This window comes from Thamnophis sirtalis, unplaced genomic scaffold, assembly GCF_051295495.1.
Source record: "Thamnophis sirtalis isolate CommonGarterSnake01/CBP01778 unplaced genomic scaffold, rThaSir2_p1.2 scaffold_8, whole genome shotgun sequence".
Taxonomy (NCBI): Eukaryota; Metazoa; Chordata; class Lepidosauria; order Squamata; family Natricidae; genus Thamnophis; species Thamnophis sirtalis.
Window position 1 is genome coordinate 51090536 of NW_028261388.1, and position 72089 is coordinate 51162624.

Here is a 72089-nt window from a genome sequence, read left to right on the forward strand (position 1 = left end):
TTCAGGAATTAATGAGATACATTTGGCAGAACTGCCCGTGCTATCCAACTTTTGGGTCTCTTAATATAGACATATGGGCGGAAATAGGCTCCTATTTGCACGAGGAGCCCAGGGCACTCCCAATTATATTAATAAATTGGAAAAAAGTTTTAACTGCCCTCTGTCTCCATCACGGAGACACAGTTACTTTTTCAAAAAAGCAGGCGGGTGAATCAACAACTTTAACACCAACCGCCCCTCCCAAATATGAGGATGTAACAATAAAAGCTGGAGGGAGAGTAGAAAGAGAAATCAAAAAGGAAATTTTGCAGCACACTCCTCCAGAAGAAGGGTCTAATATCCCTCAAAAATATGAAAAAGGAACAGCAGAGATTGTAGAGAAGGTAAAGCAGGAGATTACAACAGAGATTATAGAAAAAATAAAAGAGGAAATTATACAGCAAGCTCCTCAGGAAGAGAAATCTCAAATTTACTCAGTTTTAAATGATCAGTGTCCATATGGACCTCTCACCACAGGAATGGAGAAAGCAAGAAGTGGTGACAATGTGACATTAGAGGACTTAAAATTGTTAGCTGCTTTCCCCGTTGATTTTACAGGACGAAATCCTGTGCACACTCCCTTGCCACCTAGTGTTTTAAAAGATCTAAAATCAGCCATAACAACTTACGGCTTATTGTCTCCATATGTTCAAGGTTTATTTGCAAATGTAGCTGATAACTATGTTATGTTACCTATAGAATGGTATTCGATGGCAAAGGCAGTCCTTAGCATGACGCAAGCCATGCTTTGGAAATCCATTTTCCGAGAACAATGCATGGTGTTACACGGCACCAATGCCAATTTTCCTGTCGCACAACTGCAGGGATCAGGCAATTTTAAAACACAGGCTCAACAAATGGCCATCCCTAGGGATTCTTTAAAAGTGACCGGAAGAGCTGCAGTTTTTGCCTTTGGTCATCTAGATGACATGAAATCTGCAAGCACTTCTAATTTTATTTCTATCAGACAGGAAAATGGAGAGCCATATAGTACCTTTGTAGAGAGATTGCAGACTGTAATAAATAGAGAAATTGATAATGCTGTAGCCAGAAAGGAACTGATGATGAAGCTAGCATTTGAAAATGCTAATGAAGACTGTAAAAGGGTTTTAGAGCCGTTAAGAGGGGATTCAACAAAGAGGCTGGTAGACTATTTACGCAAAGCCTCAGTGGTAGGGTCTGCTACGTATCAGGCACAATTGATGGCCGATGCGTTTGTAATAAGTCAAAATAATCAAAAATCTAGAGGACCAAGGATGGGAAATTGTTTTAATTGTGGAAAGCCAGGTCATTTTAAAAATCAGTGCAGGGCCCCAGGGGGGGGGGCAGGAACACCCATTAAATATGAGGGGGCCAGACCTAAGACCCCTTGTCCCAAATGTGGGAAAAATGGCCATTGGGGAAGGGAGTGTAGGGGGAAAAACAGTCAGAAAGAAAGTGAAAATAGACAACAGTATTCGGGAAACTAAACAGCGGGCGTGACTCCAGCCCGCTAATCAAAGGAGCCACTTTTAACGTAAACTGTCCAGAATTTATTTCAAAAAATCATAAATCCATAGTTTCACTACCATCTGATAAACCTGAACCCATTGCTATCGTTACCTCCCCAAGAAAACCAGTGGATTTTGCAGAAAAAGATGCAATTGTGCAATCAGTAATAATTCAAGCTTCAGAAACAGTTGAAATGTTTACTCCTGGATTAGTATATTTTTTGCCATTAAATATGTCAGCAGCCCATTTTCCACCAGCAACCCCCTTAATTATGTACCCCCATAGGGACCTTATATCCCGTAAGATCCTAGCCTCACCCTTCCTGCTAGAAAGTACGGACATCTCTTCTCTAGCTTTGGCTTGCATCTGTGACAGCCCGCTCACAGTAAAGGGGGGGGAAAATGCTGCTATTGTTATCCCTGTCTCTTTAGAAGTTAATCCCTATGGATATAATCCTCTGAGGCATTGTGAAAAGGTGCCTTTGGGAGAATTGATTACTACACATGAAAATTACTTTACCACAGGAGTAAAAGCTCAAAAACCTTTTTTGACCATAATTCTTAATGGCATTCCCTTTTCTGGTATCTTAGACACGGGCGCTGACGTTTCAGTGATAAGCTCTGCTCAATGGCCCTCTTCTTGGCCCTTACAATCAACCGCTGCTGTTAAAGGAGTAGGTGGGGTCCAGTTGGCCCAGTCCAGTGCAGAGTGGTTAGAGGTCTCAATTCCAGGTTCAGCAAATAAGGCACGTATCCGCCCGGTTGTTTTAAAATTGCATGTTAATCTTTGGGGAAGGGATTTGCTTTCCCAATTTGGGGCAACCTTAACATTGGAATGAGATTGCCTCCATGTATGGAAAAAGCAGGATAATTTTCTGTCTAAAATTTCCTGCCCATTAAAAACTTGAGCTAATTTGTTTAAGTTGATTGTTAACTTAAGGATTTTTTCCCTTAAGGATTAGGCGTGATTGTAGTAACTAAAGAGATCTAGAGACTGTTGATTGCTTGCGTGCACCCCCCTGCCATATTTGGAAACCTCTTTATTAAATTCACACTTTGAATTCGAGGCTTCCTTTCTCCTTATATGCATTTCTTTGTCCCCCGTAGTCCTAGTCCGTAAAACTCCTCAGCATCAGAGCATTTCTCTTTAGAGAAAGTTTCTGCCTGCTTCCTAACCTGACTCACTGTCAGGAAAGGGGGGAGGAATAGCCTGGGGGCATTCTGCTTCTCACAACAGGCTGCTTCTTATCTTCCTTTTTATATTCAATGATCTCGTCTGCCTCTCTTCTATTACCCCCCACGATGTCCCTCTTACGATGTCTTTCTTAAGTTTTTTCTCATCCTGAGTACCTAAATTTTTTTCACAGATGTTTCATAGAGTAATTGATTTATGGGATTTGAATTGGAATGGAGAAAAATGTTTTTGTGCATGCATGAATGTGTACCTTCCCTAATTTAATAAATTGTACTGGGAATGTAGGATGTGGAAACCTGAGAGTTTTGCCTCTTTCACTTCTTATTCTTATTTTTTCCTTATTTTTGTGTAAATGTGTGCCTAAGTTTTTGTACACCCTCAAGGTAATAGCCAGTAAATGTTTTAAAAGTTTTATCCTTGCTTCTGCCGTGTGTTTAACTGATTTTCTGGGAGCTTTCTACCCCCAACAAAGCCTTTTCTGTGGGGGGAGGAAACGCAGTTAGGATTTAAACTGTTCTCTGAGTTTGTTTGTTTTTCTCCTCCCCCTGCTTGGAGCACGAGCCTCAAATTCTTTAGGGAAAAAGAGCCATGAGGATTTAAAGTGGCAATACATTCCCCAGGCTTAAAAGTTTCGTTTCATGAGGTGCATGTGGATAATTTTTTTCTCACACCTGGAGAGGAGTTGGGATTTTCTTTATTTTTTTATGAATGTTGGAAATGATGGTAATGGCTGCTTAGTAGGAAGGAAAAGGGATGTGTTGAAAAGCTGTTAATAGTTGGTTTTTACGAGGTAAAGCCTGACTGAATGGGAAGACCTAGGTAATTGGACTTGATTGCCTTGATGTGATGTCTGTTAAAAAACTTTCAGGTGCTTTTAATAATGTGTAAAATTGAATTGGATTGATGGTGATATGTTTGGCCAGCTGACTAAATAAATAAGTTCATTTGGGTTTGAAGCTGTGAAAGAGCAGATAGGATTTAAACTGCTTTTTGAGTTTCCCCGGCTGCTTGGAGGAAGACTCATCAGCTTTTCAAGGGAAAGAGATTTAAAGATTTAAAGTGACAAAGTCTGAAAGGTGCTGTTTTGTGCTACGTGCCTGTGTAAGTGATCGTCTGTGTGAGTTTTTCCCCCCCTTTTCTCTTCCCCCTAAGCTGTTCTTTGGAAGGGAACAGGAGTAGCGGGGGGAGTGTGTATGCTAATGAATTTTTGAAACGGTGGTGATAGTTGCTGGGCTTGAAGAAAAAAGGGATTTTTGAATGTGAAATCAATTTGCACGGGCGTTTCAGTTGCAGTGCAGATGTGTATTGGTGGTAGAAGTTGGTATGAAGGTACTTGGGTTTCTTTTTTAAAGAAACAGCAAATTGCAAGGTTGTTTAAAGGTACGTGTGTGTGCTATTGTTTCCAGATTAATTGAGAGAGTGCAGAGTAGAGAAGGGGAGGGACCTGAGAAGTGTTAGAAAAGCAGAGTGTTTTTTCTGGATGAGTGTGTGTCCCAGAAAGGGATAAACTAACAAAGAAATCCAAAGACCTCTAATTGCTTGTAAATGGATCCCTTAATGAAGCTTACATTAAAGAATAGCACACCCATTTGGATTAATCAATGGCCACTTCCTATTGTTAAATTAGAAGCCTTAAAAGAAATTGTTCAACAGTTGTTATTAGATAAAAAGATAGAATTATCAAATAGCCCTTATAATACTCCTGTATTTTTAATAAAGAAGAAATCAGGAAGGTGGAGGATGCTTCAGGATTTAAGAAAGATAAATGAAGTGATAACTCCCATGGGACCTCTGCAATGTGGTTTACCCAATCCTAACATAATTCCTCAGAATTATGAATTAACAGTTATTGATTTAAAAGATGCTTTCTTCTCTATCCCTCTGCATAAAAAGGACAGAATATTATTCGCTTTCACTATTCCTGTTTTAAATTACAGTGAACCTACAATAAGATATCAGTGGAGAGTTTTACCTCAGGGAATGCTGAATAGCCCAACTCTTTGTCAATATTATATAAATAAAATTTTAAAACATTTTAGAGCCAAATATAGGGGTACTTTATTCTACCACTACATGGATGATATCTTATTGGCAACAGAGAAGAATGCACAAGATACACACTCAGAAGTGGTAACAGAAATTATGCAAGAACTTAATTATAAAGGTTTTAAAATTGCTTCAGAAAAAATTCAAACAATGCCACCGTATTTGTACTTAGGACACAAGATAATGACAACTTATGCCTCACCAGTAATTCCAAAATTGCCTGAAATGGATAAATGTAGTTTGGTGCAATTACAACAATACTTGGGTTCAATTAATTGGGCACGTTCTTACATGGGTTTAACCACAAGTCAGTTACAACCTTTATTTGCATTACTGGCAGGGAGGAAAGAGCCTGCTTCAATACTAACAATAGGGGAGAGAGAAAAACAGTGTATTCAGGTCATTGAAAGGGCCTTAGCAAAGAAGTGGGTAGATAGGATGATTTCACACGCTCCTCTTTCAGCAGCTATTTTCAATACTAAGAACTTGCCCACAGGATGTTTATTGCAAACACAACAACAAAGGGTTTTTATCATAGAATGGATACATTTATCAAACACCCAAGGAAGGACGGTTTCAACAAAACCTTTATTGTTATCCCAGATAATTATAAAGTTAAGAGAGAGAGCTCGAGCTGTGGTGGGGATGGATCCAGAAATTATTTATGTCCCATTCCCATTACCATGGTGGGAGAAGTATTTTCAAATATCAGATGCACTTCAATTGGCCTTAAGTGACTATTTAGGGACAATTAAATACCACCTTCCCACAGATTACAGGTTTTTGTTGCTGAATCAACAACACCTGCAATTGGCTTCGCTACAAAGTAAATTACCTATTAAAGGAGCAGTTACAGTTTTTGCTGATGGAACAAAAAATAGGGGAGCTTGTGTGTATCAGATCTCAGGACAGTGGATAACTTATCACACTGCCCCCCAGAGTTCAGCACAACGTTCTGAATTAGCTGCTTCCATTTTGGCCTTTGAGAAGCTTAAAGACCAAGAAATTAATTTAATTGTGGACTCTTTGTATGTTTATCAAGTAATTAATAATTTGTTTGATGCCTATCTTTCACCAGCGTTAGATAAGCAATTATTAGATATGTTTTTACAGTTACAGCAATTAATAGTAGACAGAAAATTTCAATATTTTGTGGCTCATATCAGGAGTCATCAACCATTTCCTGGGATATTAACAGAAGGGAATGATTATGCAGATAAAGCTGCTAGGGAAAGTTTTGTTGGATTTGCAACCCCATGGGAAAGCCATGAATATTTTCATCAAAATGCAAAAGCCTTGATGAAGATGTTTGGAATTTCAAAAACAGAAGCTGTGGCGATTATCCAGCAATGCTCAACCTGCAGCAAGCAGGGAACAGCGATTCCCATGGGGGTAAACCCCCGAGGAATTAAACGATGTGAGATATGGCAAATGGACGTTACACAATACCCTCCCTTCGCACCCTGGAAATATATTCACGTCACAGTGGATACCTTTTCAGGTTTTATTTTTGCAACTCCACAGAGAGGGGAGACAGCGAAGCAGGTGATTAACCATTGTATACGTTCCTTTTCAGTCCTAGGAAATCCCTTGGAAATTAAGACAGACAACGGATCTGCGTATAGCAGTTCTGCTTTCGCTACCTTTTGCGATCAGTGGAAGATTATTCATAAGTTTGGCATTCCATACAATTCCCAAGGACAAGGAATAGTAGAAAGAGCAAATTTAACCTTAAAAATGATGCTTGAGAAGCAAAAAGATACCTTTAAGATAGGGCTGCCTGAAATTCAAAACCGTCTGAGTAAAGCTTTGTACACTCAGAATTTTTTAAATCTTACAGGCTCGCCTATAGCCTCCACAGCGGCAGAGAGGCATTTTCAGAATAGCAATAGTGTAGTCTCTCCCCGCCCTCTTGTTTATTACAGGCAATTACCAGACCCTCAGTGGAAAGGACCAGTGGAGCTCGTGACCTGGGGACGAGGTTACGCTGCCGTGCAACTTCCAGACAAGGTTTTGTGGGTTCCTGGAAGATGCGTGCGACCGTTCCATGAGAAAGCGGTAGGAACGGATAACACAAAGAATCCAGAAGCAAGCCTGTCTCTTCTGTTCCAAACGACAGACGACTAACCTGCTATTGCACTCTATGTGCTGGTTTTGCCTCTGTCCCTGCGAGGCCTGCTGTTGCTCTCACTGCATTTACTGTGTGCTTTGCACCCACTGCAAGATTCCGTGTGACATTGTGATAATTGAACAATATCTTGAGGAATATTTTTCCTACACCAATCCATCTCACACTGAACTTCGTATCACACCAACGGTGCAACAAGCTATTGACATTCCTTTTTATAACCATTATCACCAAGGATCTCTTGACCCCTCTTTTGATACCTAAGATGAAGATCCGCCCGGAACAAGTCATTGGCCATCCCTATGTCCCAAGGGTGCGACAACCCCGATGCCCATTTATCAGAGAACCTTTGCCTGGACAAGAAATGGGTTTTTGGGATTTCTGGGTTACTCCTATGTCTTTTAAGCATTTTATATTGCACCTTTTGGGTATGGTATTGGGGATGGGCATTTTACTCTTAATAGTTTGGGGAGCATGTAAATACGAACGTAAAACTAAGAAGGGAATAATAGGGGATATCCAAGAGATTCCTTTCCTACACAACCGCTCAAAAAGAGCAATGATTCCGTATTCTGCTAGGGAAAACTGCAATTCTCAAGGAATGTGTATTTACCCTCACAATACATATGGAGAAGCCAATACACAAGTTACTTTAACTTGTCATTTGAAAAATCCAGAAGCACCATGCTTGATTACATGGCGATTTTTGCCTGCAAAATACAAAAAGGCTTCCAGGTATGTGAGAGGTAATTCCCACCCGAAAGAGAATGGTTGTTTATCACAAATTAGAATAATCATCACAGAAAATTCTATAGGTTGGTATCAATGTATACAATATCAAAAAGGGTTACCTAATAAAATAATAAAAACAGAAGTAACTTCAAGGGCAAGTATAAAATTTCCCCCAGTTAGTGAATGGTTTTTAGCATTATTGAGTTATCAACAAGAGAGGGGAAGAGGTTTACATAGTCATTTACAAAAAAGAGAGATAAAAGAGGACATTTGCACAGCCTGTTTACAAAAAACCAAACAAGGTACAAGAATTTCTATGACCTTAATATATTATACTATGAAGCCTGAATGTAATGGAACTATAATACCACCATGCACACATAACAATACACAATACAATCAGTGCTATACACCAAATGGGATACAATGTTATGAACCAAAGGCGGTAGGACCTGTAACAAGTAGTATCTATGTTTATGGCTATAAAGGAGGATCTGGTTTAAAACATGAATTTCATACAGCACAAAGATTATTAGGGTACATAGCCCATAATGTTTCAAGGGGGATAGCACCTATTACTGTTTGTTTTGATACATGTTTAGCAATTGAAAAAGGGCAAGGAGGGGGATCCGCAGGGGTACTCTGTGGAGGACAGTCATGGGAACAATCATATATCAAAAATCGTAGATATTTATTTACTCGCTCAACGATTTCATCGTATGGAGGCTATACCCAACCAAGTGTGTATTGGTATACAAGTGGTTATGGACCTAATAATTTCAATCTTTCTGTTACTCCAACCACTACTAATTGTCGATCCCATCACTGTACCCCACTCTGCCTTTCCGCACAGATAGCAGGTACCTTGGGTACCCGATATTATCATTATGGTATTGGTATAGATAAAACAGGAAAGGATCCTTATGGATATATTATTATAAAGACTGAAGCAACAAGATTAACTAATCAACCTGTAAAGTTTTTCTGGAGTTATGAACAGGAAATTGCTAAACTTAATGATCTACCTACACCTCCACGAGCAAAAAATATGTTTATTAATTTGGCCCAGGAAGTTGCCACAGAACTTATGTTAAAAAATTGTTTTGTATGTGGAGGTACTACTATGGGAGACCGTTGGCCGTGGCACGTTCAGGAAGCAAATTATACGGAGATAGCACTATGGCAAGGGAATTTTACCTTTAATAATAACTTCAATGAAACCTGGCAAGTTACTTCCCATATAATAGGTCATATATGTTATACCAGAAATAAAAACAATCGGATCAAAAGAAACAAACCTATGGGATTTCTAAAATGTTCTAATGAATGGGAAAATAATACTTGGGTTTCACAAATTAATATGACCCAACCTGAAAACTCATTGCTGAAAGTGACTAAATTGCAAGGACTTTCAGATCCTGAAAATGATACTATTGTGTGGAATTCACCTGATGGGTTATACTGGATATGTGGTAACTTTGCCTATAATATGTTACCCGCGGGGTGGTATGGGTCATGCATCTTGGGGGCGATTCAACCCTCATTCTTCCTAATTCCTATAGAGAAAAAACAAAAATTGGGGGTCCCTGTATATGATACTCTTGGAAGACGTAAACGTTCAGTAAATCTCTCTAAAGGGATAAAGATAGGAAATTGGAAGGATGACGAATGGCCCCCAGAGAGAATTATTGCATATTATGATCCCGCCACGTGGGCACAAGATGGTTCATGGGGTTATAGAACCCCCATATATATGATTAATAGAATTATTAGATTACAAGCTGTATTAGAAATAATTACAAATGAAACTGCATTGGCGTTAACCAAACTTGCAAAAGAAAGTGTATTGTCAAGAACTTATATTATGCAAAATCGTTTAGCCTTAGACTATTTGCTTGCAGCCGAAGGCGGAGTTTGTGGAAAATTTAATCTTAGCAATTGTTGTATACAGATTGATGATTCTGGAATTGTAATAGAAAAAATTACTCGAACAATGATACAAACTGCGCATGTGCCAGTACAAACTTGGAAAGGCATGTTGGACACTGATGGATGGCTTGGAGGTATTTTTAACAATTGGAAACAAGGAATATTTTTCATTGGAATGATATTATTGGGACTAATCATGTTGCCTTGCATAATACCCTTGTTACGTTCCACTATACAAAGCATAGTTGAGGCTACGGTCCAGAAGCATGCTCTACTAGTGGCTGCCAACACATCAGAATTAATAATTCCTGGATATCCGATGAATGGGGAATTCATAAGAAAAAAGCTCCCCATGGCAAATTAATCCCTCTTTTTAAAAAAATAAAAAAGGGGAGATGTGGGAATCCCAGATTGTACCTTTATAATAAGGCTGGTAAATTAGCTAAAGACATCAAAACATCTTTAGTGGACATTTGCCAGAGCCTAAAGGTATTTCTTGGGAAAGATGCAGATAAAAAGGTGTTGGTAATTCATCTCGAATGTTTACCTTCCATTATCAGCACAGAGATGAAGAAACCTTATTCCAAACATACACCTTTGTGACCTAACTCATAAAAATGCAGCCATGTAACAAGGACCAGTTACTTCCAAACTGTCTATGTTGAATTATAACTCCCAGTTACTCCCTGCTGTGATATATAGCCTCTATCTTCCTTTCAAACATTCTCCAGCTATACCACTTACTATTCAATTGTAAATCTTCTATTGTAAACCTTCTATCACTCTTTTCTACCCTCCCTTTGACAAGATGTTGATTAAGGGTATATTGTAAACTTCTTTGATAAGATTAGTAGAGGATTGTGAATTCCTTTGTGTCATTTGTTATTTTCTTGATGTATGGCAATGTAAACTGACTTTTCTAATAAATATAGCACTCTGGAAAGACAGAGTAGCCATTTCATCCAGACGTTGCCTTACCGTGTCTCATTGGGAAAAACTGTCTAGGATTGGAATCGTGATTTGGCCCGCCGTATGAAGAGATCCTGCTTTCCTTAGCAGGGTAATCTCCTCACCCATGCTCTTTATACTTTACATAAATGACCTTTGTGATTATATTATAAGCAACTACATTCTTTTTGCTGATGATGTAAAACTATTCAACACCAACAACAATCTTGACTATGTGTCAGAATGGTCAAAAAATTGGCAACTTCAAATCTCAACCAACAAATGCTCTGTCTTACACAGTGGCAGAAAAAAATCAGAACACAAAATACAAGCTGAGCGGATATGACCTCCTAGATGACCTTCACACTGTCAAGGACCTTGGAGTACTCATCTCAAATGATCTAAGTGCCAGAGCTCATTGTAACAGAATTGCCAAAAAGGCATTAAGAGTTGTTAACCTAATGTTGTGTAGCTTCTTCTCTGGTAATATTGAACTGCAAACTAGGCCATACAAAATTTTGCTAGACCAATTCTTGAATACAGCTCATCTATCTAGAACCCGCACTGTATATCAGACATAAATACAATCGAACGAGTCGAGAGATATTTCAAGAGAAGAATCCTCCACTCCTCTGCTCGCAACAGAATACCTTATGCCACCAGACTTGAAATTTTGGGCTTAGACAACTTAGAACTTCACCGTCTTCGATCCAACCTAAGCATAGTACATAAAATTATCTGCTACAATGTCCTACCTGTCAATGAATAGTTCAGTCTCAACCACAACAACACATGAGCTCACAATAAATACAAATTTATGGTAAACTGCTCCAAAGTTGATTGCAGAAAATACGACATCAGAACAGAGTTGTCAATGCCTGGAATGCACCACCTGATACTGTGGTTTCTTCCACAAACCCCCAAAACTTTAACCTTAGACTGTCTATTGACCTCACCCCATTCCTAAGAGGTCTTTAAAGGGCGTGCAGAAGCACACTAAAGTGCCTACTGTCCCTGTCCTAATATTCCCTTGTATTCGTATTCATTTCATGTATTCGTAATCATGTCTATACTTGTATCTGTTATCTAATTCATACTTGACGAAGAAACAGCGTTTGGGGAAAGCACGATCACTTGTGTTTGCTAAAACCTGACTACAAATTAAAGGAAATTTCAGATTAAAGAACCTGATCCTGTTTGGCTGAGGATTTGATTAGATAGGTAAATTTGCCTCATCAAATTGTCAGCTCTACAGCAATTTCTAACATTTTTCTATAACTCAAGGTACCTGCTTCTATTAAATAATCCAAAACAAAATTATCAGTGAAAAGCAGGATAAAAAGAAACAAAGCAATACATTTGCCCAGCTTTGTACTGCAAATATTAGACCAAACTCTTCAAAGTGCTCTTTCATTATCAATTTCCTTTAAGGAATTAGCAAAGGATCATATTTCTTTTGATTTGCTATTTAATCTGTACAGTATTGCATTTTAATCTTTTGTAAACTGCCTGAGAGGATAGTGAGAAAAAAAACAAATTCAGAACAGTTCCCTGTCATTCCTCCCACATAACCCATCTTTGAAAGTACCGTAAACTGCCTATTGTAGAAGCCATTTGATGTTAGGCTGGCTAAACTGGTATGCTTTGTTCACTTTAGTGCAGGACTGTCAAACTCATGTGGTCACAGCGGCATCATGTGACATATTGCAACTTTCTCCCCCTTCGCTAAATTGGGCATGGCTGTAGCCAGCATGTGACGCATCCAACCCATGGCCCGAGTGTTTGACACCACTGCTTTAGTGACTGTGTTAACACATCACCTGTTTTAAACACGGCTTATTCAACAACTCAAAATCGGTCTACTTTGTGCTAAACCATAATGGAGTTCACAAATCACATCTAGCAAAACACATAGTCAAAGCAGAAAGGCAAAGTGAGCATATGGTCATAGAAATTGTGAATATGTAGATTTTCACTGTTTTGCTGAAACTCCTATTTGCATGGGAAGGTGCATTTAACATCCACATTAATTTGAAATTGGAAAAGAAACTAGGCATGGCTAGTCTAGTGAAGAGAAGGAACAGAAGTGGCATGACAACAGTGTTCCAATATTTGAGGGCTGTCACAGAGAGAAGAGGGACAACCTATTTTCCAAAGCACCCAAAAGCCAGACAAGGAATGGATGGAAACTGATCAAGGAGGGAGTCAACCTAGAAATAAGGAGAAATTTTCTGACATGAGAACAATCAACCAATGGAACAGCTTGTCTTCAGAAATAGCGGGTGTTTCATCACTGGAGGCTTTCAAGAAGAGACTGGACAGCCACTTGTCAGAAATGGTACTGTAGGGTCTCCTGCTTGAGCATAATGACCTACAAGGTCCCTCCCAACTCTGTTACTCTGATCTGTTATTCTATTAATATAGGAGAGAACGTACTTCTGCCTTCAATACCGGTAATACTAAAAGGGGAAGCCTTTTCTTTCGTTAACACGATACGAAATCGCAATTCCCTTCCCAGGACTAGTACCGAAAGGGTTAACATCTACTTTTTTTTTCTTTGCTGACGTATTGCACTCTGTAACAACAAGGGTTCTGGGAGTCGTAAGCTCTACTAGTTTCCTGTGTTTAATGGCTCCTCGCTATTAAGGTACTGTAGCTTTTGCATAACAAATTACACAGCGTTTTAGTCTTATTTACCAGAACGTCTGATTTAAACAGAAAGCATATCATGAAAAGTGGCGGTGCTGTAGAGTTTATGTTTCATATTTTAACCTTTACCTTGCATTAAGAGCAATGATTTGTAAATTCTTTGCAATTCAGAATCTCATAGCAGTAAATCTGCATTTGGAGTTAACTTTGTTGGACATCTAGGCACGTAGTTTGAATCAGCATACGTGGAATTCAGTTACATAATACAGACTAGGCAGACATAAGGGAAGTTAACTTTGTTTCCTACTTGCCTAGGTTTAACCTTTTTCCGAATCATCGTTGTGTGGATAGTGGAGTATGTTGCAAGGCAGGCCGGGCCAAGTAGTTTTCTCCAGAAATAGCGCTTATTTCATGTAAGAGTACTGGTGGTTAAAGTTTTGCGAGGAGTAAAGGAATCAAATAAAATAGACTTCTGAATATAGAAAATTTTACTGAAAGTTTCCTTAGGACTTCAACTCTGTATATTTATTCTATGGAATTTTTACGAAATAAATGTCAATTTTACGATGACATTTTGCCTTTTGTGTTACCAATTAAAATATTTACATCCTCGCAGTCTAAATTTAAAGTTCTGTGCCTAATAACAAATGAGTTAATCACATTGAGGTTTATTTTAGTGTGAACATACACAATATCTAATTTGAAAGTCACCCAGAACCATAAAGTAAATGATCACATCTAAAAAATTCAGCACATATAACTAGTTTATGGTTCAGGATGTCTTGCAAATCCGAGAAATTGAACTGTTATGCAAATTAAAACAGGATGGAGAATATCAAGCAGTGAGGACAAATATATGTACTACAGCTAAATTAAATGATCAGAGCAGTTTAGTATATTATAACCTTATATGGAAATGTGCATGTAGTGTCGGGTGAGAGTTAAACTAAATCAATTAAAAAAAAACTGATTAAAAGGTAACAGGACTAAACTAGCTAGCAAACTACACAAACATGAATACTAAAATATGTGTATCATTCCTGGCCTGAATTCCTATAAAGATATTTACAACTTGTGTTACAAATAACAGTATTACTTCATAGAACCATAGAATTGAACGGTTTTGAAGTCCAGCTCCCTGCACAGGGTAGAAGTTCACTATAGTAGCAGAATGTCCAAATTGCTAGCTTATATATATTGTCCCAGTTTATCAAGATCCTATTGAATCTTGGTACTGGCCTCTAAGGTGTTTGTTATCCCCCCATTTTTGTGTGATCTGAAACTTTTATATTTTCTAACCATTTATCCAAGCCTCTTAGGAATATATTGAATAGTACACAATGGTGGGTTTCAAATTTTTTTAGAACCTCTTCTGTAGGTGTGGCCTGCTTTGTGGGAGTGCTTGCCGGTCATGGGACTGGGTGGGAGTGGCTTGGCAGTCATGTGAATGGATGGGCGTGGCCAACTTGTAAAATGTGGTAAAACTCACTTAACAACGCTCTTGCTTAGCAACCAAAATGTTGGCTCAGAAAGTCTGGCATTTGTAGCACACAAGTCTTAAAGCTGTCAAGTTACAAGACCCTTGCACCCCTAACCCTCTAGAAAAAAACCCCCAGGGGTGTTCAAACTTGACAGCTTTAAGACTTGTGGACTCCAGCTCCCAGAATTTCTCCTCCAGTCATGTTGGCTCAGGAACTCTGGCATTGAAGTGTGCAAGTTTTAAAGCTGTCAAGTTACAAGACCCTTGCACCCCTAACCCTTTAGAAAAAAAACTCCAGGGATGTTTAAACTTGACAGCTTTAAGACTTTAAGGTTTAGATAGGACTCTTAGAGGTGGGCGGGGCAATTGGTGAGTCAGCCAACTAGTGAGCGGCAGGTGGGGCAAGCGTGGTGCAGATGGGTGGGGGGAGGGAGCTGGAACCGGTTCTAAACGGCATGGTAGATTTGTGGAACATCTTCTGTAGAAGAGGTTAGAACTGGCAGGAACCCACCCCTGATAGTACAGGACTCAAAAGAGGAGCTTTCAAAATGCTAATTGATGTTTCCATAGAGCTTGACATGGAGTATACTAATTAGGTGCAATTGTTCAGTCAGCTCTATTTTCACATAACAGTAATATAATCCAATCCACATTGTGCCTTTTTCCCTATTAGAATCTCATGAGAGATTTACTATCCTGTTGGTTTATATTCCAGACTCCAATAATGGGCTAATTTTGATCAAAGTTTTCACATTTTGGAAAGTTCTAACATTTGATTATTTGTCTTAGCCATAGTATATAAAACAGAGCTGATCAAGTTTTTGAATGTAGGCTGCACTCAGTCTTGCCAAAGTCATTCTCTGATGGATTCACAAGAAAAACTAAATTTAATTTTCAGTACTTCCTTTCTTCCAGCCTGAAGTGTTTTCATTTTGTTTTATAAGTCTCTGCTGAAAGCCTTTAATAGAAAGATTTTTTTAAAAGACATAGTAACTACAGCTGTTTAAAACAACAGGCTATTTTCCTTACAGTTGCTCTCTGCCTCCTATGTGATCCCAGAAAGCATATATGGGTGCTTTAAATAGTTGTAGATAGATACCCATATACTATGAAACATCTTTTGAAAATCAAATGTGAAGCATTGTATAGCTTTGGTTTATAGATAAATATCAATAATTCATAATGCTATTTTTTATCCAGGTTGCTACATTAATAGGACTTCGTGAATTAATTTGGATGACCCTGATCCTGTTAGTTTTTCATAAGAACTTGGAAACCTGGTTATTACCTCCCTCTTGTGGCTTTGGGCTGGAACATAGGTTGAACTCATTCTGAAACGACTTTGCACTGGAATATGTTGTGGCTTGGCTATATTGTAGTGTTTTGTGTAGTTTGCTATTGGTTTACTTGGTTTTTCTGTGTTTAGCTATATGTAAGTCTCTCAGAGTCTTATTTGTGAAATGGACAGAAATATAAATCTTCCAAATAAATAAACAATATACACTCCCGGCATAGTATTAGGTCTCATTATTGTTATCACTAGAAAACCTTACTTATCGGATGCATTTTTAAAAATAAATGGCTTTCCATGTAGAGCTTTGGCAGAGACCAAAGATGAAAACAGAAATAGTTTGAACTGGGAGAAAGTCCTGGAACTTAACAGAAAGGTCACTAGAAATAAATATAGATTAATATTTTTGGAATAAACTTGCAGTGAAATATGTAACATGTAACATATTAATATGTTTAGAATTAGCTTCCCTTGAAATCCTTAATTTATTTCAAATATAAATGGGTGGTATAAATTCTTGGATTTAATTTCAGAAGGGGCTTTGATTCAAATTTTCTGTATAAAGTGGGATAAATAAATCTTGATTGTTTAAAATAATACTGAGCAATGTAGGAAAAATATGTTTGCTCACTGCTATTATGTCCATTTCAGAGTTTTTGCTCTAAAATAAAAAAAAATCAGATTCCAGGAAAGGGTCAAAATGTTTTTTTTTGTTTCAGCAAATGGGCAGGGGAATAAGTAACCTAGAATATAAACAGGATAAATTCTCAAATTCAATAGTGAAAATGTTGCCAATAGTGCTCAATTTTCATTGTTGTTTTCCTTTATTGAATATTTTATTCCACATTATTAACACAGGATTTTCCAATTATCCAGCATGGATCTTTTATTACTGCAATTCTCATTCTCTTATCTACTGCAAGAGCCAATCAAATTAATCTTAACTATTGCTACTAGATTTCTATTGGCTAAGAATTGGGTGGGTAAGTTGAAGCCCAGTTGTTGAGTTCCAAGCAGTTTCTAGCCAACTTGGCAAGTAATATACCAAATTTGGAGCATATTGAATAGTTTATACATTGGCTAAGTGAGTGGTTGTAATGGAAGTGCAGCTCCTTAAATTTTTGCAACTGCCTTATGTCCATTAGAATCTGCTGATTCAATTCATCTAAAGGCAGATAGATGTATATGTTCAGAGAGAAATAAGCAGTAGATGGGATTCTGTACCATTTTAACACACATCCAGATACTGCTATCCAGAGGGGATTGAGGACGGGTGGGTATCAGAATAATAGAAGCAGTTTTGGACATTCATAATGCAAGCACTTTCATCATTTTTATGATGGCAGGAAGCTTCTGTTGATGCCCATGCCTATAGAGGTCTGAGTTTCAATATTTTGCCAAACAAGAAATCTTTAATGGAAGATGCATCATTCAGGCTGATCAAGGTCTTAACAAGTTAAAACTATTCCCTAATTCAAAGGGAAAACCTATTTAGAATTTGTTCAAGTCTATAACTTATTCCCAATAAAATATAGTAGCCTTTCTTTTAGACAGATTATGTCATCTTTGATGATGTATTCAATCACAATAATGTTTAAAAAAATCATCCATTCACTTAGCATTAAAATTGAGGGTCACTGCTAGAACTGCTCATACAAGATGTAAGAAGCATTATTGGAATTTTTATGGAGACCCTGGGTTGTGGAAACTGAGCAGAAGTTTGTTGCGATTCCCTCCTCTAAAAACAAGTTAGTTGTAATCGACATCCTACATCCGTGATGGCGAACCTATGGCACCCATGCTTAAAGTGGCATGCGGAGCCATGTTGCTTGGCATGTGTGCCCGTTCCTCTCCTGGATTTTGGCATGCATGTGCACACGATGATCAGCTGGCCTTTGTGCATGCAGCAGTGCTGGGAACTGAAAGGGCTAGTCTTCCATTTTCCAGCATGAGCATGCACACTTGCCAGCTGATTGATGTGTGCACACCAGCCAGCTAATCAATCCTTCCAGCAGTAACCGGAAGACTTGCTGGAAGTTCATTTTCTGGCACGCACATGCCCCCTGGGCAGTTCCTCTTCCTGGTCGCGGCCCAGACAAGCGTGCATGAAGTGCTGCTTTTTCGGCACTTGGTGCTGCACACTCATGCATGCTCTCTCTTTTTGGCACTTGGTGCTGAAGAGGTTCACCATCACTGTCCTACAGTATGGTTTTCAGTAGGGTTTCTATGCAATTAACTTTAAATGAATTGGAGCCTACATCTGTGCAGTTACCACTTGACCAGTATTTTAACAAACTAATTAATTGTTGCCCGTGAGGGTTTCTTTTTTTTTTGTTCTCTCCCCCCTGCCCGCCTCTTAAACTGAATAGCTGCTGAATAGCTATTTGCCGATGAATATGACCCCTGTCAGCAACTAAGTTAAGTCTTGGTGTTTGTACTGCAACTGGTCACTGATCTTGTCACTCAGTGGAAACACATTTCCTTTCTTGAATGTTCTGTATCTGAGGAGACGGGTGTGCTGGGAATTCTTATGTATAAGAACATCCTCTCCTGCCCCTGAAATGAGATCAACTCCATCCTTTTGAAACTCCATAAGCCCTCAAGACCTGGTTATCTTATCAGACCTGGGGCTCTCTGGGTACCAGGGACTTGCTTTAAGGGCTCTATTGTTTGGGGGAGGGGCATTTTAATCCTCCTTTCACTTCATTTGTATCTTTTTGGTTTTTATGTTTTTACTAATACAGTTTTTACATCTTTATCTGTTATTTTTCCATTTGCTATTTTATCTCATTGGTGTGCACCACCCAGAGTATTTTTTGGTAAGATGGCTGACTATATAAATTTAATAAATAACTAAATATTAAGCCCATGTCACTAATATTGACATCTCATTAATGCATAGTATCTGTTGAAACAAATCAGTGAGTTATTTTGGCAGATGATTTTGCCTTTAGCAATTTTCCATATATCTGTGGTTCAAATGGGTTCTTTGACTATATCACTTCCCTTTCTTCCCTAGGTGGCTTTTTACAAAAAAGTATTGCATTCTTACACATTTGCCCTGCACTCTTGTAACATCCTAAACTGAAGATTACAGTGATACAGAATTAAGATGGTGCTCCTGAATTGGAAGGTGAGAGAATGTTTAATTTGTATCTTAAATTTTGCTCTCCTGATTTCTTAGTTACTGAGTGTGGAAGAAACAATCTTGTATATTTTGTATACATTGATACCTACTCTGAGAGAGAACATCATTCTAGAAAACTACAATCTGTACTGTATGATTTGTGGGTTTATAAAAAGATTATAGCAGGTACTTCCTATGGCCTCTTTATCTGTTTTCTTGACTGGCTGTGCAAGAATGTATTGCAACCAATGACTGCACACTTCAGGTTGTGTGTTCTTGTACTTTATCTGTGTGATCAGCTTATCCTGGTTCTGTATAGAATAGATTCTATTTACATGATTTGGATTTCACTTTCAAACTTTTTAAAATTGTAGGCTTTTGAATAAAGAACTACATACGGTAATCATTCTGTTCTTCTTTAACAGATGATGTTATAGCCAGCAAAATCTTTATTGAGGCTCCTTATGGTTAGCTTTTTAGTGAGCCTATTTGGAGTATTAAAAGAATGTTGTCCATACCATCACAAAACCTTCATGAAGTAAAAGGATTTTTAGAAAATTAATATAAAGTGCCTGTGCAGTATTTTAACTGAGATCATCCTCGTAAGGCATTGTTAATGTGATGAAAATTATAACTATTCCACGACTATGAAGGCCTTCTGAATGATTATAGCTGTTTCAAGGAAGTAATTTGAGTTTGATAAATTCAAATGTTCATTTTCTAGCTATTCTGTTTACATTACTGCATTAAAATAACCCAGTGATTTATTTTTTTCTGTTTTAGGTACTGGAAAATTTTCCACTACTAATGTACATTTTAGCTGCTAAAACATTAATTCTTTGTTTAGCATTTGCTGGGGTAAAAGTATATCAAAGGAAAAGACTTGAAAAGAAGATGAAAATGGAACAAGCAGAAAAGCAGAAAGGAGAAATGGAGAAAAAAGAAAACTGAAGATCTAAAGGTATATTTTCACTGGAATCAATGATGTTTTATAACAAGTTAAAGAGAACACTCCATCATTTGAAACAATGCATGAAGAGAGTTGTGAAGTGACATGACCCATTCTATTCTTAGGTTGGTCAGAAGACCTCTTTCTCCGCCCCCCAGTCCCCCTTTCTTGCATGAAGGATTTCTACACTTATGCATATGAACAATTCTTTTGCAAGCTCTGAAAACTTGGATGATTTACGTTGCTGATCTCCATATACACGGCCCCATGGTCTCAATACACAAATGCATAAACATTGATTCTTGATTTGTTCCAAGACTGAAGGGACTTTAATCTGTCAGCTGAGCGGTGTACAGCTCCCAAATACATTATGTAGCTAAAATCATACAATCTAGTAAAAATGCAACTAGAAATAGGTTGGTGTTTACAGTGTGTTATGAGTTGGAACAGGCTGTTATGGCATATACAGTAAACTGTAATTAAACAATCAGTGGTTCATTGTTTAATTCAGCCCTTCTTTCAGGGTGTGGGAGTGTTGTCGTAACTCACAATCCTCTGAATAATTTTATGCTGGGTGAGTTTACTAGAACTCTTTGGAGCTTCAGTTTAGATTTTATATGTCTGATTGGTATTTGAAAACGTCAACTGTCATAGTAGAAGGAGCACTTTCAAATTCCTATTCTCCCACCTCTTTAAATACAACCATCACCCATAAATAATATGTACTGCAGGATAACATATTCTTCTTTTCCTGTGCAGAAATACATTGGTATGGGAATATTAATATAAGAAAAAGACCCTGACAGCTATCTTCCCATTGCCACCTTCCATTCTCTGACTTTGCCTGATTAAAGATAAAACTCTTTCCAAGAAAACAACAACAGCCACCCATATGTCTCATCCTTCAGGTCATGATCTTCCAGTCTTCCAGTTCAATTGTAGTAGATGGCTTATGCCAAGATCATCATCTGGAGGTTCACTATGGGAAAAATGTCAACTAAAATATTTAACTTAGTACATAAAACATGTTGGAACTGGAACAGCAGAAGAATATATTTGAGTTAGACACATCCTGACCCAGGAATTTTATTTGAATAAGCTGCACTGCTTGTTTTATTGGGCCTCTTTGGGGCAATCTTGTAATGAAGGCTGAAACAGCTCCAATTCTTTTTTTAAATGAAAGAATCAGCTTCGCAATTTCAGGACATTCTAAAGAACTGGAAATAATTGCTTTTATTATATGTGGAATATTTGTCCCACATCCACATGCACATAACACACACACACACACACACACACACACACACACCTCAGCCTATGAGAACAGAACAACTTTGTCTACCCATTTACCAAATATGTGCAAAATGTGATTAACGTGCAAAAATGCCATGATTAACAAATACTTGAAAAATGTGATTAACACTCTGTTTGACAACTGGGAACAGTAATTTATGATCTGAGAGCTTAGTAAAGCTTATTTTATTATTGTGCTTTTGATTGGCATATTTTATTATTTGATACATGATTATTGCTGCATGCAGAACTTGTGTGAATGGGAGATTTACAAAGGTGAGTTTCAGAACACTAAACAATTTTGGTTTTCTGGGAAAACAATGAAATTATGAAATGGTATATGGTGCTCTGAACCTCAAATGGCATGTACATTCGTAAACTGGCTTGAATGCCACCTTCTGGTACCTTTTAGAAATTCAAATGATTATGTTTCTGGAACTATTTTATTTTAAACATTTCAAAATAAAATAATATTGTGCTAAAATATCGCACCACAAAATCTGAAGCAACAGTAAGAAACAAATCTTAAAGCCCAAATATAAATTACATTTTGTAAATTGAATTTAATAAAAATTGAATAGTAGCAGGCAGAATTTTGTGTCATCTTCTGAGAGATAGGGAGCTAATTGAACCTCTTGGACAACAGATTGCATATAATGGGAACCATTGAAGATAAGACTACACTTCATATATTAGATTAGAATGACATCTGGAGTAAGACCTTATAAAAGTAAGACTTTAATCTAGGGCTGAGCATTTGCTACCTGTATATAAGGTTTTCTCTTTACTTCCTTGGGCCGTGATGGGGCAGTGGAGCTATGGTGGCACAGTCGTAAGAAAGCAGTACTGCAGGCTACTTCTGCTGACTGCCGGCTGCCAAAAATTTGGCAGTTCGAATCTCACAAGCTCAAGGTTGACTCAGTCTTCCATCCTTCCGAGGTCGGTAAAATGAGGACCCAGATTGTTGGGGGGCACATATGCTGAATCTGTAAACCGCTTAGAGAGGGCTGTAAAGCACCGTGAAGAGATATATATGTCTAAGTACTATTTCTATTGCTTCCTCGTGACACTTATCCTAATTTTGAAATCAACAATCAGTTCAGACTTTGATAAAAATGGCCTGTTTCTTTCTTCATTTTATTTTCTAACAAGAAAGGAAGGGAAGAAAAGTGAATACAAAAAAAACCCAAAAAGGAGAATGGATTGTGCAATTCACATTCCACCCATTTTGCATGCAGCTTTCAGATTAGTTCCAGCACTGTGTGCTTTCAGATGGATAAAGATTGTGTACTGCAATGTAACCTACCAGGTAGAGTAACAGTACCTTTTGGCTTACATTATAAACTTTGGCATTATCTTCTGCAAACAAAATAAAGATCTCAAGTTGTGTAAAAAGTAGGCTGGGAGGAAGTAGCAAGAAAAGGAAGAGTGAAACTGAAGTCCCCATATTCCTTCCCAATCTTAAATTTTTGTGTGCAGAGAATAGGGTAGGCTGAGATTTGAGCTGTGAAGTTGCAGCCAAGCAGTCAGCTGGACCTTAAGTACAGTAGCATTAGGAGTTGTAATGTAAGAGATTGCAGTATCCCTTAGGAGCCCATGACACCAAAGCAAAACTTATATTTTGAACTTGCATGTTGCTTTTTGCATGAGAAGATGGAGACTTACTAGCTGCTGCAAATAGACTCATTCTATTTTGTGTGCAGATTTTCAGACATGTGGCAGCTGACTTGGATGCCTTTCTGGGAAGCATTGAAGATTTCACTTAAATGGAGAACTATGCTGGAGAAATGAATTCCCTAAGATCAAGATTTATTTGAACAACAATATATTTTAATTTTGTTGTTGTTTTGTTACAGATAGTAGCAGGATATTGTCAGTTATTTATTCAATAAATCTTCTTTGCAAAACTGGTACTGGTATCATTTGGAATCCTGCATGTTGTGTTCCATTTGCTCAAGTACCTTCAAGTTAGATAGATAATTGATTTTTCTCCCATGCAAGAGAAAAACTATTCCTTTTGCAGCCTAATCTGGTCAGTGTTGCTCACGAATACATCCTACTAGAAATAATTAGATTGGTCCTGACTGTTCTATTGATTTTAAAACTACACTTTGAACTGGAAGGGAAAGATAATCAGATATTACCTCTACTGCTGTCTGTCTCCCAGTAAAATAGATAATGCTTAATAGAACAGTTATACTCTATGGCTGCAGTCCCCAACCCTTCATTCTACAGTATCTGCTCAGAAAATACACTTTGGGGCACATATATAGGTTGAGTCTTAAAATTTCACATTTGATTAAGTTATTACTCTTCACCCTGTCCTGCTTTTTTAAGATGAAGGTACAAATTATATGTGAAAGAAAAAATTATGCTGAAGTCTAAAAACTGCAATGCTATGATTCCTATTGAACCGAGTCAGACTTTTGAATGGGCCTGCAAATGATTGCACTTGTAACTTTGGGCACAATATAGCACAAAATTAAAAGCTGTAGTTCTTTGCACTCTTGCATTGCAGAAAGTTCTATTGAATGTAAGAGGGCTGGTTTCTCAGTAAACATTACATCCTTGTGCTGCAACCTTATTGAGTTGAAGGAAAACTTGATAAGCTTTTTCTGGGACTTGAAGTTAAACATGAATATAGAACTTTAAAATCCTTAATATGGGCTCTAAATTAATACATAGTTTAAAAAGTGTCTGATTGCATTGCCCTAATAATTACGAAGAAATTTTAAATTACCTAATTCATCTCTCATTTTCTAATAACCAAGAGATATAGGTCTCTTATTAATGTGAGACAAGATGTATTGCCTTACCACATTAAAAAAAAACTTCCTCCTTTGCCCTTTAATACAAGTGAAATAATGACCATACTGTTACTGTATAACGTTCATTAGGTTCAGTTGTAATCTTCATGTTTAAAGTAAGAAGAAACCACTTAAATCTAATGTGATGATTTGATTTATTCTTAGGACCAGATTAGTTATAAAAGTACTTTACATTTGCACAGAGTACAAGTCATATCAGCAGGTACAATTTATACAAATGAAAATGGGAAGATGCTGAATATTTGTTTTATAATTCTACTGTTTCCAGACAAGGCGCATCAATTGGGACACAAGCTTTCATATTGAGAGTCTGATTAGAATTTTACTTTGGCTCTTTTTAAAATCTCCATTTGTGTTCGACGTGGCTTTTAAAAGATTCTGTTTCTCTTTTTGTAGCTGGGAGACATATTCTTCCAACTTGCTGCTGAGAAAACTGGTCTCTACTATTCAGTTTATTTTGTTTTAATTAACAAGTTGGAAAAGGAGTTGATGGGCCAGCTTCCAGATGTTGCTGAAAGCATCAGCCATCCTAGCCAGGGCTTTTGAGAAACACAACTGGATAACATTTGGAGAAACCCATATTTGCCAATTTGAATTAAGAATGAGAGACACTACTTGCACTAGAACACAAAGGTCTATGGCACAATAATATCATGTACTGCCATCCTGTGGAATTATGATGATTTGCTGTGGCTAACCATGATGAAAGTCATCCTGAATAGAAAAACTATAATAGGCTGAAAATGGAGTACTGCATATGTTTGGAAATGACTATTACTGAATTCAAAAGGTCTTTTTATTGTTGCTAGTGGAGCAGAAATTGCAAGAACCATTTGTATCCTCTCCATCTAAAGATGGATTTGAAAGATACCAGTACCACTGTTTTAAAAAAAAATCTTTGGATAAACGGATATACAATAAAACATGTGGAAATCTTTCAAGAATATTGTTCCCAGTTAACCATTCATCCAGCTAAAATAGCATCTCCCAATGTGTCAACAAATCTCATAGATTTATTTTTGACTTATTTTTTTTAAATCATGGAACTATACCCTGGATGTGGCCAGTATTCTGCCAAATGCATCCTATTTGGAAGTTGATTCTCTAGCACAGTATTCATATTTATTTTGTGTTTTCAGGGGTATAGCCAAAAGACATCTTTGGAAGCTATTTTGAATATATGATTGCTAGAGTATAATTGTGGCTGATTATTACTTGAGCATCACAATAGTGGACTCAAATTTAAGCACAAAAGTACCCCTATTTATTTAGCATTGGTTGGACTCTTCCATTAGTTTTTTCCCCTCTGAATTGTACTACCAAACGTAAAATGTAATCATTTTAGGAACCTGAAATATGAAATCCATAAATCTCTTGGTCACCTCTAAAAGCATTGGAGGTTTGGTGGTAATTGGATGAAATTTGACCAGGATAAGTCAGCTTAAAATACAATGAAGCCAAGGGCCAGTAATTCTGATTCGTAACTAGATTTAGGGAGAGAAAAAGTTTTCAGAGAAGTGATTTGTAAAAAACAAAGATTTCATCATACTTTTCTCCCACCCACCTATTTATTGGGGTGACCACCACTATCTCTTGACTGACTTAATTATTTCTTTGCTATTCATGAAAGTGTGAAAAGGTTCTAGAAGAGAAGGAAATATTTCTATTGAAACCCATCACTTCTTTTGCTCTTATAATTTGTTCTAACACCATTATGGGAATCAATGTGATCCAATTAAAGTGTACATCTTCATGAATTTGGGATATGGATTACACCTTTGTTTTTTAATTGTTAATAACTTAATTCTTAATTTATTATATAATTTATTTAAAATAATTAATTTAAATTATTTAACTTAATAGAATGTAGTTTAACAAAACTTAATTCCTTAATACCTATTTTAATATAACACCAAAAGTAACTTTAAAACTATTCTTTTTATTATCACCATTTACCTAGAATTATAAAGTGAAAATACACATTTAGTATATGAATTAGCCTATTTTCAACCAAAGATCACTTGACAAATGACTGGAAGCTGTCAGGAAAACTTATCCAAATAATAATTTTCCCATCTCCGCACTTTGTTAACAGCCACTTTCCATTTGGTTGGGCTTGTTTTCTCTATTCCTTTCCCAATCAGGTCACCGAAGAGGATGCACTGGTATGAATAGGTCCTTTCCAAGGATGTTAGAGAAAAATCTTTTCTGTTATTGATAATAAACCATTTCAAAGATGACCAGATAGCATCCATAGGATGCAAGTAGTTGTAATCAAAAGGCACTGAAAGAAGTTCATGGCCCATAGCCCTGGCAATTTCAGGGCAGTGTTTGATGTTCAACAAGTAGGGATGAGAAATGGCCTGAGAATCGATTATGTCCCCTTCCTGGTTAGATGCTTCAGTCTTCACGCTTAAGCATTTTTTCTCCTTGATCACAATGGCACACTTCCCATAAGTAATAGAGAGAAAGTCACAGAATTCCTGAAACATGTCGTCCTGCTGCCCTAAGGGTAAGTCATCCCTTAGATATACTCTGTATCTCCAGGGTACCCATCCTTGGCTGTTGCCAGCATGTACAACTGTCCATACAGGCCAGTTGAGATTATCTTCATAAGGAAACTTGTCTCCTGTTATGAGACTTTCAGAAAGATCGGTTTCTCCTAAAAATATAGTCTTGTAGTCATTAAGGTGAAGAGTTCTTAAATTTTTCAAATATTGCAGACATAGTTTTCTTGATGTAGTGTCATGGGAACTCCGATGAATAATGTGTTTTAATAATGGGTTTACAATGCGATGCATCATGTATTTCCTGGCAAAATTGAACTGTACAGAAAATTCTAATGATGCCCAGAGATATTGATGATCTCATAATGGATTTCACTGACTGAATTACTTAGTAATACTGAAATAAAAACTAAAGGTGTCAGGAAGGGCATCTGGCCAGTAAATGCTCAGCTCCATTCAGACAATCTGACTCCACCCTGAATAAAGGGATTAAAGGGTCATCAAAAAAAAAATGAAACAAGAACTGAATTAGGTATTCATGTGTCATGGATAAATAATACCAGACAATAAGGATTTTGCTTTCTGAACACTTTGGTGTATGCTATAGGTTTAAGGTTGCTAACTATGAAAACAACTTATAATTTAACTTATCTTGTACTGTTTTATAGAAGTCTTCTGCACATTTTTACACAATGGCAATATACATCTTTCAGTATCTGTTGGCTATGCTGCACACAAGAAATAAATATACAGAAACATGGAACTATTGTTAAAGCACATCAATACACCAAGTACAAGTAGAATATCTGTGGAGGACTAAAGGTAGTGGCTCTGTTGCACAGAATGCAACTTGCATATGCCAAGTACTGTTCATGTATAGATGAATACGATAAACATGCAAGTGAATCACATTATATTAATAGCAATAGCAGTAGACTTATATACCGCTTCATAGGGCTTTCAGCCCTCTCTAAGCGGTTTACAGAGAGTCAGCATATTGCCCCCAACAATCTGGGTCCTCATTTTACCCACCTCGGAAGGATGGAAGGCTGAGTCAACCCTGAGCCGGTGGGATTTGAACCGCTGAACTGCTGATCTAGCAGTAGCCTGCAGTGCTGCATTTAACCACTGCGCCACCTTGGCTCTTATTATATTAAATATTATATTAAAAAGAAATGGCCACTTCAAAAGAATTTGGTTCTGGGATAGAAAAACATGGCACATGGACAATTTGATTCACATAAATCTTGGACTGATGAAAAATAAGAAGTTTTTGTTATTTGAGACAAATGTTTTCAAGAATAATTGATGCCAAGATTAAGGAGGGCATTTTTGTTGGTCTACAGATCAGATACGGTACATCATCAATGACGAGCAGTTTGAAGACCTGTTAGTAGAGCCAGAGAAAATTGCATTCAAGAATGTGGTTGAGAATTTTCATGGTAACCATAGAGCATCAAGCTACATTCACCCAGTTGTCAAACTTCTTACAGCATACAAGACCATTTAGTGCAACATGTCACTGAACATTCATTTTCCGCATTCACACTTGGATTTCTTTCTAGGGGCTATTCGTGACAAGCATGGTGAAAGGTTTCATCAGGAGATTGCCACAAAAGAAAAATGCTCTCGGGGCAACATGAATCCATCCATGCTTGCTGACCATTGTTGGTCACTACAGCGAGATGCATCAGAGACAACAGAAACAAAATTCAGTAGCAAAACACTTTTAGCCGTGTTGAACCTATGCACATGATTAAATACATTATAGTCATTCAAATTTAATTTCATATTTTTCAAGATTCCTGTGTGATAAGTCATTCTGAAATTATATCTATGGTATGTTCAGTTTATATGGGTCTGTCACAATTATCAAATTAAGAAAACCAAACTTGAAAAAAAATCTTGTCCGACGTAACGGGAAAAATGAAGTGCATCTGAAAAAAGGCATATTGGAACACAGCATGACTTAATCATCATACGAAATCAAAATGTTAAACTATTACCTCTGGATTGGTATCCAAGGGATAGGATAGGAATGAGGCAGAATCTTAACATTTTCTAATAAGAATAGAAGAAATAGTTGGTAAGAAAGGAATGGTGCAAACATCCCTGCTGAAAAACAAGAACATATCTGAAGATTTGCCTGAAGGTCAGCTGTTACTAAGCAACACTTCTTTTTCTTCTGTCTAGTTTTCCGTTGGGGACGGTGTGTGTGGTCTTAAATTCAGAATAATTTTTCCAGCTAAGTTGATTTTTTTAACTAAGTGAATGACTCCTTGGTACATCTTAATTTCTTATAAAAGTCTCTTAAAAGTGAACATCAAAGAAAACTAAATATTTCCAAGATAGAAGAATGATTAATAGGCTACATTTGTGAAGGACAAAAGCATCCAGAATATTAACTGTTGTGGAAAATTCAGAAGTTCAGGACCCAACACCGAGGAGAAAGAACCATGTTTATTGCAAAAGTCATTGGGTGCCTGTTTTCCAAGAATGAGGAATTCTGAAAAATGAAAAAGATGTTTGAGAGCTACATGCTAGGAAATCCTAGGGATCTGATTGGCTGACCACTTAGGGGAAACTAAGCAGGTCTTTGAATATCTGAAGTTAATTCTATTGTTAGGCAAAATGGCCCCTTCAAGAGTGGCAACAAAGCTGGGGAAGTCTGTTGTCAAGGAGATGGAATGTCAAAGGTCATCAGGCTGATTGACAATGGAATGTTGGAGTTTCTTACTTTCTTACTATGGTGGAACTATACATGTTGTCTTTGTTTAATGATGTGTTCAGAAACCAAAAGTGCTAAACCATTTCTAAAGAATCCAGATCTGGACTTGGAGAAAGAAGAGTTACATGCCTGTGGCCAATACTCCTTTTCCCATCAAGATACTTGGATGGATGCTGGCTCATCCACTTAAGGCTCTTTTCATTGAGACTGATTCATCTAGATCCATTTCAATCCAGTTTCAGGCTGGCAGAGGTCATCCAGGGAAGTGGGATAAGGTGACATCAATATGCAGAAGACACCTAGTTCTGCTTCTCCTTTTCACTTAATGCAGATGAGGTAGTTGGTATTCTGAATCAGGTCTTGGGCAGGATGGACTGGATAAAGGCCAATAAACGGATTCAGTTCAGGCAACACCGAATCATTGCTTGTTCAGCTAAGTGGTGTCGTACCTATTCTGGAAGCATCTGCCCTCTAAAGGAGCATGTTTATAATTTGAAGGGGATGGATACTCCTAGGTCCATCATCATCATCATAAATTCAGTGGCATGGAGTGCCATTTATGATTTATCAACTGCAACTTTACCTGGACAGAGACAGTCTCACAACAGTGATTCACACTCAGGTAACTTCAGATTGGATTATAGTGTTATACAACAGGCTACCTTCAAAAACAGTTTAGAAACATTTTAATTCAAATTATGGTGGCTAGACTGCTTCTTGGGACTGGTCAATAAATTGATATGATGGTTCTTTGTTATCTATACTGACTGCAGGTCCATTTCTGGACCAGGTTCAAAGTGTTGTTTTTAATCTTTAACTTGTTAAACAATTTAGGATCAGGAGCACCATTTCCTATATGTACCTACCCAGACTTTAAATTTTTCCATTGGAGTCCTCCAGATCTGATCGCCAAAGGAGAGAGGTTTTTCTCTGGTGGAACTCCATTAATGGAATTTCTTCTCCCTCAGGAGGCTTGCCTGTCCCTTCCCCCCCCTCCTCCAATGCATCATTTTCACTCCAGGTGGAAACATTTTCATTTTCTCTGCCTTTTAAACAGGGTAAAATCCAGGTAAAATTATCCCGAGATAATAAGCCCTTATCATGCTTATTTCGGGAGTCCAAAGAAAATAAGACTGTCTTATTTTCAGGAAAACATGGTAAGTATGTTTTAACCCCATTTTAATTTCTATTGTTTTAGTCTTTAACCGACCAGCTTTCAGCTGCATAGCTTATGCGAGTTTTTATTTTGTATGTTACTAAATTGAATATGCTTTTGTTTTTACTTGTATTGAAACCATCCAGAGAACTTGGCTATAGGATTTAAAGAATGTAGTAAATAAAATAAGTGATAAATACTGAGGGTAACAGCAGATTTCAGCTGACTTTCATTTTACTCCTGGAGAAAAATGCCTGAAAGGACCTTCTTTCCCATCTTCCTACCCAGCAGATATATGTAGTCCTTGACTTACAACAGTTTGTTTAGTGACCTTTTGAAGTTACAACAGCATTGAAAAAATGACTTATATTTTTCACACTTATAACCATTGTAACATCCCCATGGTCATGTGATTTACATTCAGATAGTTGATAATTGGCTCACATTTATGACAGTCACCTTTTGCGACCTGCCAAACAAAGTCAATAGAGAAGCCATTTAACAACCGTGTTATTAACTTTACAACTGCAGTGATTCACTAAACAAATGTGGCAAGAAAAGTTGTAAAATGGGGCAAAACTCACTGAACAAATTTCTCACTTAACACATTAATTTTGGGCTCAATTGTCATAAGTTGAGGAGTACCTGTATGTTGGACTACAAGTCCCATTATCTTCAGTCAGCATGTTGAAAGAAAGCTGATGTACATTATTCGAAAAATGATGCCTAATTATGCTTTCTTTTCCAAGTGGTTTCCCCCTCCCCTTCTTTATGATATATAAGCAGTCACGCAAATGAAATAGTGTGTCACAAGAATTGTGGGGTACAGTAAAGAATGATCAACTCCTCAATTCATCTTGTTTTGGCAGTGTCTGGTACACTAAGCACATGTCCTGGATTCATTATATAATGCCAGGAATGCATAACTTTTCCTTGACAAGAGTCACACTTAGCTTTTGAATGGTGAATTAGAATCTAAACTTGACTTCAATTTGTTTCCATTTAAACTTAAACTGTGGTATAATTAACCTGCCTGTTCTCTAGTCATTGATCTTAATAAAGTTCCTTGTTTTGTCACATTAAACATAACAATTTGACAATTTTCAGATTCTGTTGATTTTCAGGGGATACTTGCAGGCTTCAAAACACCTCCTTTTGTTTTGAATTTTCTATTTATGGATAATGGGCAAATGATGAACTAGGGCAGGAGAGTTAGATTTCTAGCCAATATGAACATTTGCTTGATTTGACTCTTTATATCCTTTATGTATTTCTTTTATATTATCAGGAGGTCTCCACAATATAACACAGTTACAAGAACAAAAGTCTTCACAAAACACACAATTAAGAAAAAGAAGGAGGGTGGCTTACTTAGTCCATTTGGGATACATCACAAAGGTGCAAATGAGCATGAATATAAAGAAATCATACAAGTTTGAACTCGATTACCAAACTATTAGTGGAAACTTAATGGAATTTAAAACAGGAAAAATATAATACAGTTTAGAAATAAACAAGTTTTTTCTTGCACTGTAGATAGGAAGGTTGCTGCAAATGAGGCTTGCCAGGAATGGCCCAAGTTAATGCACTTGGATCTAATATTTAGACAGCAACAAAATCATCCACAGTTAAAAATAGGTCATGATACTGCACCTTCATACATTTTTCTGCACTGATTCCATACTCGGAATTTCTGCCATTGGGCAACTGTCAGTCTTTTTGCATTGGCAATCTGTGTTAGCTTCTGTTGTAACACCCTTTCCAACATTAACCATTATACTGTTGCAGGAAGTCATCCTCTTTCCTGGGAATTTATCTTGAAAGAGATAGTCCATGTAGTTTTCCCGCTGCCTGAGAACAATATTGCTGAGCATCATAGAGAAAAGGAGAAAGCCAAAAAATCCAATAATGATCAGAATGTATAGGGAAGCCGAGATTTCTTCCTGCTGTACAAGAGATGGATTTGTATAATTCAGTTTCCTTTCCCTGTCTTGCATATAGATAGATAGCAAACTGTTCAGAACAGATTTGACTTCTGTGGGGTTGACATTCATTTTATAACGTCATCTGAGCTGCAAAAAAGAAAGAAAGAAAGAAAGAAAAATAGAATAATATTCAGGCACTTGTTTGACTACTTCCCATTAGGTTAAGCAAAACACCAAATATCCACAAACTATTTTTCGTCTACCATATTTTTTCTCAAAGAGCTGCATGTGAAGTACAAGTATTGCTATACTGTAGTAGCAACTATAATGGCATGCATATGCCAGTGTGAAGTGAGAATTGAGGATTTAGGCGTGGATCATGTTGAAAGCTTAACTGGACTATTGAGCAACGGTGATGGGGCAAACAATAGAAAGAGTTTGATAAGCACCTTTTTCCAACTGACAGAAGTATTATCCCCTTAGCCCAATTTATTTCACACAATTGCGGAGCAAAAACTAAGGAAAACCCTAACCTATACTGCCTTGAGTCCATAAAGAAAAAACTTGTAAATGTAACAAATAAAGAGGATTTAACTTCTCAAATTTGTGGTGCCAGTTGGAAACCATTAGATTATTTCAAAGTGCTCCTTGGGTCTAGAAACTTAACATAATTCATGGTAATGATTTATCTTTCCTTGTTTTGTGACACCAGAAACTAGATTTATAAGCAAAAATACTAATTTCTAGAATACCAATACTGTCAAGCTAATCCCAAGAATGACATAGAACAATCTAGCCAATAATTTACTTACACAATATAGATAGAATCTTACCCAACTAAACCTATACTACTCTAACAGATACAAACTGGGGAGATTCTAGGGAATAATTATGCTCAATCTCTTCCTCTTTCTTTGATTCAGCTCTGGGCTATGCTCTTTCTGTTCTCCCCATTCTGTGTGTCCATTATCCTTCTGTCTTTCTGGGAAACTGCCACTTTATTGTAGTTCCTCACACCATCTTCACCCTCTGTAGATACACTCCATCACGTCACTCAACATACCCCCTCTTTTTTTATATATATATACGGAGAAGCCATTTCCTCATAATAACTTAGGACATGTTTATTTCTCATACCCCTACTTTTCAGATACATTATCTAATCCTGACCATAATAATATGCTGTTAAGCCAAATATCAGTTTATGCCACATGTGGATCCAGAGATCTGTGCATTGTGATAACTCAAAATTCATCCCCAATGGTTTTGTCTATTAAGAACTCTATTATAAATAAGCCACATATGGAAATAAAGTAAATAGTTTGACTTACACATACAGGCCATAGATGCCTTGGAAAAAGATCATAGTGAAGCAGCATGCTCAATGTACACTGCAGCTCCAACTGGAATCTTTTTAATGAAACATCTCACCTGCTCTCTTCCTGTCTGGTCTCCACACTTGTTTTGTATCATTTGCTCTTCTGACTCTATGTCAAATCTTGCTTTTGAATGTGGACAGTAAGGTACTTCCTTCTAGGGACTATTTTGGATCCCTTTTGTGAGGTCCAAATAGGAATTATCACTGGCCACGAAGAATTGTGGGAACATCCTGGATGATTCAGTTCTGCTATTGCTAGCAACTCATCTTCCTCCTTTGGTATTATTACATTTTAATGGTAGTGTTTACTCTGCAAGAGGCTTGTGATTGAGCCACCTGGAATCTAGCACCCATTAATACTAAACAGACTCTGGGTTCCAGGAGTTGAAGGAGTGAGCTTTCCACTTCATACATGAGGGTTGCTTAATAGTAAAGCTCACAGAATTACAACAGCAGACACGTACATTTGATCTTTGTTTTGTACCCATAGTAAGTTGTCAGAGAAACAGACCCTCTGTATGTTATGGAACATACAATCAGAAGAATCTTCACTTGAGAACATGACTTGTTTTTCCCCCCCAATGGACTTGTGAGCAATAATATATTGTTACCAATGGTGTGTGTGAGGGATGAAAGGGGAAACAGGTGGAGTGAAATGAAAACAGGTGAGGAAGGGAAGACGAAGAGGAGAAAGAAGATTCTCATGGAAGTTGGTGGTAAAAGTATTAAAATAATTTGGGAGGAGGAAAAGAGTGGTCTTGCAAATAAGACCAAATTAAAACAGGATTAAAAGGGTGAAAGTATGGTGACAGGGACAGGATTGAGTGAATATGAGAACATAAGAGTTCTGATGGATTAGCTCAGATACCCATTTATGTTACCTTCCTGCATTTAAAAAATGGACAAGTAAGCTTTGAGGATAATATTTTATTTCCATTGTTAGCAACTGGAGACTGTTGGGATTTGGGAGACATTATGGATCTAGTAGCTATTGTATCTACAACTTTCAGAAATTGATCTAGTCACCTTTTAAAGCTTCCTAAATTGATATAGATCAAATCAAATGGCAACACATTGCATAGTTTACTTAAGTGCTGTGTAAATAAGGAGGTTTTTTTTTCAGTCCTGTATGATCCTCATTTAGCTTCAACTGAAAAATCTTTTTTTCTATCTTTCTATTCCCAAATTATACTTTTATCATGCCCCTCTGCTGCTTTTCTAAGCTACAAAATCCAAATGTTGCCATCCCTTCCTTATAAGATGAATCAGTCTGATTGCCCTTTTGGGTACTTCCTCTGTGTATATGTATGTGTGAGACAGTATTGTGTCTGTCAAGAGAAAGACAGTCAACAAAATTAGCACAGCCCACTGTTTTACATACTATAGAATCCATAGATATTTGTCAGCTGAAATAATAGCTGCAATAAAATAAAATATGTTGAGCAGTACGGTGTCTCTGGGCTTTCAGGAAGATAATATTGTAGCGACCTTAGCCAAATTGTTGAGAAATTCCAGATAAACTTCCTAGTTCTTATGATGAAGCATACTTTTAATAGATCTATTTATTTATTTTCATGAACCAGGAAAGGTTTTCCAGACGAAACAAACAAAATGACACAAGTTTAAGTCATCAGCAAATGAACATCACTATGCCTAGAATCATAAAAATCCAGGAGCCAGAGAACCTTTACAAAATTGTCTGACACATGGTAACAAAATGCTTAAGAAATTATATCATCTTCAAATCCCTTGTTTGTTTCACCATTGCCTTGATCAGATAAGATCAATGACAAGGCTTTACTGGCTTTGTGCCCAGTGAAGCACCTATTAGTAACTCAGTGCTTCACTTTGCCTCCTCTGAGTCGTAGGTACACCATTTTCCCTCCTATCACAAAAAATAAACTGAATTACTACTGCTCCTAAAGTTTCTGTGTTAACTACTGTGACAAACTTGTATTGCTTTTCAAATGCCTAATGATGGTGTTGAGGTAGAGGGTGTCAAAAAAAGTCAAGATGGAAAAAGTGACAATGTAATCAAAGCTCCATATCTTGTAATGTGCAGATGCCCATCACTAGTGTAGCAGTAATTTTGGATTTGGTTTCTTAACCTAATCATGCTATTACCAATGTCCTAGAAGGTGGGAAACCAAGAATCTCTTCCAGTGAAATGCCATTCACTGATTTGATATAACATATCAAACATAACATGATAGGGATGTTACCATATCCTATTACAAGAACAGTAATGATAATTATTTTATGTCAAATTTACTTTGTAAATAGCTTAGCCGTTATATAAAGTTTAGGACCCCAACAATATTTTTGGTGAGGTGTCATTCTGAGTTCTTCAATACAAAGAATAATGGGAGAAAAGTATTATCATCAGCTATTGGGATTTGAAATATTTTCTTTGTGGTGAATATTTTGCCCTGATGTGTTCCCTTCAAAACTGCTGAAGTTCACTCCAGTTTTACAGTCTGCAAATGTGGTAGATCGGGGTGTGGGACACTGCAGCTCTTTAAACATAATTTTGTAATAGATAATTATGGTCAGATAAAATCAGAAGGTTAATTCATCAGAGGTACAAGAAGAATTTTTCAGGATGTAAAGAGGTGGCAAAGACAAAGGTTAGAGCAGAAAGGTTTTGTCGTAAGCATTACATTCAACTTTTCTGAAATTGAAAGATGAAAAAGGAAAAGAATATCACAAAATTCTGCCCCTCTCAGAGTCATCCTTGATCAGAGAAGTAAACACATTTTATCTTTGTACTGTAAAATACAGTTTTGTGCCCATTTACCTTCCAAACTTTTTGTCCAAAGAGTGCCACAAATAACTGGGAAAATAACTGAAGTCACTACCCGTAGCTTTCAGTACTTCCTAGAAAATGAGAAAAAAGGTTATTCTATTGATTGTGTGGAGTGCTCTCTGTTAGATCTCAGCCAGTGGTGTCTTACGTAGAATATCTAACATTGTAAGCCAGGAAGGAAAGATTGATTAAGTGACTTTTGTAGAAATGGCTTGTTTCTGTGCAATCCACTTTGGCTGGTGTTTGGGAATTTAGGTGGTTAGGCTTGGTGATGCTGTATATTTCATTTCATCCAAGATGTTGTTTCTAGTTTGTGTTTTTTATCTGGGAACTGTTTGTTTGTTTATATTTTAGGAGTGTTAAGTTCCCAGGCTCTATGATGTAAGAGGCGTCTAAAGTCTGATAAACAAACCAACAAATAAATGCTATAAGAAAAGTGAGAATGGATACAACATATAAATAGGCATTTAGGAAGAGCACAAAAAGCAAGCAGGTAAGTCACAGGAAAGTATGTGACATATCCGTGTATGTTTTGTCATTTGTCCCTTCCCCCACCTGTCACTTCCATGAACACTTACAATCATGGAAATAAAAGTTGAATATATTCCTTCCTGTATGTGTGGGATCATAGACTGCCCCATGAGAGGGATCATACTACGTTTCTATTTGTAATGGCTTATATTGTATCAGGAAGAACATTGCTGTGAAAAGCAGGATACAAATAGTTGTAACAAATAAAATCAATACAGTAGAACATCAGGGCCTCCTAATAGCATCTTAGCCCCCAGTATCACCAATATTTTTGTATCATTTCAAATCATGATAAGCACATTTGCATACCTGCTAACTCTGGATGGGGCAGCCTTTGTTTTGGAGGAGTCTTCATGTTTAAAAACTCACCCCAGGAAGTCGTGTTTGTTTTGTTTTATTTACAGCAAGTGATAGCTGGGGAAAAGGAGGAGTGCTGGTGTTCCAACTGCAGAGAAACTTGACCTGAGCTTCTTGGAGCACTGCTCTGGTACCAGATTTGATAGGAGGTCTCTTGTCTAAATAAACTGGCTTATTCAAAGCAGAGCATGTTATTAATTTTTAAAAAGAAATAGCATTTCAGTGCTCCAATCAAGGATCTTTTATTTTCAAGATTTTTTTCAAATATTATTTGAATATTATTTCAAATGCTTAACAGTACTCTGTTAAGAAACCAAATAGACATTTACAGCCAAGGCAATGCCAGCCCGATACTAGGAAATTAGCCACCCTCTGTGTTTGAAAGTATTGAACAGTCAACCAGGGAAAAGTAGGGGGCAAGTAGCACTGATAGTTTTACAGTTACATCATTAAAGCTGAATGGATATCTAAATGTCATGAGCCCAGAGGCATTAGGACAGTTTGATGCTTCAAAAGCAAATATATCATTGATAAGTAGAATGCCAGAACAATGAATAAAGGAAGACTTGATGTTGTCCAGGCAGAAATGCCAAGACTGCATATCAACATTTTAGGAATTAAGGAGCTGAATATATATTGCAATTCCATCAAAGGAACCCTCTGCAGATCCCATCAGATCCTCTAATGCAGACTTCAGAATCATTAAAAAAAACCTGACTAATTCCTATTGCTAAAAAAAAGTATGCAAATTGCTCTTTTTTTAATTTGTAAAATTTGAATGATTTTTTAAAAATTTCTGATTGCCATCTAGAGTTCCCTGGGTAGATGTTTGTTATAGAAATGTGTAAACAGGTAAATAAATATGTAGAAATGCTTGGATACAGTCCCAAAAAGATAGATAATCTCCATTCAAATGGAAGGCTAGCTAATCACTGTTACAGTGATCTGTGTATATGCGCTAACCACAGATAAAAAGGAAGTGGAAGCTGAACAATTCCATTATAACTTGCAACATCTTATTGACACAACTGCAGAAAAGATGCCATAATAAATATAGGACACTGGAATGCTAAAGTTGGAAGTAAAGTAGCTTCAGAGTAATGGGAACATTTCGCCTTGGTATATGAAAGGAAACGGGAGACAAATACAGTTCTGGCAAAAAAAAAAAATGCAATGTTTTTAGCAAATACTTTCCTCTATCAACCTGAAAGATTACGCAGGATCTCTACTAGACAGACAAACCCAAAATCAAATTATCTACATATATTACAAGCAAAAATGGAAGCTCTAGTCTAGTCAGTCAGCAAAAGAAGATTACAATGTAGATTACAAACACCTATAGTAACAACAGAATAGAAAAAACAAAATAGTCAGATATGATCAAAACAATATTCATTATGATTATATGATGAATAGATGAAGTAAATTAGAGTGATAAACATGATTAAAGAAACTGGAAATAAAATTTGTTGCATCATTAAAAATGATACATCGAATATCCTGAAATGTAAAAGAATTCAATGGTTGTCTATTGATATAGAATAAAATAAAACCAATATCTATATCTTGCTGTATTTTTATAAGAATTGTATTACTCTCCAATTAATAATGTATAGAATAAACTGGCAACCTCAATTTATTCTATACAATTAATATCAGACCAGTAGGACTGAGTTTCCACAATGGGCAAATATCATAAAATTAGGTCTACTTTGATTATATCAATGAACTAGTCACACATGGTTGTATTCTGCTCTACATGCTCTTAGTAGTTACCCAGTGGCGGATTAAGGCTCACTGATGCCCTAAGCACTGACAAATCTTGGTGCCCCCTCCTTTGTACATACTCTGCAAATCTTCTTTGGTTTTTCTTTCTTTCTCAACTTTGTGGTGCCCCCTTTGGGCCTGGTTCCCTAAGCACATGCTTAGTCTTCTTAATGGTTAATACACTGCTGTAGTTACCGTATATTGTGGTCAGTGACCAGGATAAATATATATGTGTGTATATAGGTAGGAAAATTTGCTAAACAGCATGAGTTTTAGAGAACATGAAATGGCAGGGATTTAATTTATATTTAAATAAGCAATACACAGAAATTGAGTATAAGGATTGAATGGAAAAGAGAAGAGACTTATTTAAGAATTTACCAAGTTTCTACACTTTCAGTGTATTTATTTAACATATATGTGGAATATGTAATGACAAATGCAGACCTACAATAAATAGAAATTAAAATTAAAATTAGTAATTCAACGTATTAGTAATCTCAGATATTCTGATGATACCACTTTGATGGCTGTAAGTAAGAAAGACATAAGGAATCTCTTGTTCAAAGTAGAAAAGTGCAAAAAAGCAGCCTGTTGCGCTCTCCCTCCCTTTCCCCTTCCTCCCTCCCTCCCTCTCTCCCTCCCCCTCTCTCATCTTAAGAAAAGATGGAGCGAAGCTAAAATCTTCTGTGGAAACATGAATAAAGAAGCAACAATCTTTGGGAGACATGAAATGAAGACAATAGCCACTGGAAAATATGCTAATGATATGAAAGCTGAAGGCAATTGAAAAAGAGAGCTCAGAAGACAAAGTTGTTCAATGTTACAAGACTACCCTGCTGAAATGAACCCTTTTGTCATAAAAATTGACATGATTGAATGACAACAACTGTCTTTCAAAAAGATGGCTGAAAATTCCCCAAAAAAATTAAATAAAGAAAATTATATTGTTTTCCATATAAACACAACATTTGGACATCTTCATTTATTATCGATGAAAAATAATTTTAAGATCTCTAGCAAAAGAAAAGAAAGAACAAGTTACTGTATTTCTTTTGTGTCTGCTTTTGATTTCTGAGATTGAAAAAAATCCAATTTGAGTATAAATCTAGTACAGTAGCTTGTGGAAAAAAAGCACAGTAATATACTTACATTTCATGCTAGTCTGTCAAGTGTGAAGAACTGCCCTTTCAGAGATACTTATGACAAGCCTTGAATTGGCCATGGCAAGAACATAAGAAAGGGGGAGTGTCTACTCATTCTAAGAAATATTCAAGGAAGTCATGTGACAGAAGTTAAAATCCAAGCATGTTACTCATAAATGAGTCCTGGCATCCACGAGGTGAGTTCAATTATGAATTGCTTGAGGAAGTTTTACAGTTCTCTGGTAGATTTTAGGATACCACAAGGTAAAAGGTAAAGGTTCCTCTCACACATATGTGCTAGTCATTCCCGAAAGCCAAAGGGCCAGTGCTGTCTGAAGATGTCTCTGTGGTCATGTGGCCAGCATGACTAAATGGCACACAGAACACTGTTACCTTCCCACCAACTGCTAGGTTGGCAGAAGCTGGGACAAGTAATGGGAGTTCACTCCGTTATGGGGTGCTAGGGAATCGAACTGTCAACCTTTCTGATTGACAAGGTCAGCATCTTAGCCACTGAGCCACAAGCTACTTATTGCTTTATCTTCTAGAAATGGAGGTACAGAAAGATTACTGCCTTTGGAAATGTTCAAGCACAGTGATGAGTTGAAGTTGGAGGACCATTACAGGAAAAATAGTACTTGAAAGAACAATTTCTCCCTGAGCCTCTGGTTTCTATATACATATAGTAAATGAAGATGTTCATGTTTCTTTATGAAAGGGGCATTGTTGCAAGACATAGAGATGAAGTAATGATGTGATGCACCTTCCTGTTACTCACTTTTCCTGCTATGCATCTGGCTAGGTGTTTGCACATCCCTCAAGTATCAATGTATATTGCACCACTTTGTTTATACACCCATTTCATGACTAACAGTACAGATTATAGTATTTGCTGATATAAGCCGTGATATTTTCCATGAGAGTTCCAAGAACCTAAACAATTTCTTTTTCCTGAACTATAATAACTTTCCATCTTTCCATCTTTCCTGAGAGCCAGCATTATTCTGTTCTTCGTTTTAACAATTCAGATTGTGTAAATAAAAATCTGGATTGTGTAATCTTACAAATGGGGAAATCCACCATTATTTTTTGGTTTAGGTAGACACGTGCTGAGCTATGGGTTATTTACCTATAATCTGGTGATTAAATGGCATAGTTTCTGATAGGAAATTACAGTAACCATAAACAAATCAGTCACATTTTAGTTTAGTTTAGTTATTTATATTGCAGCAGTCCTAACTGAATTTTTAATAGATCCTCATTTGACCATTCAGATTTTTAAATTTCAAGATACCTTCAACTTATCATCACTTCTTCCTCACATCATGTTGATGATGGTTATATTGATTCAGGATACATTAGAGTTCAGCACATTATTGTGGATTTTGTATTTGCATACTAAAGACCTTGAACATTATAAAACAACAGATTAACATTATTATTAATGACTTGTGGGGGACAAGCAGCTTTTTCCATGCTTCGATTAAATCAATCTCATTTTTACAAATAATAAAATATATATTGTTATCCAGAATTTTGCAACAACTCTGGAATTTTACCTATAATATATGGTTCCTACTCAACACCTTCATACTAGAAGATCATACGAACTTAACATCAGTGCTTCATCAGTGTTTTGCTCTGACACACACACACACTTATGATTTTTAACAACAATCATAAAACCAGCAGAATGTAAGTGGTAGTTTGGGGCTTTTGATTCTGACATCTTTAGCTAAATATTTCAATTGGCATTATTTTGAACACTGCCAATAAATTCCTCTTAGCTACAGTATAATTTATAAGGCCAGTTCTTATAAATTGTAATTTGTCTTGATGATTTTGTAAGACTACATGAAGGACTGAGTTACTAAAATGCCTTGTGTGTACAGAGTTCCCCAATTTGAGACTTGATATCTGCAAGAGTCATAATGAGCTCAATCTATAAAAAATGTAATTGGTAATGAACTAGTTGAGTTTTTCACTACTATTGTGTATCTAATCAACTATCCATCCATTCATTCTTAATACAGATTTATATTAAGTAACTGCTTTGAATTTAGAAACAGAAACAAGGAAAAGATTTCCAGTGGAGCCTTGGAAAACTAAACAGGTTTCCATGGAGAGCAGAGCTAATAACTATGGGAAAAAATGAAGAAACGGGGGAACATCTCTGCACAAGGAGAGGATGAGAGATCACCCACATATACGCTGGACAGGTCCTCTTCGCAAGGAGACTGCAAGACAGTGGTCCCCACAGATTTGAGTGCTGGGAGGCATAGAGATCAAGAATTAAGCTCACAATCACAGCAGAACCTTTTAAAGGACAATTCATTTGCTAACTTTGCTTATAAGTACTTTCAGAAATAGTCTGTTTAGCTATCTTAAGGATATTAAAGATTTTTGGAATGCCATTTGAAAAGACATCTGGTGAATCTGTATTTCTGAACAAAACTTTGAATAGAGACTATGATTTAAAGGGGACTAAGGATTCCAGCCAAAAGCTAAAAACCCTTGCCTGTGGTTTTGTCTTAGATTGGAATTTACAAAATGACATACAGCACTATAACATTTAAAATATTAAAGGAGCTCTTTGAAGAATGGAGCTAGAAATGATTAACTACAATTATCACAAATAATAATGTCTGCTTCTGTGTTTAAAAGATGTTAATGAAAGCATGACATATAAAATAGTGGAATCAGAAATATTGGATTTTTAAAAAATCTGTATTTTAATATAGAGAAGGTAGGTAAAGTAGAAATACAAGTGGCAGGCCAAGAGAATGATCTAGATAAGGAGTCTTTATTGGATATACAAAGAAAGTTGCCTGAAATTTTAAAAATTAAAGGGAAATGCAAATGATAAACCATGGGAATGACTTTATTATTGGATTTATGCAGTGGGACAAAGAAACATTGAAGAGATCAACAATATTTGAATAAACTAAAGATTAAGATTTTAGGAAATAAAAGAAAATGTAAAGTTAGTTTATTTGATCAAAATTAAAATAAGCTATATTTTTACAATATTTTGGTAATCCTTTACAGAGTTTTTGCTGACCAAGATTGAAAACCTGTGAAAATCTTATGACCTTGGCAATGAATTACACTATGCTGTTCAATATATCCAGGGACATGTTTATGAATCGCTTGAACTGGAAAAAGAACAATTAATTCTGCCATCTTTTCTCTTTTGTTAAAAAAACCTTGGGTTAAAAGAATGTTAATGAATTCTGCAGTTTTAAGATTTTTCTGTTTAATCAAAATACAAACCCTTTCAAAGTACTACTCTTGTGGAAATAGTGGCTAATATATGGAAAGCTGAGCTGAGCTACGTTCAAATCAGTTTAAAAGTCACAGGATATGTGTGCTGGACCTATAGTTGGACAGTGCCTTTTGTTGGTGGAAGTAGAGCCTCCCATTCTAGAAATTTCTGAAATCACTAATTATGAAATAAAAATTCTTTGTCTGAAAGTCTGAATAAAAACAGCTCATATAAATTCTTGTATTTTATTCACAATTATTCAAAGCAACAAATTTGAATTCAAGGCAGAGAACAAGAAAGCAAGAAAAGGTGAAAACAACATCTGAAATTCTGAAATGTATAATAATTGTATTTGTTTGCCTTCCCATCCTGTACTCTGATGAATCCAAAATCCAAATAATAAGTAACAAAAGCTACTTACTTCACTTGTCTTAGGTTTGGTGATTAAGACCACTTGTCTTCATTACTTACTTAATTGAAGGAAGCACTTCTTTGCCAACTCTGCTCTGAGTAGTTCTTATTACCAGAAATAGATGTGATGCTTATCTACTGGTATAGTCAAAATTAAGGATGTACAATTGGATGTGGAATTTGAAAAGATAATGTAGGCTCTGCACAATAACTCGATTAGCCCCAGGTTCTAATTTACAGTAGGTGTATTAAGTTTTAATATATTGAGAGAGATAAGAAACAGCATAAAACCAAAATAAAATAAAAGTGAAAAACTTTACCTGTGTGAAGAGAAAGGTTTCTTTCAGTTGCTCAATAAGAGATAACTTTAATAAACCAATTCCATCTTATATTTTGATATTGGAGAAATTTGACAGAAGGAAAAATGTCAAAGATAAAATATAATGTAAATGTATTAGAGATAGCAAAATGCAAACTTTATGGCATCAGGTATTATGTCATAAGCTAGAGTTAACTTCATGAGATGCAGGGCATGATGTCCTAAAAAAGGAAACCTAAAACAATGTTTGTGGGAGCGTTAGAAAAAACTGATGTTAGAAGATAATAACATATAAAAAAAATACAGGCATTAAAATTGTCTAATAAAGGTTAAAGGGTTAAAGGTTTATTGCATTTATATGCTGCCCTATTCCCGGAGGGACTCAGGGCAGCTAACAAACCCAGGGGGGGGGGAATAGTACACACAAGGTAACACAACAAACAAAATACAGAGAAAAGTTTAAAAACAATCAACAGTCACACAATTCGAGCAGGGAAGGGAACTCGTCAACCCCAGGCCTGCCGGAACACCCAGGTTTTAACGGCTTTACGGAAAGCCTGAAGGGAGGTGAGGGTCCGAATCTCCGCAGGGAGTTCGTTCCAGAGGGCCGGAGCAGCCACAGAGAAGGCCCTCCTCCGGGTGGTCGCCAATCGACATTGGCCTGTGGATGGAATCCGAAGGAGGCCTAATCTGTGGGATCTAATGGGTCTTTGGGAGGTAATTGGCAGCAGGTCTCTCAAGTACCCAGGTCCAATACCATGAAGGGCTATATATTCTAATCTAATATATTCCAACTTAGTTTAGCACTTTTTTAAAAGAATAATTTAAAAGAGCAATTTAAGAAGAGATTAAATTTATTTATTTAAATATTTTCCCATTTTCATAATTTCTTTAAAAAGAAAAACAAATGTATCTTCCCAGATTTAAAAATTATATATTCATAAATGTGATAATGAACATTTAAAGGGGAAAATATAATGAAACAGAACATTTGTTAGCCCAAAAGTGTTCAGGCAGAGCCTTGAATGTTCAAAGGAAAGAGATTAGCTTCTACTTTCCAGGAAAGAAAAGACTTGATAAGGAATGGGAATATTCTGTTGTGATGGGGTAATCAGTATTCCTCTCTATTGATGATGATGATGATCATATTATCCACTCAGTTGAATCTGACTCTTGGCTATTTTTATGCACCAGGTCTCCATACATCTTCCAATCTTGCACTGTTTCTTTGAGTTTTTCTGTGCTTTGGCTGGTGTCAGCTTTGATGGTGTCCTGGCACCATGTTCTTTGATGGCCTGATTTCCTTTTATGGCTAATTCTTCCAACATAATTGCTTTCTCCAGAGAATTCCCCACAAGACCAAAGAATATGAGACTCCTTTTTATTACTGGTGACCAAAACTTATGGCAAGAATTACATTAAATGAAGGTATAAGGAAAAAATTAATTGTCGAGCTAGAAGTAAACCATTATAGTGGAGAAAGGCGTGAATGAAATAGTGTAAGTAACACCACAGAAAAAATAATATTGATTTCCTTTTTAACAGGTTTGGAATTTAAAACAATTTTGTTTACAAACAATTTATACATGTACTCAAATTATCCAAAAATTTTCAGTACACAAATGTTGGAGTAGTGAAGAAAAACTACAAAAATTTCAATGTTAGAATTGCTGACTATAATTTGTATCTGAAGACCATGTGCAAATAATTATTTTAACTGAAGAATATTCAAATACTGAAATAACAGCATTTACATTTGCATCCATATGGAGTAACATTTTTAAAGATAACCTTACTATTTTTTACACTAAAAGAATACAAAAAACTAACAGAAGTTAATAATTAAGATAAGGGGGGGGGGAGGAAAAAAAGAAAATGAAGCCAAAACTTCAAGAGAGAGAGACAGAGACAGAGGGACAGAGAGAAACAACAAAAAGAAATATAAAGCAACGACTTCCAATTTTGTTTTTATAATGGAGCAATTTTTGAGAAACTCTAGAAACATAGTGCATAAAGTATTGCACAATGTTGCCATGAGAAGCTGGGTAGAGAAAAAAATCATTTTATTTGTTAAGAAACAAATACAAGAATAGTATTTATTGTTTTAAATATTAAAACACCAGATGAGAAAATAGGTGATTATAGAAGAATACTTGACTGATCCTACTTGTTGCAAAATCTGGATTTATTAGCATAACTTCCTGCCCTCTTTGCCATAACACAAACCTTCACTAAGTTTCTTTTTTTTATTATTATTGACTCGATTTCTTACCTGAAGTTAGATCATAACTGCAAATAGAAATAAAAGCAATTGTTGACTTTAAAGGAAGATTACATATGATTTAAGCAGCCTGCATATTTATACGTTATACTGTTGGAAATTATGATACCTGATTAGGGAGAATGGTCTTTCAGTTGTAATGCTCTGCATTGGTGATATTTTCCCAAGAAGGCTCTGCTGAATTCTCAAAAAGTCCAGATCACCTTGCTCCCTTTTTGAGATATCAGCTTTCCTTGAGGAGAAGTCATAAGGAATATTTTCAAGATTTTTAAAAATTTATTCTAGATTCAGAAAGTTCCAAGCACTCTTTTTTCAGGAGGCCCACTATTTCCCTTCTCAATAATGGCAACTGTTTTAATGGAACTTTAAAATGTTTTCCTCCAACAGATCCCAGACGTTCATTTCTACCCCCAAGTTACAACAGTCATTCTTATGAATGGCAATTATTCTTGCTTTTAAGAATAATTATTGTTAATCAATTTTTTAAAAGGATAGAAAGTTGTCCTAAATTTATTCTCCTCTATGAAGTTATGTAATTCTGTGATGTAGTTGTAATCTTTCTGTCTCATATTAGATGAAAGCAAGATTATTTTCTCTTATAAAAAACTGATAAATCTTGACTGCAGAGAGAGGGGATAAGAATTAGCAGGTAACCTAATAGTTCACTGAAAGTAAGTTTCAGAAGCAGAATAATATCCTCTGAAGGCATGTTTTCTTTTTCAGGTTATTGGATTAGTTTGGAATAATAGTGTGATGATGTATAACCAAGCATGCTGGCCATTTCTTTTGGCAGGCAAATTGCATTTCAGAATAATTACTAAATGCTTCCTCAATGTGAGCAGATTGTTAGGAAATGGCTGAGGAGTGTTATCAATAGGAGAGGCCACAATAACTTCAATGATAGCACCCTTTCCACCAAGGTAAAGAGAAGGAATTTTATTTAAGCAAGGTTGTACATGTGTGTGCTCAGTTGCATCCTGTTTACTAGGGTGGGGAGGATGTAGAGAACCTGGAAGATCAATGAAAATAGGGGAGGAAGGGCAGGCACCGATGGCATCCTACAGGATGGTGCAGTAGTGTAGTATAATACATTTATGCAACAGGAAGAAATGCTAGTTCTATTCATCCATGATATCAGGGAAGGCCCATCTAGTTGTGGATGTATACACCCAAGAGAACTATATCTAGATGGCTGCTTGAAACAACTCCACTTTGTCCAATTAACCTCATCTCCACTTCCTATTCCATCTTTTTTAGCTCTGAAATTGGAAATTTCATCTTCTCATATTCTGTGAAGCATCAAATACACTAATGTATGTTTGGCTGTGGCTGCATGATAAACCTAGAGTTTTTGGCAAGTATAAAGACAAAGCACTTTGGGATACATGTTTCTAAAAATGTTAGTCTGCTGAATATATAGTTTGCCTCATGTTCAACATATACCTGTAAAAATCCAAATATCTAAAATGCTGTAAATTTCCAGTGCTTCTGCTTCTTCACTACAGCCATCTGTAGCTTCTTTGTTCTTTCCTTCATGAGGGGATGACAGTGGGGGAAATCCATCAGAAACGCAAGACCATTGATTCTAGCACTGTGGGATGGTTCCAGCACACTATAGTAAAGACTATGATATTTTAAGAGGGCCTGCTGAGATCTCTTCTTCCTCCCAGAAGAAGGTCCTAGCATATACTTGGTAATGTGAATAATGTGATTATGTCATGTGAGCAATTGTGTAACAGATTTTTATTATAAATACCGGTAGATCAAGTCAGAAATTTTCTGGGTCTTATGGTCTTGTTGGGGAAATGCAAGAAAGTCTCCTGGCTGATATGTAGCCTAACTTTTTTATAAGAATTAAAATTCTGGTTATTCCCTTTCAATTACATTAATAACTTAAAGGGGGAAAATGACTGTCCCAGCTGTACATTCCACATTCCTTTTTCATAGGTGATATTTTTAGTGACACAGCATTACTAAAATATATTTTACTAATGTCAACATGCAAATAATAACTATTCAAACAATGTCTGGGAAAAAGATTTATCTAGGTTATTATATTAGAAGGAAATTCAGCTCCCCTCCTATGTATCAGTTCAATTTTTGTTTATCAAGGAATGTCACTTGGTGTGATTTAGGAAACAGGCCTTTTCTGTTGCCATGACTGTTTTTCTGGAACATCATAATCCCAAGATTCAACAGGCCAGAACTCTGCCAGCATTTGAGAAAGACTTTGGCTATTTTCCTTGGTGTGGGGATTGTGAGGTCAATGGACCCCATAAGATGGATGTCATTTGTAGTGATCGTTGTTGACCTCAGCTGCTACTATATGTACATTTATTGTTGTTGTTTTAAAATTTAGTTTTAAATTAACTGCCCAGAGTTGTTAATGGGCAGCCATATACATTGAAGTGAGTGAATGAAGAAATAAACATCTGTTGCCAGCAGTTTGGATGATAAGTATGATGTTACATTTGCCTTTATACACAATCATTTCACCAGCAGATGGTGCTCACACAAAATGAAACCCATTTTTTATTTTGCAAATCTGAAGAAAGAATCCTGATGTGTTTCATGTTTTTCTTACCCTCTGGGCATATGATGCTATAATTTTTTTAAATTTTTTTTTCCTGAAAGCATATATTGTTATAACTAAGCAATGTGAGTACTTGGATATCACGTTACAATACTGAGACTTTAGGATTCTTAAAATCTGCATCAGGAATTAAAAATAAAATAAAATGTTGGTGAGAATATTATTTTTTTAGATGCACATGGTGACAGAATGAATTGGCTGACCAGAAAGCATTTAGTACCAAAAGATGTTTTGCATTATAATTAGTATTATTAGATTCAAACAATGTATTCTTGTTTGATACAATGTTTGTATTCTTGTTTGAATACAAACAAGAATATGGATAACATAATATTTAGGACTTTAGTTTTTCCCCTGGTTCATAAAACATGAAAGAAATGTTAATGGAACCTCACATCGATGATTCAGTGTCCAGGTCCCCATGTTAGACCCTTTAGTGGTGATCCCTAGTGCAGGTTTAAGCAAGAATTTCAGTTTAAATGTGGTAAATGTTGTGATCTATCCCAGGTAGCAATTTTACAATTTTTACAAACAGGATGGATGGCTTTTGCGGCATGAAAAAAAATAAAACCAGCGAATAATTTCATTGGGAAATATAACATGCAGAAATTAAATTGTTTCTAATATATATATTTTGAGTCATGCTTAAACATGATGCTTACTTTGGAAAATATCTCATTTTTTCAGATTATATATTATTTATTTGTTTTATTATTTATTTATCTATCAAATTTATGTAGCTGCCTATATGATTCTGGGTGGTGTACAACAATTAACTAAAAAAGTAAATAAATATATTTTTAAAAAATCACACTTAAAACTATTAAAAGGCACACAAAATAAGAAATGATAATAACTATAGTCAGAGAGCCATTGCAAAATCTCCCCCGTTTCTGGACCCACAGACCATTTTCTTATAAACACTTCCTTATCATTTGATGCATGCCTAGAATATTCCTATTTGTATTAGACTACAAATCTCATTTTCCCTTGCTGAAATATCAATGGGAGCTATAGGCCAATGGTCACCAACTGGTGGTCTGTGGAAATTTTTTGGTGGTCTGCAGGAAAATTATTTTCATTTTTTATATTGCACTAAATACTATTTAGGGACGCAGTGGCTAAGTTCTGAGCTTGTCGATCAGAAGGTTGGCAGTTCAGCGGTTCAAATCCTTAGTGCCGCATAATGGTGTGAGCTCCCATTACCTGTCCCAGCTTCTGCCAACCTAGCAATTCGAAAGCACGTAAAAAATGCAGGTAGAAAAATAGGGATCACTTTGGTGGGAAGGTAACAGCACTCCGTGTGCCTTTGGTGTTGAGTCATGCTGGTTACATGACCACGGAGACATCTTCGGACAGCGTTGGCTCTTCGGCTTTGAAATGGAGATAAGCTTCGCACTGTAGAGTTGGGAACAACTAGCACATACTGTATGTGCGAGGGGAACCTTTACCTAAATATTATTTATCTTTAAAAAAAAATCATTAGTGGTCTGTGGGATTTAAAATTATGGATTTAGTGGTCCCTGGGGTCCGAAAGGTTGGTGTCTCCTGCTATAGGCAACATAACTGAGGGGCACCAAGTTGGGGATCCAGAGTTGGAGATGACACAAGATCTAGATTCAGCCCTGAAATTCTCTGGGTGATGATTAGCTCCCCCCCCTTCATACCCAAAAGGACCAATAAGTGGCTAAAATTTAGAGGAGAACTGTTTTAAGTGGATGAAATATTGAACACTCATTTATTCTAGCAGTTAGAAAAGGGAGGACACAAAATATTTTTTTCTGAAACTTTATTTTGAGGGTGATAGGTTACAATACCAAGAGAAACCTGGTGAAATTCAAAGAGTTAGCAAGGGAAAGATGATTTCTGGGAAGATGATACAACCAAGGTAAGTTTGTCATGAATTTGCTATATATACAGGACAATATGCAACATGTCTGAGATTAGCATTTTTATTACATTTTGTGATGAAAAATTACAAATGTACAAATACCAATTACAATCACTTAATGTATATAAAAAGATTGAAGTTGAAATTGAAGTTGCAATTATTTGAAAACATATCTATACTAATTACTTGCTGGTTTCTAAAATCAAGGCTTAAGAACAAACTAGCCTATTTTTCTGGACATTTGGCAGCCTTAATGATATATTCCTAAAGTATACCATTATTTACTAATTCCCAATCAATTGTTCCTCAATAGAGGATATTGTATAAAAATACAGTAAAATAAAGCATTTGTTTGAAATACTACTGAAGTTATATAATAACTAGAAATTACAAACTCCTTCAATAGAAATCACTTATTAAAGGCAATATCATGCAAATTACAACAAGAATCATTGAATTATCATAAAAAAGATTGATCAGTAATTGAAAGCTTTGGCGAAAGATGCACAATCATTTTTTGGAAAATTGCACTCTACTGATTTCATAAGAAATCTATCAGTGAAATGTTTATCATATTTATTTATTTATTAAATTTATCTAGTGGGTGACTCTTAAGCGGCTATGTATATTTAGGTTGCTTTTCTGTTTGGATTGTAAGAAAGTGAATAGGTTCCAAGCAATGCATAGAGAGAAAGAGGAACTCCAGGAATTGTATATGAACCTTGGGCAAGAGGGAGGAAGGACTGACTGAAATGGAGCCCATGGACCAGATTGAAGCAAGAGCTCCTGCCAGTGGCAAAGCAAATCATTCACAAGGTTTGCGAACCACTGAGATTTAAAGGCCAAAAGTCAGAATTAACCCACTGAACTCCCCAGAACAAATATCATGAGATCAATAAGAGCCAGAACTGATACCAAATGATGTCCAATATTGGTATTGAAGTGCTCTTAGCTATATAATGTAACTAAGTTTAATTATAGCTCCTTCTCTACATTTTTCCTTGTAAATTTATATTTTGTAAAACTGGCTGTTTCTGTATTTTCTAAATTTAAAAGTTTTTTAAAATCTTTTTTTTTTAATTCCTAAATTTAAACAAATCTGTCTCCAGCCATACCAGTGATGGGTTCCTACCAGTTTGGACTGGTTCAGCTGAACTGGTAGTGGTTTGGCAGACTAGGTCGCTGGAACCGGCAGTGACCCAAGCCTGCCACGCCCCCGAAATGGTTCTTCAAGCAGCACCATCTTGATTTTTGCTTCTGTGCATGTACAGAACAATTTTTATTGCACTGCGCATGCGTGCAGCATGCATCAAGCGCATACACATGGTGCATCCATGAGTGAACCGGCAGCAGTGACTGCCAGAACCCAGCCATTTGGATGGCCTATATTACATTATACATAAAGAAATTATGTGATTTTTATTAAACTTCATTGGTCTTGATCCATCTCTTATGAATCAGTTTCATGTTTTTTGTTGGTCAGATGGAGATACCTGCAAAATGCCAACTAAAGCAACATTTTCATACTTGTTCTGTTAATAAGTCTAGAACAAGGATCCATTCATAGTACATCCAGATTTTGTGGAAAATCCATGTTGGGATAAATAATAGCTTACAAATACCTCCTATATTTTACTGTTTAGGTTAGAACAGCTGTCTTTCCCAACATGGTGCCTCACAATGAGCTCTTCAAATAACAACTCCTTCTACTACACAGTAAGCTCATATGGGTGAGGAATTGCCAGAAAGTTTCATTTAATACATTAGTGTGGCGTCAATTTAAGGGAGGCAATTGTATAGGTTATCGGTTCTACCCCTTTGCTTTTGAAATGTATTGTCCAACTTCTGTCTCTTTGGTACTTTTGAAGGGACAGCACAATGTCTCTTTATCTTGTTATTAAGATTTCACTTCAGGGATATGATTAGTAGGTTGTTCAACAGCATGCTCATTTTTCCATATACAACATGATTTATAATTTTCTATTACTTTGACCTGCAAGTTGGCTTTATCCCGCTTCTGCCAGAGATCAGTGGCAATGTAGATATTGTAGGGATCATTGGAATGTTCCAGCTTTTTGGAGCGGATATAGCTGATCATGACCCCAAAGGTGATGAATCCAAAAAATCCAAGCAGCAGAAGTATAAACACTACTTCCAGATGGTCATTAGAATCATTGAAGGGTAGAGGCTTGGGGTGGTTTTTCTTCTCTACATAGTCTTCTAACAATTTTGAGAGGATCAAGGTTAAGTCTGTGTTGTTGGATGGCAATGCCATTGTGTCATTAGGAATGCAGCTGTTTCTACAAGATCTAGAGAAATTTGAAAAAGGATAGTTAAAAAGCATGCATGCAAATTATAATATCTGTTTCATATTGTCTTCAAACTGAGTTTCTTTTATGAAAATGATAGAAATATAATACAGTTTAAAAAATGAGATTGGTTCTTGAACTGTGTATGCTTCAGATCTTTATTTCATCTAAATGAATCGTGCCAACCGTCCCCCTAAATCAGGGGTGTCAAACTTGCATTGTCATGTGATATATCGGGACATTTTCCCCCTTCACTAAACCAGGTGAGCCCAGCATGTGACGCATCTGGCCCACGGGCTGTGAGTTTGACACCCCTACCCTAAATATTGCCATTATTTGTAACTAAAAGATATTCCATGTGAAACATTAATGAAGCAATTGATAATATGCTTAGTAGTGGACATGAAATAAATCTGACAACATATATTGTTTTATTCCTCTGTATCTACTGTAGTCTGGTGGTTATTATAATTTTATCATCTACTCATACTTTCATAAGAATGCAATAAACATTTCTCTCATTGATATTTATACACTAAAATTGCTCAGCTTTATTACGTGTTGGATAGAAATTAGTAAAAGAAAAAGGGGAACCAACAATAGAGGGATTGTTATATTCCCTGGCTGGTTAGGCATTGCCTAAATTTTAGTTAAGTTACATGATACCCATTTTGTATCAGTATATAACTCTGATGGTTGTATTTGGTTTTAAATTCAAAACAAGACCCTTGTAGGAAGAGATACGAAAGATTAACGCCATTTCCTTTTTATGAATTAACTTTACTGGTATGAAAATTAGAAGCAGGAGAATGAAATTCCTTTATACATTAGGCAGATAATTTGTGCTATAGGGTGATAGTTTTAATGCAGACTAGAGTTCTAGGGAAAATGGACAATGGATTGCTGTGCTGGTTCTACCCTTCATTCCCATCAATGTAATTAATTTCTGTTAAGAGTTGTAGGGATGGTTCTTCATGCAGTTGGGAACCCAAGTCATGCAGAATATCTGATCAAGTCTGATATGATTGTACATCTATTTCCAGGCCCCCTGCTGATAATCCAGGCTTCCAAGTGTTCTTAATTTCCCCAAAATGCGGTGTGTCAAAAACATTCAGAAATTTGATGATTACTGAATTAACATACTAACAACCAATAAGAACCACAAAAATTGACCCACAATGTTTCAAAAACATGAAAGTTTTGGAATTTTTTTTAAAAATGAAGATGTTGGTTATGTTTGGTGTCACAGGTGGAATATTGCAGTTGGCCAAGCTGTATAAGTGGAGAAGCCCCTTTTATGAATACAAAGCTATCTAGTATGAAGCATATGAGTGCTGCATAGTTTTGGGTCTTTTTCACATGCTTAGTATATTCTTAGTACCCTGCCATTTGTTTATAAAGTGATCATTGTTTTATATTACATTTGTGGAACATTTTGGGTTTTCTTTGTTTTTGTTTATGATACCCTGGAATCATAGGATGAGATAGTGATTAAGAATTATTTTTTACAGAAAAAAATACATTTCAGAATTTTTCGTTTCTTTATTTTTGTGTGACTATTATTCTTTAATTCTTCAGGATGTATTTATTGGAAATTTCCCCTGCACCCTGTCTTATCTTTTCTAGAAAATTATAGTACTAATACAAAATGAATATATCCTACTTCTATATCAGATTTCCAACTATTTGGCCATGTCCCTATCTCAAATAATTGTGGCACAAACATGCACAATAAATATATTTTAATGCCATGACCTCATGATATTACCTATATTACATCCCTACTCCATGACTGACATAGCTTTAAGAATCCTAGACTATCCCAATGTTTAAAAAACCCTCTTATTCCAATCCATCCAAAAGCAGCCTGAAGGGACTGTATATAATACAGCAGACCTAGCCAAAATTACCATAACATGCTGGGAGCTATAGGTGTGAAATTTGGAAGGCCACAGTAGTGCAATTATATGCTGGATGATATTTGTTTGTTGAAAAATGGGCTTTTGTTAGTGTAAATAATTGGGCTGGATTCAATTCTGTAACTAATTCTGTCATTGGTTTCAGTTTCTAAAAAAAAATTGATCAAGTCTGCAACATGCATGCCATATGTACAACTGATAGCTTTTGTAGTTCTTGATTGTTTTTTGTACTCTGTGTATATGCGCACGCACACATGTGTGGGTTCATGTGCACATGTGTGTTAAATTGATTAGGTTGGGGGTACTTTCCTGAGGAAGCTTTTTGTGGGACATTGCAGGAAAACAACAAGAGATCTCAGCTTAGAACAGCCTTCCTTAATTTAGCACATTTCAAGTGTATTGGGATTGTAACCTCTTGAATGTTTGTCTTAGTATGGTCTTTGCCTGAGAAAATTTGTGGGGGTGGGGAGAGAATTGTAAACACAACTGGAGAACAAGACTTTGAGGAAGTCAGAAGTACCTAATATCTATGCACTGATCAAATGTAACTGTATCCTTTGCAGATTGTCCATACAATCATTCTTGGGCATATATAATTACAACTGATTAGTGTCAAAGTACTCCATCTTCCTTGGATATTAACAGATTGACTTATTGGACGTAATAACTTTTTGGAAAAAGTGATCAGCTTTTCACTGAGCAGGAGGCATGCCATGAAATCTTATTTCTGCCCCCCTTTTTTCAAATAATGCGCAGTACGCTCCTTAAGAGCAGCTGTGGATCTTTACATCAAATGGTATTTAAAAGGATAGGCTATCTACCTACATTGATTAAGAAAATAAAAATAAAAACAAATGCTATATAGTCTTTTTAATATAAGGCTCCAATGTCTACATACAATGTAATCCCCTCTTTCAAAAATACTATTTGTTTCCAAACAAGTGGATTTAATATTGTAAAGAATTACTACACTGGTGTGAACAGTTAGAATTGTTTGCCACATTCTAATTCGCATGTATAATGTGTATTTGCAAAATTATTCATAGCGATTCTACACGTGCACAATATCTGAATTGTAAAATTTCAGGCATGAAGTCAATATTGCAAGTTAACTAATATAACAGTGGATGAAAAGTTAAATCCTATAATTTAAAAGTTAAATCCTATAGTTCACCTATAATTTCAAGTGTTGTGATGTTTCAAAGCAAAAATTATTCCCATGCTTCTCTCTTCATCAGAAAATGTATTTACAGTATAAAATGACTTCAGGACAAAATCAATCAATGAATAAAAATAATCAAGCCAATGAAAAGAAGCACAGGAGATGCTAGGCACTGCCTCAGGTGCCCCAACAGAAAACAAGATTTACATTTCTGATTAGCAAGAAGCGAGGGCAGAAGCAAACTGGGAAAACGTGCAAACTCACCAAGTTGTGCGAAGGAGAGAGCCTGCAACCTGGATGCTGTGAGTCAGGCTCACACTCTGAGAATGGCTAGAAAGAAGCCTGAAGTTTGGCTGTTGGGAATCCACCCAGCTTGTACGGCTGTGCCTCCTGGGAGGGACCTAGTGACTGAGCTCACAGCCTCATGCTCTGAGCACACAGGAGGAGAAGGCAGCCTATAACCAGGTGGCAGAACAGCAACACGAGGTAGAGGAAGGTGACACAGACTTCTAGGCAGAGAAGGAATGCTCAGGAACACAAACAAGTAAGGAAATGGGCCATGTGCAGAGAAGAGCCTGCTGTTCATGTGGCATCATCAGTCAGATATCCGAACTGCTTTTTGTCATGCTTCTCATTATTTAATTTTACTTTAGTTTTAATCCTACAATGGTTGTCGAGAATCGCTTGTACTCATAGGTTACAAGATAAATTTGTAGTTGTATTGAGATGTGCTGCAAAGAAAATTGGAAGCTGCCCCCTTGTACTGTGTTTCCTTTTATTTTTTCTTTCTATGCTTTTCCTTTTTTCTCCGGCTCCCCCTTTTTTCTTTAATGCTTTTATTCTTTGTTACTTTGTGTTACTTTTTATGTTTTTTGTAAAAAATTAATTAAAAAGTCATTAAAAACTAGATCTCCAGAATTGCAATTTGGTGGGGGGGGGGGCACTTCAATCACTATATAAATCTATCAGTCAATCATCTGTTAACATAAGGGCCAAAATAATTCTGACTTGTATTACCGAACAAATAGGCAGAGGCCATTTAAAAGGCCATTGGTTCAGTTCTTTTTTAAAAAAAAGAGAGAATGACTGGCCCCAAATGACCTGGCCATCTTTCATGTTTAAGGCAGGACTCAAACTTAGGTCTCCCAGTTTCTAGCCTGGTGCCTTAACCATCACTTTGTAGTAATGAGATCCAGGGTAGACCAAGCAACTTTGTATTAAAATTAAAAAAAACTATAGGCTGCCCCCTGACTCTATTGGATGAAATTGCCAGGACCCGCTGCCTATATCTCCATTGGACAGGAGATATAAAAGCATAGCCAACCAAATGAATTGGCTGAAAAATTGCTTTTTTCCCTGGGCCATCAGACTTCTGAATGGAACATAACCAGGGGTGGTAATCACTTACTTTCCTTACCGGATCACAAATTTGAGCACGTGCCCTGTCTGTGCATGCGCTCGGCCTTCCATGCATGCACTTTGGCTTGAAAACGTGCCTAAATAGGACAGCATAGAGCCATGGTTTGTGGACAGGCCCATCGCAATTTCCACTACTGGTTCAGGTGAATCAGACCAGACCAGTTGAATGCCACTTCTGAACATAACACTATAATCAAGTTTAATATGATAATGCACATGCTCGCTTTGCACATGTGCAGAGCAATTTACAATGAACTGCGGACACACAGTCACTAAAAACAAAAATGGTGATGGCCCAATGGCGGTGAGGGAACTGGTTCAGGGGCATGGCAGGCCTGGGTTGCTGCCTAAATTCCACTATCGGTTCACCTGAACCGGGCCAAATCGGGAGCAACCCACCTCTGCTCCAGGTCTATTGGAATTTAGTTCCTAGAATCCCCACCTAGCATTCGTTTATCAGTTCTGAGCTTGGATGAATTCTTTCCTTTTGACTTTATAAAGCAAACTCTCCCATCTTATTTGTCTCTCATTTATCTTTCTGTCTTGTGAAAAACATAAAACAATTACCCCATCTATAATTACCCTGATCAGCTTGGATCATTGGATTCTTGTTGCTAATGGCAGGAAGCTAGCTAATACCATATTAAAACAGAAACAATCCTATCACATTTTACACTAGAATATTCTGAGTATCTATCCAATTCAATAATTAGCTTGTGGTTCAGGGTGCTGTGCAAATTCTGAACATTGAGTTTATTAAATAAATTGAACCTATCTTGCCTTGGATAAATATATCATGTGAACACTTCCAGTCTGAATAATGATAGTCAACAGACCATGATCAGCTAATCTGTGTTGACTAAATTACTGGTTCTTCCTAGTATTCCTTGAGAGAAAGAGAGAAAGAGAGAAAGATCAACATGAGGGTATATATTGAAAGGAATGTATGGAGATGTATATTTATGTAGAACAAAATGTTATTTATTATGGGGCAAAGAGATTCATATGAAATAATGATATTTTGCATGGCATCTGAATTTACTCTCTCCAACTGCAAATCATTTAATAAAATCATTTTGGCAACACAATGGGTCTTGCTTCTTCCAGAATGCTTCAGAATTGGGCCTTCTGAGAGCCATGACTCTAAGAACTTTTAAAGAAATTTTTTACATTTTTAAAAACAGGGACTTTTTTAAAAGTTTAAAAGGGGGGGAAGTACAAGCATCCCACGAGACACACTACCTTCTATAATTTTTAATTAAATCCTCAGCTGAAAGCATTGTGTGCAATGGTTTAATCACCCCATTCTATATGCCCAGCTGGCAACAGTTTGTGTCTATTTTTGTGTATTAGACCATGTTCTTTTGTATCCCTTTGATTTTATGTTCAAAACAAATTGCTGGTATTAGTGATTGATTTTGTGGGTAAGGAAGAAAAGGCAGCTATATCTAGTACTGTTTGTGGCATGGGCAAAAATGCTTTGCTGGTACACAGTGATACTTTCCAGATACTTACATTTAATATTATATAGTTATTTCTGAAAGAGTTCACAATGAAATCATGGCACAACTTAAGTTAAAAATGGAGAGCAGAGAAAGAATCTATTTAAAAACATTGCAAAAAGAAGGAAAGCCAAGGTGAGAGTGTTATGTCTAGGGGATCCTTATTTTTGTGTACTATAAATATAGTTTATTTGAAAAAAAAAGAGTCTTAGTGCTTAACTGGTAACAATGGAATGCTGAGACATCATCTGTATGAAAGTTCTGCTATCTTTGGAAGCAAGATACGGTTGTAGCTGCTTAAGAACAAAAAAAAGTGTTTTCTGCAAATTCAGAGTCAATCTTTTTGTTTATTTAGATGAAAACTAAATTCAAACATTGGAAATTTGAAACAATACAATACTTAGATGTTTGCTTGTGCATATTTTATGTCTTTTGCTTTCTGGATCTGTGCCTTAGATCTTCAGTTATTTGGCAGTATCTTGGGCAGCCAGTGAGAAATAAAGCAGTGCTTTATCTCTCTTTTACAACCAAGAGTTTTGTCAGCATTTGGTGACCTTCTAGCAAAGGAAAAAGACTCAGTTTCAAAAACAGCTTGAAGAACCAAGCAGGAGTAGATGCTAGAACTATCAACTTCCATCCATGACCATAATAATGTTGGCCATCCACAGCTGAGGTATGCTCATTCTTTGGCCATTAGAAGATCATTTGCAACGGAGGATCGTCTTGTTGGGACATAGCGGCTTGATGATTCATGGCATGAACACACTGGTGTAGATTTCAAAGCACTGAAATCATATGGACTATAAACATATCTATATTAATTCTGAAATGAATGAGTCAGCACTTGTGTATCTTGAGGTATGGAGGATGAAGGAAAAACACAAACATGTATAGAACTGGTTTATCCAAACAAGCAAGCAGAAGCAAATTTGTACATTTGCCTCAAGCATGTAACTTAAATGAATGCATTTATCAGTGTATGTGATTTTAGAGGTTGAGCCAATACAGACAAGTGGATGTTCCCAGGGTAGAATCTAAATTTGAACTAAAATGAAATCAACTCATTTAGATGCAATGTATACAATTGTTCCCAGTGGAAATGATTCCCCCCCCCCCCATCACAACAAAAGTTCAGTCTCGTGCTACTTTTGAAAAGACTTACAAAAGCTGGATCCCTAGGTCTTGCCTGTTTTCACAAATAAAACTATAACAAGCTTGTGCTTAATCAACTGAATAACTGCATTTAATTATTTATTACATTTATATTCTGTCTTTCCTCCAGGAGGTCAAGGAGATATAGATAAACTCCCACCTCCATATATTCTAAAACAACCTTATGGGGTAGGTTGAGCTGAGAGAGTTTGGGCTGAGAGAGACTAGCTGAGTCTCTCATACCTAGCACACTTTCATGGCTGAACTTGAGCTTCAAAGCTAAATATTTCCTAGGTGCTGTTCTCAGGACCAGGAGGAAATTACAAATAATTAGCAGCATTGAATAGAAAAAAACTAGAGGCCCAATGTGAGTGATAAGATGATGTTGTAGCACTAATAAATGTATGATTAATATTCACTTACCGGTATCCTAAATCTTTGTGTTTCATAGGCTTAAATATCCACACTGGTTTTTCATATGTATATGAATTTGTACAAAAAATTGATGGGTTGGAATAGAATTAAACCTCTCATTTTACTTTCAGTTTCTACATATTTTTTCAAAAACCAGATTTGCACAACTATTTAATGTGTAAACTCTTTGCTGGCCACGAGCAAGAGTAAATGAGAGAAGATCAAATTAACCCCTTCCTACAACTTGGCATTTCTAAATATATAGGATTCTATGTTGCATGAAGATTATCTATCTATGTTGCATTTGTGCTAATAAATAAATAAAGGGAGACTAGTATAGATCTATTTCAAGCTATTTAGTTCTCATCAGCTAGCCATACCCTTACTGGGAATTGAACCTGAACTGTTTTTACATGTTAGGCAGTTGTATTAGCCTCTTAAGCCACAAGCTCCTCCCTTATCAGCTGAGCCAAGGAAATAAGTGAGTGGTTTTGGTTTGGTTTTGGTTTGGTTTTGGTTTTATTGAAATTTGTAGGCCGCCCTTTTCCCTGAGGGGACTCAGGGCGGCTCACAGAAAACCAAGGGAGGGGGAATACGACATTAAGACGACAACATATAATAAAATCAACACCATACATTCAATATTCGGGCGGGGTAACGGTCCTTATCCCCAGGCCTGACGGGCGAGCCAGTTCTTCAAGGCTATGCGGAAGGCTTGGACTGCTTCCCTCCCATATTTGGACATACCAGGTGCTTTGAGATAACTATCTATCTATCTATCTATCTATCTATCTATCTATCTATCTATCTATCTATCTATCTATCTATCTATCATCTATCTATCATCTATCTATCTATCTATCTATCTATCTATCTATCTATCTATCTATCTATCTATGACATCTATCTATGACATTTTCAGCATCTGATTGAGTTTGATACAGTGCATCATTTTCAGGATCACACAGACAAAATCACATCAAGCAAAAACCATCTTAAGGACCAATTTATATTTTTTTATTTATTTATAACAATATAAGATTGAAAAAAATGTTTCTCCAGGAGTTTGACATTTGCATTTAGTATCATGCAGCCAAAACAAATAAATAACTTTGGATTCCTTTGCTGAACTTGGTTGGAAGATAGTAAAAGCAGGAAATAATTGTAACTGCTTTGCCATTCAGTGATTAACTATTTTCTTTCCTGCAAAGTAATACTTCTTCTGATTTCATTGTGTTGATATTATTGTGACTTGTGTACTTATAACCAGGGTTCCTTTGGAGTTAATCAAGGACTTCAGATAAGCTTAGCTGACAATCTCACATGGCTAGCAGAATGCTAATCTTTTCTTTGGGTCCACTTCTCCAGGTAATCTCTTGAAACCTGGTCTTCCACCATCTTTGTGACTTTATTCACTTAGAAGCATGCAATAGAGTCATCTACCCAGAATTGCAGCAGACCAAACTCCCAGTAGCTAAATCCCACTTACTTTACCAGCCAATTTCTCCAGCTCATCAATTCTGCTACCAGCTCCTTAGCCCATTCTAACTTCCTCCCGGGTGAGAGAGTTTCTACCTGTGTGAAAACTTTTTATCTATTTTACCCCAGTTATTTTCCAAGCTTCTCAGCCATACAGTACAGCACAGCATATGTCATGTGTCTGGGAGTTACACAATGACTTCTGCTTCATTCTGTTATATTGATAAGAAGAAGAGTTGATCTATGAAAGAAACATCCAAAATCCATAGAGTGTCAGAGTTCCAAATAGCATCCAATATAAAATCAGAGTCCGAGGCAAGAGAATCCTCAAATTTCCAATGTATTAAAAGAGCCATGTTGGCACTTCCAGGAAAACCCAAATCTGAAAGCTTCCAGGTTTCCCCACCCAGTTGAAAGTTCAAGATCCTGCCCCAACATACACAAGTTCATCACATGGTCCAATCTTCCACTGCCACAAAGACAGATTCCTCCCATCCAGTTCCAGAAGGTACAGAGACAAAGATGACCTTGAGTTTCTAAGAAGAATGTTGTTATGGATAAATATCACCCCTCTCCATATAACCCCCCGCTCCCATTTTCCCACAGTAGAAAGTGTGGCAGGCCTAAAGTCCAAAAAAAAAAAAAAAAGATGGCTTGCAGGTATGTCATAGAGTGCTATCTACAACCTCACAAACTGTATATAAGTTTTTGAGTTCTTCAAATGCTTAACCAAAAAAGAGGTTATAAAAACTGGGATTGGCAAAGATTAAGCCAGTCCAAAAATTAGGACAGTGGGTTCACTCAGGAAGTCTGTAGTTCAAAGTCAGTTTCAAGTTGCAGATTGTGGATTAAGTAATTAAATTATGCCATCAGAGACAAACTAAGTCAAAGGTATACCTATATAAACAGACAAACTAAGTCAAAGGTATACCTCTATAAATAGTAACACTTTGGGAAATGTTTATGAATGATCATACCTCTGTTGAAAAGATGTTGCCTTTAGCAGTTGTTGTGGGGAAACTGTTTATATGAGAGATCCATGCTCATGTTTATGGTGGAAATGACTGTCTCTCTCATAATTATTTCAAGAACAATACTACCAAGTCTGCCACAGTTATGCACAAGGAAATCTCTGTAAATGGTTTCTCAGAATTACTGTGGTCAGTTGGAAGCTGGGTCACTTTGTCCTGGATTATAGCCATTGCAAATGTACTTTGTGTGAAGATGCATTTTAAAACCACTACACCTAGAACTGACTCTTCAAACATCGCTTTGATCAGTTAATCATTTAGGCTTCTTCCTGATAGAAGTATTTGTTTGTTTGTTTTAAGTAGAAGAAATACTGCCTGGTTGTCTTCATATATGTAAGTCACATAGAAAGAATGCATTCTTGAAGCTCCAGTTTCAAATCTCACATCAGCCATGAATTTATTGAGTGCTCTTAGACATGCTTCTCAGATTTATTTCACAGGTTACTGAACTTATGGAACAACATCTGCAAACTTCTTTCATTATGTATGTAAAACAAAATCTGAATACAAATTCTGGGTTAAGAGACATAACATTGTTTCAGCAGATAAATAACTATGCCTGTGTTTCAAATGAAGCTATGAATGACCAAACACATACATATGCACAGATACGTGTAGAGATCAGTTTTTGCAGAAAGAAAACAAATATCTACCAAAATATGTGATAATCTTAAAATAAACACAGATAAATCACACCTAATACATTGACCAGAAATATTTAAGACACTCCCAGTGATTGTTTAAACTAATCCAGTTCTAAATAATATTGACACAAATGCAAGAAATCCAGATCCCCTAAACCAGGAATGAAAAATATTTTTTTCTTTTTACTTCAAGGCCACATTAATTATGGGGAAGCAAATAAAAATGGTATGCCTGCAAAAGCCTGTATTTGCAGAAATGAGGGGACACCCTAACATTTTACCCCTCCCCTCATTTTGAATTGTCTTTAAAAGGACCAGGTGGTTTCCTAGCGTGAGATCAGCATTGCCAAATAATTTTGATCTCTCCCCTCCAACAAACACTTTGATTCACATTTTCTCTTTCTCAAATACATTTATTATTTTATTTTATTATTATTATCATTTATTATCCCCCTCACTCACATGCACCCAGTGCAATCAAGGGAAGGGAAACATACCTGAGTTCTGTGAAATCTGGAGTCAGCAGATCCATGGTTGGCCTGTTTCCTTTGGTCCTCAACAAAGATCCGAGAAAACAGCTCTCTGAAATTGCCAACACTTTGAAAGACTGGTTCCCTTGATAGCTAGCTTTCCTGATGAGTACATGGGTGCAATGGGCTGAGAATAACTTTGGGAAACAGGAGCCATAGCCCAGCAATCATCTGACAAGAGATACTTCAACTCCCAGAAGGTATGGGATGGAAAAAGCATCTCAGAAGAGACCCTACCTAGTTTTCCAGAAAGTAAAAACAAGGGAAGGTAGAAATGCTTTAGACCTGCAAGATTCTGTTAATGATAACTTTACAACAAAAATTTGCCTTTCTCGTCTGAGTTCCTTGAAGGGCTGACAGTAGAGGGGCTAAGGGAGCTTAAGGGAGCCATTTATGTTCAGTGAAAAACATTGGATTGGCACACTTGGGAAATTGAAGTCGATGTTGCCCTTACTCTAATCCTAATAGGAACACAAAGCAAGAGTTTGAAAAACATCAGAAGCTTTTCATATCCATTGAGGACCTGTACAAGTCAAAAAGAGGACTGTGAAAGTATCTACAAACCCTTCACATCCTGGACATAAACTGTTTCAACTTCTACCTTCAAAACGATGCTATAGGGCACTGCACACCAAGACAGCTCAACACAGTTTTCCCCCGACAGCTCGACACAGTTTCCCCCCGAATGCCATCACTCTGCTTAACAATTAATCCCCAAAACACTGTCAAATAATTTACTAAGACTGTTACTATTATTCTTCTCTTCCTTACTAGTATCTATCTCTTCCAACTTATTGCTATAACCATGTTGCTTGTATTTTTAAATTTAAACATATCTCTCCATGTTACTTCCATTATTTAAACTTGCTGATTCCTTCAGAAAACAAAAAATAACAACAACAACCAATCTTATACTTCTAACCAACCCATTGGGCATGCTTGCTGGAGATTATGGGATGGGAAGTTCAATGCATTTGGAAGGCTAACTGGAGAGGTACAACTCCAGGAGAATCTGACCATCTGAGATCTCCCTTAATCCTTTTAGTGTGGCCTCATCATATACAAAAATTAAAGAATTGAATCTTGTAGCTCATTCAGCAAGAAAGCAGCCATGAGAATGGAATCTAATCTCTCTAATTACATTTGTAATTATGGCTGCATTTCAAATCTGTTATCTTGCATTGAGAAAAGTAATAAGACCCAGTCTGACAATGGTAGATCAGATACTCTGCAGAACAATGGACAAAACACAATGCCTGTCCTTATGCTGGAATAAGCAAGTCTTATATGTCGTCAGAGTATTTTTTTTTCCATAGGAACAAATATTTTTAAGACTTAATGCTTCGGTAAGTTCTTGTGCTAAACAAAATGCTGACATTCCATGAAATGGGATTAGCTGGAGGAGAATGAGCGTTTGCAATCACATGCTAATATTAAAAGGTGGAACTGTTATCCTTCTTCAGTCTGTTGCCTTCAAATATGTTGAAATTATATTCCCATTATTCCCAATTTACAGGTCATAGATCGTACTATAACCCACCCTCCAAATAGCAACCCTCCCCAAAAAAGAGCTACAGCAAAAGTTTTCAGGTTCATTGATTATGGAAAAATAAAATCTGAAATATAAATGCTGGGAAGCAACAACATTTGTTTTATTGTTTACCACATAGTGTGGGGTGAACAACCATTCAAAATTATTCAGATTGTTTGAGATGTTTGCCCAGAAGAGGAAAAAATTATTTTCAATAGAACAATAATAGTTGGTACTATAGTGACACAGCAACGAAACAAATACTATAGCCTAACTAAAAACTAAATAATATGGCAGCCAAGGTTAATAAGACCTACAGCAACAATTGTAGTGAAATTGACCATCATGTGAAATAAGTTGGCAGGCATCTACATTGAATAGGTGATACCATCTCATTAAATCAAAGTTGAAATATGGAATGTTGATTCAAATCTCTGTATGATATATTGTAGTGTATAATGTCCATCTCAATTTTCTGTTCCCCTCATGTGTTGTACCAAATTTAATCGTCCCCATACCTTTGGATATGCTAGTTGAGAATGATGAGATTTGAAGTCTAAAGATTTGAAAAGTACTAGGTTACAATACTAAAAGTACTGAAGAATAGATGTAGATATCCTCTTGTGCTGGCATTGGCTAATTAAAGACTTCCCTATTCAGAAGAGAGCATAGAGTGAACCCTATTAAGGTTAAATCATAATATTGAAAAAATGTCCTGTCTAAGCTAGCATAATAGAAAATATATTTGTCATACATTTCAATAAGTAGGTTAGCAAAAACTGACAGGCAATCTCCCACACGTATTGATCTCTTCCAGAGCAACACTCCATTGCTTTCAGTTAAATTGTTTTCCATCTATGAGTTAGCAGAAAAACAAACTGACACACACTTTGATGATCCCATTGCCAACTGAAATATCTTCTCAATGTCATCAAGCAGCAGAAAAACTATCACAGTGATTTTTCTTTTTTCTTTCGGTGCCTTTGAGTGAGGATTAACTCCTGGTAATTACCTGGATATGTCCCTGCAGTTTTCCTGTAAAATTTCAGAAATGCTATTCCTATTGCTTTTTTTTTTTTTTTCAAAAGCTGAAAGACAACGACTGGCCCATGGTAGGTTTTATGCCTATGGTGGAACTAGAACTCACACTCTCCTTGTTTCTAGCAACGTATGTCACTATGTAAGCACAGGCTTTTCAACAATGATAGTGCTATTGTAACTGGAAAATGTTTTAAGAGTCAGCTAGATCCACTGTTTAACCATCTGTCAGAACTAGCTCTCTTTTTAATCATCATATTTCCTAGGCTGAGGAACAGTAGGGTAGGAGAGGTGGGTAACAGAAGAAGGGCAAGTAGAAGGCGTTTGTTTACTCGCTAGGTCTCCAAACTGAGATATTTGGATCATCAGCCCATATAGTTAGCAGCTTGAACAAAAACAGATGTTGTGTGTGTGTACACCTTAGCTAGTTCTGTCTTTTCTACTTCATTGTGCTACAATCCTCACTACAAGTCAGCTGCTGTTTGGAACTATCTAAACTCAAAATAAAACTTCTCAGAAATGCTCCTGGACCCAAAGCTGACTTTCCAACACCATTTATCAGCTGTGACCAGGGGGGGCATTTGCCCAGGTTCGCCTGGTGCACCAGTTGCGCTCCTACCTGAACCGGGAGGCCCTCACAACAGTCACTCGTGCCCTTGTGACCTCTAGGCTGGAGTACTGCAATGTGCTCTACATGGGGCTGCCCTTGAGGAGTATTCGGCGACTTCAGCTAGTCCAGAATGCGGCCGCGCGAGCGATTGTGGGTGTACCTCGTTTCACCCACGTAACACCTATCCTCCGCGAGCTGCACTGGCTACCTCCGGATGCGCTTCAAGGTGCTGCTCGCCACCTATAAAGCCCTCCATGGTAGTGGGTCTGGGTACTTGAGAGACCGCCTACTGCCAATCACCTCCACACGACCCATTAGATCTCATCGTTTAGGCCTCCTCCGAGTTCCATCCACTGGCCAATGCCGACTGGCCACCACGCGGAGGAGAGCCTTCTCGGTGGTAGCCCCGACCCAATGGAACGATCTCCCTGTGGAGATTCGTACCCTCACCACCCTCCAGACCTTCCGCACAGCCCTTAGAATCTGGCTATCCCGTCAGGCCTGGGGCTAAAGATTGTAACCCGCCCGAATGGTATGAATGTTGCGTTTTAATCATGTATTGTCTTATATGTAAAAGTTTGTCTTTTCCCCCCCTTGGATTGTGAGCCGCCTGAGTCCCCCCAGGGAAAAGGGCGGCATACAAATAAACAATCTAATCTAATCTAAACCTATAGATTTTTCTTACTTCAGTTTAGTGCCTTTCTGAAAGAGCTGTATTCCAAATAGCATGAAAAATAGCTAAGAGAAGTAATGATAGAGGTTGCACTGGTAGTGTTCCTTTTGCCACCTTATCTGCCAGATGCTGTTAAACTTGGGCTTGTCAAGCTTCCAGAAGAGCACTAAACCTAAGTTCAGAAGCAGTCTCAATAACATTTGAAAGGCATGAAGCAGTGTTGCTCTATAAATGGCAGTGAGAGATTAACCCTCTTTTCCTATTCACAGTGTAGCCTCACCATCATTTCTGGTCAGTCACTATTTTAGTTGACTCTATTCTCCAAACAGACACAGAGATCTGACCATCATAGAACGACACCCTTGTGTGAAAAAGCTGGACTCTTGTTGCCTAAGATTTAATGGCTCTGGAAGCCAGTGTAAGGAGTGATGTAGGAATTTGTTCGTTTAAGGAATAGCCATAACATCTAAAAATCAGTAAACTAACCTTAGATTTCCAGTAGTTTCAACCACGCTATGTCTAAGATGGAAATAATTGAGCTTAGCTTTCCAATGCTATAGGAATATAGAGGTGGAGAGCTGCTTTGGAACTTGAATGGAATTTTCCTGTGGAAGGACCTTATAATCTGCCCAGTGCCAGATCATTCCTTCTTGACTTGATTATTATAACCAAGAAAACTATCTCAACACATCTGAATATTTCAGATGGCCAAAATTTCCCATCATCTTAATGGATCCACTTTGGGAAAAATAACAAAGTTATCATTTTAATTAAATCTGAAATGATGTTGGCTTCATTGCTATAATTTGCCACTAAATCACAATGGCAGTTTTTCCTTCAGAGAAGGAACTTTAGAATTTGGGAAAATGTGTAGACTTGTGGCTGATATTCTAAAGTGATAGAGACTAGTTTTTACCAACAATATGATTTTATTGTTCTTATTAATGATCAAAAGGGAAAATAAATTACATTTGTTGATGGAAATGACTCATTTGCTTTAGAACAAAATACTGAAAGCCAGAGATAAAGCAGTATCATTTGAAAATTAAATTAAAGTCTTTGAGAGAAGGAGTCAGCAAGTCCAAAATTTCATTTTGTACAATGATGTAGGAGGTAAATAGAAAGGGCACATAGGAACAAGAAATTGTTGGCACTTTTCCCCACAGAATTCATTTTTTGCTCATGATATCAGCATGTACACCGTCATATTCCTTAGTTGAGTTATGTGAATTAGGTGTAATTATGGCTATGAAACATTTAGTAATGCTGCTGATAGAAGGCTTTGGGTTTGTTTGTTTTTTGGTAAGAGAATTGCCAAGGTATCACAAACATTGGCTTGCATGCTTATATAGTTTCAAAGTGTATATATGATTTTTCAAAATGTCCTGGACTTTTTTGAACCATCAAAGCATCATAATGATGTTACAATTTAGCAATTAATTTCCTAATAAAAATGTATAAATTATCAGCAATTCATTAACTGGGGAGCAGCTGCATCTGATCATTTACATTGTGAAAGTTGTAGGATTGAGAGAAAAATATGAAGGATTGTATTTTTATTTTTCCCATACGAATGGGAAGCATGAAGAGCATTCTTGTTTAGTGCTTTCGTGGTATTGTAAACTACAAAGCCTAAGCAACTGCTTGGAGAAATCCAGGTCAACTGAGTTATAATTTCATATGTAATGTCAGATTTATTATTATGAAGAAGCATTTAGGTGAATCCCCAGCTAAACCATTGTGCTAGGTGTGTAACATCGTTAAATAAAACAGACTTTTGCAATTCATGCAATTGGATTAAACAGTGGGTGACAAATAACTGAATTAAAGGTGTGCAGGATTTCAATTAAAAATGAATTCTAAATTGAATTGTGATTCAGGCAGATTCAAAAAATTTTAAATTCATTCAGTCATGCAAACCTGTATGTATTGCTCACTTCAGAAGACAGTTTACAATACCTTACAATAAGGGTCTTGCAATAAGCATGGAAGTGAAACAGTGAGTGAAAATGGGTGATCATAAATAGTGGGGTTTCCCCCTCCCCCTCCTCCTCCTTCCTGTATAAAGAAAATGTTAGGTTGAGTAGGAGGAGAGAAGAGGATTATCATTTTGTGACTGACAGATCTAGTTTCCAGTTGTGGAACAGCTTTACCTTGGCCCTTCTTTGAATTTCAACTTGCAATGTTATGGGGGAGAAATGTACAACAAACTTCCACTGTCGCTAGGTGGCAACTATTTCATCAGCTAAGAGGAAAATGATAGATTGACATTAGTCAATCTATAAACCCTGCTGAAAGAACCATTTTCATCAGATTTCTTTTGTCCCTGGCATGTATCCTTCTCATTATAAAATACTAGCACTTGAGAATCGATTTTTTCTCTCCATCCTCATTTTTCCCACCTCTTTTTTCCTTCTGTTCTGTCTTATAAAAATCAGTATTGTTTTCATTTGATGTACCAAACCTGTCCATTGGGAGACCACCCATGCATTTTGTTAAAAATAATAGCAGTTGAAAGAAAAGGCCCAATTTCACTCGGCAAAGGAACAGGAGAAGCTCCTCCATTAGCAAAATCATAGCCTGGGGTTTCTTCAAGCTCCTTTTATGATCTCTACTCTTAATACTTTACATTGTTGAAAGCAAAAGCCATAAAAGTAGTCACTAAGTATTCTCTAAGTTGACTTGAAACTTCTTATTTAAACCAAAAGGCTGTAAAGTTGGTTTTATAAGTAACTTAGTACAGTCACAACTTCTGTACTTAGAAAATCTTTTAATAGTTGAATAATCTGTCAGTTTAAATATACCGAGGCTTCCTGATGCAGCCATATTTATTTATTCCTAAAACAAAACTATTGGTAAAAATCTGTCCCTCTTTACAGTTTATTAATTTGCAATCAGCCTTGTATTCTGAGAAGTCTTTGTTCTTCTCCCTTCAGTACAGGAAGTGGTTTTCCTTTTTTCTTTCTTTGTTTTTCTCCTTTCCTATCATCTCTCCAGTGGTGGGATTCAAATTTTTTTACTACCGATTATGTGGGCATGGCTTGGGGGGCATGATTTAGTGGGTATGGCAGGGGAAGGTTACTGCAAAATCCCCATTTACTCCCAATCAGCTGGGACCCGGGAGGCAGAGAACAGATGGGGGCAGGGCCACTCAGAGGTGGCATTTACCTGTTCTCCGAACTGCTCAAAATTTCCGCTACCGGTTCTCCAAAACTGGTCAGAACCTGCTGAATAACATCTCTGTCTCTCTCTATGATGGATACCCCTATCAACAATTTCCAATATCTGGATGGGTCCTCTTAGTTTTGTATTATTTATTAACAGTTTTGGTGAAGTGAGAGAAAGACTCATACTTATTCCAGCTCAGTAATTCAAACTTTATTGTTGTTGGATCTTGCTGGTTTACATTTATAATATTTTATAGGTGAACAAGTTTCAGTTCTGGAATAAATTAACTACTTTTCAGAGCTTTGTGATTTTGAGAATACCAAA

At 36.7% G+C, this 72089-nt stretch overlaps 4 protein-coding genes across 7 annotated transcripts; 2 read left to right on the plus strand and 2 right to left on the minus strand.

Moving 5' to 3' along the window:
* Window positions 1-7967: 7967 nt before the first annotated feature.
* Window positions 7968-9923, plus strand: LOC106547512 (endogenous retrovirus group 3 member 1 Env polyprotein-like). The gene has a single exon (XM_014064718.2). The coding sequence runs from the start codon at window positions 7968-7970 to the stop codon at window positions 9921-9923; it is 1956 nt and encodes a 651-aa protein (XP_013920193.2).
* A 3130-nt stretch (window positions 9924-13053) lies between these two features.
* SMIM11 (small integral membrane protein 11) lies at window positions 13054-46471 on the plus strand. 4 transcript variants are annotated; one of them, XR_015697505.1, is made up of 5 exons: window positions 13054-13154; window positions 18947-19060; window positions 19838-20015; window positions 36979-37117; window positions 45763-46471. XR_015697505.1 is itself a non-coding variant. In XM_087721632.1 (4 exons), exons 2-3 carry the CDS (start codon window positions 19040-19042, stop codon window positions 20003-20005), a joined length of 189 nt encoding a protein of 62 aa, XP_087577758.1. In that variant the 5' UTR covers window positions 13054-13154; window positions 18947-19039; the 3' UTR covers window positions 20006-20015; window positions 23000-23207. The 4 variants fall into 4 exon arrangements, 1 of the variants encoding a protein (XP_087577758.1); XR_015697506.1 differs by lacking the exon at window positions 45763-46471 and adding an exon at window positions 39946-42480; XR_015697504.1 differs by lacking the exon at window positions 45763-46471 and adding an exon at window positions 37560-38331.
* Window positions 25273-27185, minus strand: CUNH21orf140 (chromosome unknown C21orf140 homolog). The gene has a single exon (XM_014067361.2). It carries the CDS (start codon window positions 26926-26928, stop codon window positions 26167-26169), a length of 762 nt encoding a protein of 253 aa, XP_013922836.2. The 5' UTR covers window positions 26929-27185; the 3' UTR covers window positions 25273-26166.
* Window positions 46472-51042: 4571 nt separating the features above from the next.
* Window positions 51043-54156, minus strand: KCNE1 (potassium voltage-gated channel subfamily E regulatory subunit 1). The gene has a single exon (XM_087721633.1). The coding sequence runs from the start codon at window positions 53526-53528 to the stop codon at window positions 53082-53084; it is 447 nt and encodes a 148-aa protein (XP_087577759.1). The 5' UTR covers window positions 53529-54156; the 3' UTR covers window positions 51043-53081.
* Window positions 54157-72089: the final 17933 nt, after the last annotated feature.

Coding starts and splice junctions, on each gene's coding strand:
- LOC106547512 (XM_014064718.2), top strand. CDS start 7,968: ATGAAGCCTGAATGTAATGGAACTATAATACCACCATGCACACATAAC.
- SMIM11 (XM_087721632.1), top strand. CDS start 19,040: ATGGTGCTCCTGAATTGGAAG. Junction 19,061..19,837: donor TGGTGCTCCTGAATTGGAAG/GTGAGAGAATGT, acceptor TTTCTGTTTTAG/GTACTGGAAAATTTTCCACT.
- CUNH21orf140 (XM_014067361.2), bottom strand. CDS start 26,928: ATGATGCATCGCATTGTAAACCCATTATTAAAACACATTATTCATCGG.
- KCNE1 (XM_087721633.1), bottom strand. CDS start 53,528: ATGCTTTTTAACTATCCTTTTTCAAATTTCTCTAGATCTTGTAGAAAC.